At 40.5% G+C, this 52,464-nt stretch overlaps 1 protein-coding gene across 2 annotated transcripts; it reads left to right on the top strand.

The window, feature by feature from the left end:
- The first annotated feature begins 15,135 nt into the window (after positions 1-15,135).
- LOC138851938 (rhodopsin-like) lies at positions 15,136-25,997 on the top strand. 2 transcript variants are annotated; one of them, XM_070081500.1, is made up of 4 exons: positions 15,136-15,386; positions 16,504-16,606; positions 17,257-17,391; positions 25,512-25,997. In XM_070081500.1, the coding sequence occupies exons 1-4, from the start codon at positions 15,196-15,198 to the stop codon at positions 25,890-25,892; spliced, it is 810 nt and encodes a 269-aa protein (XP_069937601.1). In that variant the 5' UTR covers positions 15,136-15,195; the 3' UTR covers positions 25,893-25,997. The 2 variants fall into 2 exon arrangements, with proteins under 2 accessions (XP_069937601.1, XP_069937603.1); XM_070081502.1 differs by having other exon boundaries at positions 16,507-16,606.
- Positions 25,998-52,464: the final 26,467 nt, after the last annotated feature.

Below are 52,464 nucleotides of genomic sequence, written 5' to 3' on the forward strand. Positions count from 1 at the left end.
GTATTATTTGATATCGAGAAAAACTTCATCCAAGGAGATGGAGGAGAAATACTTGGGGTGGAAGTGGATGGTGGGGGAAATCTTTGTATTACTGATATTGAGAAAAACTTGACCCCAGGAATTGGAGCAGGGAATTTGGGATGCAAGTGGGAGTCCATTTTGAATGCTTACCCCACAGAGGGGGAATCCAAGGAGATGGAGTCTTGGCATTATTGATATCGAGAAAAACTTGATCCAAGGAAGTAGAGCAGGAATATTTGGGGTGAAAGTGGAGTCCATTTTCAATGCTTACCCTCCCCCAGAGGGGGAATCCAAAAACTTGATCCGAGGAGATGGAGTCTTTGTATTATTGATATCGAGAAAACTTGATCCGAGGAATTGGAGAGCACAAGAAATTAAAAAAAAAAAAATTAAAAAAATCGGAAAAAATTCGGGGGTGGGGAGATCCAGACGACGCTGCAGAAGGCGCGAGCGGCGTGAGGGTGGGCGCGGGTCAGCGGCGGGCCCCTTGGTCGGGCAGGCGCACGGGGCACGGGTGGGGGCGTGGTAGGGGTCGAGGGCGAGGTGGTCGAGGGTGATGTGGTCGAGGGTGAGGTGGTCGAGGGTGAGGTGGTCGAGGGTGAGGTCAATGTCGCGGGTCGTGGACGGGCGGTGCGAGGCGCAGCGCGGGCCCAGAAGGAAGACCGCTCAGCCGCAGACCTTTCGGGAGGAGGACCGGTCAGGAATACAGCGCTCAGCCGCAGAGACCGCTCAACGCTTTGACACCTACTTATATATATATATCTTTCTTTCTTTCAACACACTGGCAGTATCCCACCGAGGTGGGGTGGCCCAAAAGGAAAAACTAAAGTTTCTCCTTTTACATTTAGTAATATATACAGGAGAAGAGGTTACTAGCCCCTTGCTCCCGGCATTTTAGTCGCCTCTTATAACACGTATGGCTTACGGAGGAAGAATTCTGTTCCACTTCCCCATGGAGATAAGAGGAAATAAACAAGAATAAGAACTAGAAAGAAAATAGAAGTAAACCCAGAGGGGTGTGTATATATATGCTTGTACATGCATGTGTAGTGTGACCTAATGTAAGTAGAAGTAGCAAGACGTACCTGAGATCTTGCATGTTCATGAGACAGAAAAAAGGACACCAGCAATCCTACCATCATGTAAAACAATTACAGGCTTCTTTGTTTTACACTCACTTGGCAGGACGGTAGTACTCCTCCTGGGTGGTTGCTGTCTACCAACCTACTACCTATGATATATATATATAAATATATATATATATATATATATATATATATATATATATATATATATATATATATATATATATATATATGTCGTGCCGAATATGTATAACTGGTCAATTAGCAAAAACTCATTTAAAATTAAGTCCTTTCTAAAATTTTTCTCTTATACGTTTAAAGGTATATTTTTTCATTAATGTTTATGTAAAAATTTTCATTTTGCACCAAAAGAATCTTAGAAAATTTACCTAACCTTATTATAACAAGAACAATTTGTTTTAGCCTAACCTAACTATACATATTTTAGATTTGTTTACAATAATTTAATACTAAACAAACACAGTGAAAAAATATATTTTTCGTTAGGTTCAGAATGATTTTGGTGAAATTATTGCATACACAAATTTTCACTTGTCCTATATGGCAAGATGAACGTTGCTATTTAAGCCAAGATCGAAGTTCTGCCTATTCATGACATATATATATATATATATATATATATATATATATATATATATATATATATATATATATATATATATATATATATATATATATATATATATATATTAATATATACATACACATTACAGTCAGTCACAACATGGCAAATTGACTGAAAACCAAAGTCATTGTCCTTTGTTCCACTTGACTTGTATGAAACATTATAGATTCAGCCATTATAAAACATGATAAATCTTTCATTATACAATAATAGGGATGGTTTATTCAAAATAGATTCGTTCATAGTGGAGGCATAGTCCATATTCTAAAACAGGAATCCTATACAAATCCTATGGATTGGATTAAATATAGCACATAGAGGTGGGAAATAAATGGTATAAAAATACCGACACAATGGTAATATAAACACAAATGCAGTATAATGTGATCCTTTATTGACATACGCTGCCCACACAGTGGGCAGCGTACAAACAGAACTACCTGGGGTGGAAGGAACGCGAGCATTTATAGTCCGGCTGAGGTCAGGTGAAGAATGCTGCATCTGGAATGCTGAAGAATGCAGCATTCTTCACCTGACCTCAGCCGACTATAAATACTCGCGTTCCTTCCACCCCAGGTAGTTCTGTTTGTGACTGAAAAAGCCCACTGTGTGGGCGAAACGTAGTCAATAAAGGATCACATTATACTGCATTTGTGTTTATATTGCCAGCACATAGAGGTATAGAGTCGGTTCTGATTGTTAGACCAGAGTCTCCCTAAGAACCTTGTGGGATAAAAAAAAAATGACCTATGGACAATGTAACTTTGGGTAAACAATATATGTCTACCCTTGAAATGAGTTCGCTTGTATGTGAGTCACTGTGAACCATTTTCTAAGGTATGGAAAAAATACCCAGACAGTTGCCTGATATCAATATTTAGATTGTTAAACCTTTTACTTCATATCGAAGTTGATGGAATTCTAGATGATTGTCACGCCACTAATTGTTATGCTTGTGCTGCCACAATAGTATCAGTGCTTGTGGGATGGCGGTCTTATAATGTCTTGAAAAGCAGTCAACCTTCCAGGCACCTTGGAGTCCAGCTAGCGCTAGACTTTGATCCAAGGCAGCCAGCTTTCAGGGAGAAGGCTTACAGCTTTTCATCTCGTCCCCTGCATGCATCAGCCTTACTAGAGATATTAACTCCAAGGTATTGGTCCAGTGTGGGTAGATTGGTAAAGCACTGCGTACCTTCTTCCAAGGTTCGTAGGTTCGAGTCTCCTTCAGCCAGAGATCAGTGTTTATGTCGTGCCGAATACGTAAAACTGGTCAATTAGCAAGAACTCATTTAAAATTAAGTCCTCTCTGAAATTTTCTCTTATACATTTAAAGATATATTTTTTTCAATAATGTTAATGTAACAATTTTTAATTTTGCACCAAAGGGAACTTAGAAAACTTACCTAACCTTATTATAACAAGAGAAATTTATTTTAGCCTAACCCTTAACTAAATATATTTAAGATTTGTTTACAATAATTTAATATAAACAAACACAGTGAAATATATTTTTTCTGTTAGGTTAAGAATGATTTGGCAAAATTATTGCATACACAAATTTTCGCTTGTCCTATATGGCAAGATGAGCGTTGCTATTTAAGCCAAGATCGCAAATTCTGCCTATTCGGCACGACATATATATATATACGCAACACGCAAGACAAACCACGGAGTATGTAAATCAGTCGTGATTTTTCACACAGGTTTGTGTGCGTCATCAGGGGCTATGTAAATTACAAGAGCAGCAATAGGTAGATTGTATTTATGTGAGTTGTACACAACTAGTTGTATTTCTTTTAGTTGTACACAAGTAGTTGTGCTAAGATATTTGTGCTCAGCTTTTGTTCGAGTAGTTGAACTCAGTCGTAAACGCGATCTCCTAGTGGATACCACTGGGGAATCCTGCTAACAGTGACAACGACTACGTCTGCTGCACGACCCTCATCTGATGTCGTAGTATATAAGCGCCAGTCTTCCCGGCTGTGCTTCAGATTCATCAAGACTACGGAAGCTAATCACCTGCTCCAGGCTAAGGGATTGATTTCCTCGTCCTCACATTATGTCCTTGTATTCATAAAGGCATTGAATGGTGAAAGGTTTACAAACGAAAGATACTCAGATGTTGAACATTTGTCTAATTCATCTTATCGGTACTGTAAAGCATTTAGATACAACTTGTACACAAGCAGCTGTACTTAGTTGTACACTTAGGGCAAGATATATCAGGAAATAGAACAAGGGTTTCCTGATGCGGGTCTTAGACCCTGGCTGCCTTCAAGAGGAGGCTGGACAGATACTTAAAGTCGGTGCCGGATCAGCCGGGCTGTGATTTATATGTTGGGCTATGCGGCCAGCGTAACAGCCTGATTGATCAGACGCTGATCCACCGGGAAGCCTGGTCGTGGACCATGCTGCTGGGGCGCTGACCCCGGAATACCCTCCATTCAGGTAAACTCCCAGTTACATAATGACCCGTAACTGGAGCTGTTGGTCGTCTCACTGAGGTCTTCCTCTGGCATACCAGTCCACCCCTTTAAGAAAAGTATGATTACATTTCCTATTATGAATTATTAGTTGTACTCTGTTCTAAGAAAAATGGGAACTTGTTTATTTTTCAAACTATTCATTATCTGTAAACAGTAACAACGATATACAAAAAGGAAAGTAACAGATTAAATAAGTTTATCCTAAATGACTAAATTACTGCACACGTGGTATTTAAACAGACGTATTATTAACAAATCTCAAAGGTGAAGCAGTTGACCAATGGAAATAAGCCACTTTGTCCGGCTTTTCTAAGTTGTCCTAGGATATTTACACATGTAATACTATGTATGATAATTGCACTTATGTGCCTTAACCATTTCACACAGACTTTTCACCTAATTATATTGAAAACTTGACGACCATAATCACCTGGGAGAACCCTAACGAGGTTTAAATCCTCTCGATAAGTTACAGGATGCGCCTCACCTCCCTTCCTCTGCTCTCACTATAAACAAACCGTGTTATCTCATAATTCTATTCGAATTCCCTCAACATGTACAGCTATTGGAATTGGAAAATAATTTTGGTACAAATTCGCAGTTTGCGTAGTAATAAAATATGCATCGTTTTTCAAGCATCACCAGATCGACAATTATATTCATACCTTCTATATTGTGTGTTACCAGGATATATATTGTTTGGCTACCCTGATGTATATTGTGTGTTTATCATATATACTGTGTGGCTATCCTATAATAATAATAATAATAATAATAATAATAATTATTATTATTATTCATTATTATTATTTCTACAAGTACATGTATAACGTATATAGATCATAGCTGACATCAATGACATACTACTATATAGAAAGCCGCTTGTTATGCAGATCATTTCTGGCAAATTAGGTTATTTTTGTCCCCAGGATGCGACCCACACCAGTTGACTAACACCCAGGTACCTATTTTACGGACAGGTGAACACGGACAGCAGGTGTCTTAAGGAAACACGTCCTAGTGTTGTCGCCCGTACCTGGGATCTTCCCCGGACCTCAGTGTGTGATGGTGTGAGGGTACGTCTCGTATACATACCATGATACAGGAAGGTTGGTCATAAAATAATTCTAACATACTCCCAACTCACTCCAGTGATCTAGAGTGACGGGAGTCACCACAGTGGCTATTACAGTGTGACGGGAGTCCTCAGTAGCTAGTACAGTGTAACGGGAGCCACCACAGTGGCTGGTACAGTATGACGGGAGCCACCACAGTGGCTAGTACAGTGTAACGGGAGCCACCACAGTGGTTAGTACAGTGTAACGGGAGTCACCACAGTGGCTGGTACAGTGTGACGGGAGCCACCACAGTGGCTGATACAGTGTAACGGGAGCCATCACAGTGGCTGGTACAGTGTAACGGGAGTCACCACAGTGGCTGGTACAGTGCAACGGGAGCCACCACAGTGGCTGGTACAGTGTGACGGGAGCCACCACAGTGGCTGATACAGTGTAACGGGAGCCACCACAGTGGCTGATAGTGTAACGGGAGCCACCACAGTGGCTGATACAGTGTAACGGGAGCCACCACAGTGGCTGATACAGTGTAACGGGAGCCACCACAGTGGCTGATACAGTGTAACGGGAGCCACCACAGTGGCTGGTACAGTGTAACGGGAGCCATCACAGTGGCTGATACAGTGTAACGGGAGCCACCACAGTGACTGATACAGTGTAACGGGAGCCACCACAGTGGCTGGTACAGTGTAACGGGAGCCACCACAGTGGCTGGTACAGTGTAACGGGAGCCACCACAGTGGCTGGTACAGTGTAACGGGAGCCACCACAGTGGCTGGTACAGTGTAACGGGAGCCACCACAGTGGCTGATACAGTGTAACGGGAACCACCACAGTGACTGATACAGTGTAATGGGAGCCACCACAGTGGCTGGTACAGTGTAACGGGAGCCACCACAGTGACTGATACAGTGTAACGGGAGCCATCACAGTGGCTGATACAGTGTAACGGGAACCACCACAGTGACTGATACAGTGTAACGGGAGCCACCACAGTGGCTGGTACAGTGTAACGGGAGCCACCACAGTGACTGATACAGTGTAACGGGAGCCACCACAGTGACTGATACAGTGTAACGGGAGCCACCACAGTGGCTGGTACAGTGTAACGGGAGCCATCACAGTGGCTGATACAGTGTAACGGGAGCCACCACAGTGACTGATACAGTGTAACGGGAGCCACCACAGTGGCTGGTACAGTGTAACGGGAGCCATCACAGTGGCTGATACAGTGTAACGGGAGCCACCACAGTGACTGATACAGTGTAACGGGAGCCACCACAGTGACTGATACAGTGTAACGGGAACCACCACAGTGGCTGGTACAGTGTAACGGGAGCCACCACAGTGACTGGTACAGTGTAACGGGAGCCACCACAGTGGCTGGTACAGTGTAACGGGAGCCACCACAGTGACTGGTACAGTGTAACGGGAGCCACCACAGTGGCTGGTACAGTGTTTCTTGTTCTCCTTCTACCACAACATTCTTGACATGTCGCCTTAAAAGTGTTTTTGGCTCTGCAATATTCAGGACTCTGAGGTTTTTATTTATAGTCTAACTTTAAACTACCTGAAATACAGTGAGGAAGACTTTATGTGAGACGAGTGTAGTAATTATTATTGAGTGAGAGACAAGGCGAGTAGGCACGATAACTTGCTCAGGAGTGACTAGCCTGAAAATATCCATCTAATTGGAAAAATATTGATTCTCAGAATTGTATCAACGGATTTTTTTTTTTTATGAATTTTATCTGGGGGAAGTGTATAATGTGTGAGTCATACACAGCCTGGATAATGGAAGGCAATCCGTTTTGAGTTATGGAAAGAGAATTAGCTGTGAGTTCTTGGAACAAGATCACCCCTCTAGTATCAAGGCAGCTACCCCTCGAAGGGTCAGTCAAGGGACTGATGCTAATGTCCCGAAGTACACAGTGAAGATGAACGTGACGGTGATGAATTATACTGAAGAGTACCAGAAGTGTGTTGACACGGGGGATATACCTCGACACTTTCTGATCTCCCGTAACCTCCTCCTGGCCGCTATTGTTCACTGCTATGTCGTCTTTGTTCTCGGATCATTCAGTAAGTTATCCTTAGATAACTAAAGCGGACGGACAATATATAATAATGTATCGATTTGTTAGCTTTGTTATATATTCTGGTATGAATTAATTGTGTTTATCTGACAGTTTTTTCTGTGTAACAATCTCATGCCGGGATTCCCCAGTGACTTAGTTGTTATCGTCACTGTTGCTTATAAATATTCATGTTTAAACAAGCAAGAAATAATTTTGATAACAATTATCATTGTTACACAATACTATGACGTTGACAGGTAAGTCTTGTAGTTCAGGCATTTTGATTCACTGGAGACCGAAGGACTTGTGTCTAGGATACAACTCTTCGAATTAATCTGGTTTTGTCATCCCAGTAGCCTCAATGTAGATACCACTAAAGCGACTTTTATGTATCACCTGATGTGACTGTGTGGGTTGTGTATGAGCATCCAGTCGATGCTTTTAACCTGTCTACCGGCACATTTATTTTTTTTCTATCCTCTTTAGTTCCGTCACAGTGAATCCCGAAGGACCCATTTTATTTAAATTAATTTTCCCACGGGCCCTAGATTTTTGAAAGGTCTGTTTATTCAACAAGCCGACAAACTCATTTTTCCAGTTTAATCTATCAAGTGAAAGACACGTAACTGACTATGTAGTTAAATGAAAGTATTAAACAAACTTTTTTAATGAAATGGTTCATACTGCTTTGTCGACTCTGTTCTGAATTTCAGTGGCATCACAACAGGTTCCACATTCATCCTGTTTCTGTATTTTGATTTTATATAAACAGCTGGGAGAAAGTTAGCTCACATAAATATGTAGAAAGGAATGGTATTAAATATCTCGGTACTTTGGATGTCAGTTCTGGCTCCCCATTTTTCACATGCAACCAAAAGTCTGATCAGCTGTACTGAATGGACCTTGCCCATTGTTCAATGGAGGTTTGATATGTCAGACACTGCAACATCATGGAATCTTGATTCTGAGGACATGTACATAACCTTCACGACTACGACAACTACTACCACAACTAACCCATCTCTTTGGGTAGGACCTACTTCCACTGGGGAATCCCGCCTACCAGTGACTATGCCCTCGTTTGCTACCCGTCCCATTTCCACCTGACGTTACTATATAAGTGTCAGGCGCCTTGCTTCTGCTTCAGTATCTCCACGACTATGGTGCTCTTCGCACCTACTGCTAGGTTGAGGGACTGATTACCTCATCTTCTGTACATAGTTCTCCTGTCTTCAAATTATGTCCTGGAATTTGTATTGATAAAGCCACTGGATGGCGAAACGTCTACAATAAAGATACCCAGATGTTGCACATGTGTCTCAATTTCAACCCAACTAGGTAGACTATCCCACTCATCAACTACCCTATTTCCAAACCAATACTTTCCTATGTCCTTTCTAAATCTAAACTTATCTAATTTAAATCCATTACTGCGGGTTCTCTCTTGGAGAGATATCCTCAAGACCTTATTAATATCCCCTTTATTAATACCTATCTTCCACTTATACACTTCGATCAGGTCTCCCCTCATTCTTCGTCTAACAAGTGAGTGTAACTTAAGAGTCTTCAATCTTTCTTCATAAGGAAGATATCTAATGCTATGTATTAATTTAGTCATCCTACGCTGAATGTTTTCTAACGAATTTATGTCCAGTTTGTAATATGGAGACCAGAACTGAGCTGCATAATCTAGTGTTTGTGTTGTTTTTCTGACTCCACTGGTGCTGTCAAAAAGTTGAGGTTATACGGGTATTTTTTGTTGTGTTGTCAATGTATTTTGTAACAGAATGGAATATTTAAAAGAAAAAAACAGCATGTGTGTGAAACTGTCTCAAGCTCGGTAAAATGGTTAGTGAAACAGAATTACAGTTTTCTCTGAAAACAGGACAAATGTCTCTTGAGGATAATTAAGACTTCGGTCAACTGTCAACATCAAAACAGATATCAACATTGAGTGACTGAGTCTAAAGCTATTCACGCGATCGTCGTCAAAGTATTCAGGACGCTGCATGTGCTGTGGGATTTTCTAATAGGCCGTGTTAAAGTATTTTGACTAAAAATTTGAATGTGATGCAAGTGGTTTCAAAATAAATGCCTCAATTACTGACTCAAGACCAGAAAGAACATGGTTTACTGGCCAAAAACAGCATGGCAGTGGTCCCCCACCCTCTCTACTCTCCAGATCCAGCACCTCCTGGGACTTCTTTTTCTTCCCAAAAATAAAAGTGGTACTCAAGGGGCAGCGTTTGAACGATGTGTAGGAGATTCAAGCAGAATCGTAGACCAAACTAGACATAAGAACATTGTAGATCAATGGTTCAGAGAACCGACATGCTGATAAATTTATCAACATGTCGGTTCTCTGAACCATTGATCTACAATCCTGTCAGACACTGCAACTTCTTGGGATCTTAATACTTGGGAATTCTTCGCTTGCCTAACCCTTGGGCACGACCTACTTCCACATTGAACAAATGTGACACCACCTATGACTGCTGTACCTCTCCTGCCATACGGTTTATAAGCTCCTTCTCCGCACTTATGCCGTATTCTATTCAAGATTGATGGACTGACCACATCGACTCAAGGCTGAGGGACTGATTACCTCATTCTCCTCCTGTTCTTCAAGATTCTCCTTTGTACGGACTGATGAAGCCACTGTGTGGCGAAACGTTTCCTCAATAAAGATATCCAAGAGTTGCACATGTGTCTAATTTATCAACATGTCGGTTCTCTGAACCATTCATCTACAAGTCTCCCCTCATTCTTCGTCTAACAAGTGAATGTAACTTAAGAGTCTTCAATCTTATGAAAGAAGAGTTCCAGAAATGTTTCGAGAAGTGGCAAAGGCGTTGGTATCAATGTCTCGAGGGGGAGAACTTCAACTAGGTGATTAGGTAAGCCTATACACTTTTTTCACGGCAATCCACAAACTTTTTGATAGCACCCCGTATTTCCGAGCATAATACTTCCAGAGCTGTAATAAAGTTGGTCTTCGGCCTCCGTCTGTTGTCTTGTATGACGAGTGAACATTAAAATGGTATAAAATACCAACAGGTTGTTAGGTAAGACACATATGCAACAGATAGGTATCTTTATTTCGATAATAAAGATACCTAACTGTTGCATATGTGTCTTACCTAACAACTTGTATGACAGCTGATACACTAAACCCATTTGGGGTATTAAATGAGTAGCACTGTATCAGAACGTCCATGTTGGTGAATTTTCTGCTTTGAAGGTGAGGTTATCAGTGTTCTAGGATCTACAAAGATGTCCGGGTAAGGGAGCTGTCAGTCTCTTTAGAACTCTGGGGTGTATTTATTGTTGAAATCCAGTATACTGATCTGCTCCAGGAGGCTGTGTATGTTGAAATGCCTTAAACACAGTATAAGAAACACTATTGCTTAAAAAAGAGACATAAGAACAGTGTGTGTGTGAGGTGTGTGAGTGGCATGCAAAGAATAAGTTACAATTTATTCGGCGTATGTACACACTCCCATATAGGCTTCCTTCAAGCCAGCGAACCAGGTGCTAGGGTTTAATAATTTTTAAGAGTACCCGTCATTAAATCAGTACCTTGGTTCATTGTCCAATCACAGGCGAGCCCGCCAAGTGCTGTGGCAATGAGGTTCACTTGCGGTCAGCATTTGCCAGACTTGCCTACCTGCTGGTTGAGTACGGTGCTCTCTCTCTGGCTTCTGTTTTTTGCCATTCTGTCACTGTGTGGTACACTTACTATTCCAATCTTTGTATATAGTTTACTTAAGTGTAAATATTTGTATATATCTGGTGAAGGAAATCCAAGTTAAAGTCTATCAGCTGAGTTTGTTTTGCTCCAAACCCATTACGACTAGGTCACAGGCCATTCTTAACTGTGTTCGTAATTGTGTGTGTACTCATCTGTATGCGGATGCAGGGGTCGAGTCTCAGCTCATGGCCCTGTTTCTTCACTGGTCGCTACTAGGTTCACCCATTCATTCCTGGCTTTTTGAGCCATATCACATACCTCTTCTTAAAGCTATGTATGGATTCTGCCTCTACCACTTCATTCTCCAGGTAATTCCACTTCCTAACTACTTGAAGGCTGAAAAAATACTTCCTAACATCTCTGTGACTCAGATATGTTTTCAATTTCCAGCTGTCCCTTCGGGTTCCTATTTCCTGTCTCTCAATCTGTCTCTATCCACGTCATTAATTCCTCTCAGTATTTTGTACGTACTCATCATCACCCCTGGGCCTCTTTCCTCTAGTCAAGTGTCATCAGGTTGAGTTCCCTTAACCTTTCGGAACAGGACATATCCCTTAGCCCCGGAACTAATCTTGTTGCAAGCCTATGCACTCTCCAATTTCTTCACATGCTCAACCAGGTGTGGGTTCCATACTGGTGCTGCATACTCCAGTATGCTGTCTGATGAGCACAGTATACAATGTCATAAATGAAACATTAATTAGATTTCTAAAAGCTAGTTTTAAATTTGCCAGAAGTTTATTTTCTGTAGTAATTTAGTTGATGTACACCTCAGGTGATATGATCGGCACAATACTCACCCCAAGGTCCTCCTTGAGGGAGATTTGCAACCTTTGCTCCTTGAGCCTATATTCCATGTGCAGTCTTCTTTTCCCAAACTTCATAATTTTGGACTTGCTGGGGTTAAACTCCAGTAGCTACTTGTCAGACCAGACCTGCAGTCTGTCCAGATCCATTGGTAGCTTTTCCTGGTCTTCGCCTGCTTATATTCTCATTAATTTCACATCATTTGCAAACAGGGATACCTCTGACTCGTTTTACCCTTCCCTTGTAGTAATCCTTGTGGAACCCCACTTATCATATTCACCCATTTCAGTGCACGGATAATCGCTCATTGTTTCCTTCCTTCTAATTATGCTTCGATCTATTATAGTCTTTTCCCTGTTATTCTGTCTGTTCCTCTAGTGGTTCTTAGTCAAAAGATTCCCTACAACTTAAGATACTATCTACCCATCCCTTCTCTCCTGCCTTATTTGTTACCTTGTCGTAGAACTCCGGGATGTTTACCAGACAGGATTTACCATCTCTAAAGCAATGCTGGTTGTCATCTGTGAACCAACTCATTTTTACGTGCCCACGACTCTTCTAATAATCTTCTCCATAGCCTTATATATTATGCATGTCAGTGACACTGTAGTTTAGCCTTTTCACTGTCCAGACCCCCAAAATATAACTTGCTCTCAATGTTCAAAAATTGAAAAAAAAAATCTAAGTTAAAAGAGTTAATTTTTGTAGCGGAAATAAAACAAAACAAAAATTCCCATCAGTACTTACGGAGATAAAATAGTCGTGAGGGTGACGGTCGACGACCAACTGACGGCACCATCGGCAGCTGCCTCTCACTCCGCATTATTTTATTTATTTTTATCTTACAATTTTTCTAGGGGGTTTCTAGAATTTTACATTTTCCAGTCTTTTGTGGCTTGTGAAACTCATATAATGTACACTGTACATATATCCACCAGTTGTATACAACACAATACCTGCACTAAGAGTGTCGTCAGTATATTTACACAACTTATTTACACAACACCAAACACAGATAAAAGTGTTTCACATTACTACTGTTCTAATGTTTACATTTATGTATACACGTACTGAACATGTTCCTAGAACTGCTGCAGTCTGTGAAACTCTAAAACACGAGTGTGTCTGCGCTTTTGTGGGCGTATTGTTGTGTGTGCACAGACAAATCTGTTCTGAGCCCATGTCTTATTTGTAGCAGGAAGTGTTAGGAAGTGATGACCATGCCTCAGACGACAGGTAAAATGGTGATCACTTCGGGGGTTTTGCTGTACCTCAAGTGTTGTGACCTGGCATTTCAAAATTATTTGCCTGATGACAGACAAAAATAGGCATACGATGTTCTGTTGCCTGTCCTCATGTGCTACATCATATATGCACTGAGCATTGAAATTTCCACGAGATGGAAGAAGAGATCCGTGTACCACTTATAACTCTTGCGAACACTGCCAACAAATTCAATCTGCATGTCACATTTGTCCGCCAAACGCATATTGACGGTCTAATCAAGGACAACCGCCGGATCCAGAATGGATTCACTCTTCCGGTGTCTTTCATTTCGTTGTGGTGAATCGATGTCAACAATGTCGCATTTCTTTTGTCATATTACCATAATGCCATGATGTCACTGGCATGAAACACCTGCGCATCACTGGTACTAGTGCCTGCGTTGAACTTGGACATATGTTGACGTGTTCCATGCACTGTACCATACACATCTGGCATGTTCACGAGCTGAAGATCACTAAGGGGCTTGTGTACCAGTTATCCGTGTGCAATGTGTGTCCCTTACTATGATTTATGACTGGGTTAGGACTTTATTTTTAGGGTTTGTATTGTTTATTTCTTCTATGGTAATATAAAGGTGATTACATGGATGGGGATAAGAGATATAATCAATTCATGTATTCGGTTTTTGCTTTTGCTTTGTCTATAAGCGCTTTGATTATTAGTTCTAATTTGATTTGGATTCTTTGAGGTTGAGATGCTTTGGGGTTGATTTCCTGTTCTGGCGATTTGCTATCACAATAAGAAGTCTGCTAATGTGGGTATGTTAACTGTTTTATCAAATCGTGTAGGGGATGTAGGTATCGTATTGATTATTCCTTTGCTATTCATGTTGGGTGGGTATTTTTATGGGGAGTATTTGGATGAAGATTTGTGTGTTGCTGCTATGACTAACAGAGCCCAAATTCCGTTTTCAGCTTGATTGACCGCTACAAAAACTTCACCTACTGCAGTTTCAGCATTAGTTCATTCTTCAGTTTTAGTTACTGCTGGTGTTTATATTTTAATTCGGTTTAGAAGGGCTTTAGAGAGTTCTGTTCAGACGTTTTTTTTTTTTTTGTTGTTGTTAATTATTTCTTGTCTGACGATATTTATGGCAGGTTTGGTGGCAAATTTTGAGTTTGATGTAAAAAAAATTAAAGGTACCAATGCCTGCGTAGAACCTGAGCATATGTTGACGTGTTACATGCATTGTACCAGACACATTTGGCACGTTCACGCTCAATCAGCCAGCTATTGTTCCATCATTGCTCTCACGACATTACTCGAAATACTCAATAACTTCCAAGTATCTTTCAGTGTTATGCTTCCTGTGTACACAGTTACATCCGACAGAATGAACATTAAAATGGTATAAAATACCGACAGATTGTTAGGTAAGACACATATGCAACAGTTAGGTATCGAAATAAAGATACCTAACTGTTGCATATGTGTCTTACCTAACAGTTACATCCAAATAAGATCAGTTACACAGTGACACAACACAAACACCTTCATACCAAAGTGTTTCCTCTTGCCTGGTACATACTGTTGGAATAACAGTCAACCTTTGAAAAGTATCAAAGCCTCATCAGTAACAAGATTCTTGAAGGGATAAAAATACACATTGAACTTCTGTGTCAGTTACATAAAACATCCGTCATCTTGTATAACATGCAGTTTCTGTCAGGTCTTGTTTTGTCTGAGAAATATAGTATACATAACAGTAGAATAAATCTGTTGACTAGGATAAGATCACGGAAGGTCGGGGTACAAATTATTACCTAACATTTACCTTAATTGAACTGTAAATTTAGATCAAATAAACTCCATTAAACACAAACCGTAATTTCTGAAAATTTTGCATACTTTGTACGTTTTAGCTTATTACATGAGTTGTTTGTAATGTTGCAGGTAACGGTGTAGCAGTGTGGTGTGTGGTGACGTGCACCAACACTAAGCCAGCAGTGAAGGTGCTGATGTGTAGTATGTTCGTGCCCCTCTTGGTGCTCTGTCTGTTGACCAGACCAGCTGTGGCACACACCTTCAATGCCATCCTCACCTGTGACGATGTCAGCTTCAACAGCTCTATCCGGCCAGTAGTGGGTATCATATATTTAATCCTAGCTCAGATGGAACAGATCTCAATCGCTGCAGTGTCCTTCTTGAGGTAAGACAGTACAAAAAATGGGGAGCAAACTGGAAGAAAACATCATAATATTATGCAAAATAGCCACAGTACAAAACAGTAATATTCCAAATAATTTCGTGATTTTTCACATTATTAAGGAACAATAAAAATAATAGGACAATGGAAGACTTATAAAGCTGAGATATGACCTCGCATGTAATCTCATGCATGACTCTACTTACTGAACATTGGAATGTTGTGAAGTGTAACTCGGGTCACCTGTAAAGTTTAAGAGTTGCATGTTAGGCAAATGACAATTTTGTCAACCTAGTTTATAATTGTTACAGATACTATTCATTATAAATGAATCTATTTTATGCAATCCTGAACTGGCATTTACATTGCAATCAATGTTATTTTTTAATGACGCTTGATTCTATTACATTTCGCTCAGCCATGGAGAGGCTTTGTACAAATTTCTCGGCCTTTTGAAAATTAATTGGGTAGTTAAAATCTCTCACGTGAATAAACAGAGCATTAGACTCTTGCCAGTTATAATGCTAGATTTATGTTTTAATTTTAGTTCAAGACATTTTCCAGTTTTCCCAACGTCAACCTTATTGCAAGTTTTACATGGAATTTTACAGACAGCCATTAGAATTTATGAAGGAATTCTTAATCAAATGGTGATACACTATTTACTAGGGTTATGAATTGATCAAGGGCATTGTCTCTACCCTCCTTGATGAAATTTGTGAAAGTAATAGTTGCTGTAGGCAAGTTAGGATCTATATCCAGACATTCCGGCCACGGGAACTTCGCCATGATGGAGTTACCTTGAGTCAAATGGTAGTACTAGCCTGAAACACTACTGCTACTCTCCAAGCTTTAACTCTTTGCAGAAGCAAACGTAGGGTAAATGGAAAGAAGAAACGTATGATAAAATCTACAGTGCTTTATTGTGACTGACGAAATCCAGAGTTTGCAATGCTCACATACAGCTGTAATCCGTATTGATATATACAAAAGATATTTAGTAATATCTCACTTATCTTCATAATTCATATTTGCTGGGTATATATATATATTTCTCATAACATCCATCATTCTACTTCAACACGACTTCGTTTACTGAATCTACTGATAAACGTATCAGCAGAATGATGGCAACATGGTCGCCGCTGAGACATAGTGTGGGACTGAAGAGAGCCGTGGCTGTTGTTGTGTCAATCACTCTCTACTGCATCGTCACAACACTGGTAAGTTTATCGCACCTTTTCTTTGTGCAAATCCTAAATTTATGTTACGAATTGAACGAATTGGGAAGACAAGTGATATGTTCGATTCCGTGAGTGCTAGGATAGGAAAACTTGTAAATGCCATCATCAACATAAATAAACATTAAAAGAATGCCAAGGCATCAATAATTACTAGCAGTGTGAGTGCCAGGTCACGGCTGAGAAAGCCGGAAGTGAAGGATAAGAGAGTAACCAACTGGGTGCCAAAAATTTATAATTTGATAAGTACGAAATACGTACACGATAACAAAGAATTGATGGCTGGCCATGGTAACACTCTTTACTCAAAACAAATTGTTCAAATTTTTGGTTATGAATTATCATCACATGGCCAGGAACCTTGTCCTGGTACAATAAGACTAGCGTAGTTGCTGCGAAAGCAATAAACATCCGCCTTAATTTGACACAGTACACATGAGGCTAACTCCACAACTCGCCAAATTTTCTCCACAAAATACTCCAGAAATATTGCAACATGTTAGATTCCCTTGACACTGTATAATCACTCGACAAACTGCCCCACTGTCACTAGCCCCAAAATTTAACTTTCTGTACGGTGTACAGTATACGTATTTAATATAAAACACTATAGATATTATGTCTTCATTTAGGGTTTGATTGTGCCTAAGGAGCTCGGGTACCTGAAACCTCGCCATGTGTGGTGGGGCATCCGGACTCTGTTCGTCTTCAATATAATGGTGCCCATCCTGGTCACCATAGCATGCTACGCTCTCATGATTTATACTGTGAGTATACTCTAAACACAATAGTGGTTGTTTTGGTCATTATGGCATGTTACACTCTCATGATCTGCACTCTAAACACAATGGTGCCCATCCTGGTCACCATAGCTTGCTACTCAAGCTAATATTTGTCCTGGTCATAATATTATTATGTTCTCATGTGTTCACTGTAAATACACACACAACACAGCGGTGCTGGTTGGTGAATAGGGTTTAAAACCTATCGACTACGTTAGGATCTTTAAGGCTGCATGTGACCTTTTCACCACCAGACAAATGGGATTAATGTAAACATACGATGAGAGAAATGCACCTTTCGGTGTATAATAATAATAATAATAATAATAATAATAATAATAATAATAATAATAATAATAATAATAATAATATAATAATAATCTTTATTTCTACAAGTACATGTACAAGGTATACTGGCTAAGCTGACTAAGCCCGGTGGCCTGGTGGCTAAAGCTCCCGCTTCACACACGGAGGGCCCGGGTTCGATTCCCGGCGGGTGGAAACATTCGACACGTTTCCTTACACCTGTTGTCCTGTTCACCTAGCAGCAAATAGGTACCTGGGTGTTAGTCGACTGGTGTGGGTGGCATCCTGGGGGACAAGATTAAGGACCCCAATGGAAATAAGTTAGACAGTCCTCGATGACGCACTGACTTTCTTGGGTTATCCTGGGTGGCTAACCCTCCGGGGTTAAAAATCCGAACGAAATCTTATCTTATCTTATAGAAAGCCCCTTGTTTTGCAGAGCATTTCTGGCAGATTAGGTAAATTTTGTCCCAGGATGCGACCCACACCAGTCCACTAGCACCCAGGTACCCATTTTACTTATGGGTTAACATTGAACAACAGGTATCGTAAGGAAACACGACCTAATGTTTCCAGCCGTACCGGGGATCGACCCAGGGACCATAGTGTGAGTGCGCTAGCAATCAAGCTACGCGAGTGGTTAGGTTAGGTAAGATTCATCAAGAAATAGGACAAATGTTTCCTGACGCTGGTCTTAGTCATATGATGACAAACCACTGGAGCTTTTGGTCATCTGACCGAAGCCTTCCACTGGCTTTCCCTCCACCCCTTTAAAAATCAAAATGCTCTGTGTAGGAATATTTTCATACGGGCATAAATATATTTGACTTATTTGCTAGTATTAAATATAGAAGTTAAACGTGTTATATTTATTTCATATTGTAACCGTGTGGAAATTACTATTTATTAAAACATAGTTTAGGTAAATATATGTATTATAAAATTTTATTGAATAATCATCAATTTGTCTATGTTAATATAAGTATATTCAACATTTACAGTGGGGTTGCATAGTATGTTAGTTCTAACAGGACGAGTAATAGCGAAAACAAAATAATGAATGGATTAGTTTGGTGAATTCAGTGATGAATGAGAAGTCTCGCATTTGGGACTCTCTGCCGTTTTATCATGGGCCTATTTAAGTTATCTTTGTTATTGAAATCCCTCCTGAGATATTACTTTTTCCTAAATAGAAAGCCATTTATGTTTTCACAAATATAGCAACATTTTAACGCAGAACGTCTTGTGAACCTCAATTCAGGTCATGAGGCGATCATAAAGTCACTTAAAAATAACTCGGGGAATCTGTCTCACGTCCCACCATTATTGTACAAGCGAGCGGCCCATGTCCTTTCACATGCTATTACATTACTTTTTAACAAGTCAGTAGAAACTAGCACTTTCCCGACACTACTCAAGACAGCAAGGGTTACACTAATACATAAAGGTGGTGACCCTACAGATATAAACAACTATAGGCCAATATCAAACTTACCATTGCTATCCAAAATCTTCGAGAAACTCGTGCAAAGGAGGTTATATTCATTTATAACGGCACAAAACATACTCAACCCCTGCCATTTTGGATTCAGGAAAAATAAAAGCACTAATGATGCAATTATAAAAATGATAGACCTGCTTTACACAGCATTGGAAAATAAGGAATATCCGCTAGGAATTTTTATTGACCTAAGAAAAGCTTTTGACACAGTAGACCACGGCATCCTACTCCACAAACTTGACCACTATGGTATAAGAGGCCATGCGCTTGCATATTTTAAATCCTACCTTTCTAATAGGTATCAGTATGTCACCATTAAAGACACAACCTCATCAATACGGCCACTTGATACTGGAGTTCCGCAGGGAAGTGTCCTTGAACCCCTGCTCTTCCTCATTTACATCAATGATCTTCCAAACATATCCCAACACCTGAAACCCATTCTCTTTGCTGACGACACGACTTATGTCATCTCCCACCCTAATCTTGCCACCCTCAACACCATTGTTAATTAACGAGGAGCTGCTCAAAATATCGACTTGGATGACAGCCAATAAACTTACACTTAACACTGGCAAAACCTACTATATTATGTTTGGTAGCAGAGCAGGTGTTGCGCAACTTAACATTAAAATCGACAACACACTAATTGCCAGACATAATGAGGGCAAATTCCTTGGCCTATACCTCGACAACAACCTAAATTTCAGCACCCATATCCAACACATGTCAAAAAAAAGTATCCAAAACGGTGGGGATCCTCTCCAAGATACGATACTACGTGCCGCAAACTGCCCTTCCCACACTATACCATTCACTTATATATCCATACCTCACCTATGCTATCTGTGCTTGGGTTCAACTGCAGCAACACACCTAAAGCCAATAATAACCCAACAAAAAGCTGCAGTAAGAATAATCACTAAATCCCATCCTTGGCAACACCCCTCCACTCTTCATAGATCTTAACTTACTCCCTGTTCAGAACATCCACACTTACTACTGTGCAATCTATATCTACAGGACCTTAAATTCCAATGTTAACCTTGACCTAAAACGCTTTCTTGATAGTTGTGACAGGACCCACAGGCATAACACCAGACACAAACGTCTCTATGACATTCCCCGTGTTCGACTAAACCTTTACAAAAATTCAATGTATTTCAAAGGACCTAAAATCTGGAACACCCTACCTGAAAACTCTAGAACTGCAGACATATTCATCGCTTTCAAAACTACAGTTAGAAAACATCTTATCTCCCTGATACACCCCGACAACTAACTACTTGATAACCACCTGGTGGTTCACAATTATACTCATTCACCCACTGACTATAAACCCAGAAATACTAATCTTAATCTTAAAATAATAAATCCTAACTAGTCATAAGTTTGCCTATGATACTCCAATATAGACACTTTGTATTGTGCCAAAACAAAAGCATTCACATTGCTAAACTCACAAATTATGATGTAGTCACTTAGCCTTAATACCATAATCTGTAAGGATTTAATGTTAAGAATTAATCTAAGTCTGCTCGAAATGCCTAGCCATGCTAGGTGTCCTAGTGGCCCCCTCTGTAATTAGTATTTTATAACATGTAAACCACACAATACCCAAAACCTGTAAACCCCACATTGTAACCCTTATAGAGAATAAACTTGAACTGAATTGAATTGAAACTAGTTAATGGTCCAAGGCGGTCAGAAACATCATGAAAATCAGTTTCCTAAGTGCGGATTATTTGTGTATTGTTCGAGTCACGGTACTGTGAGTCACGGTACTGTGAGTTTATTATTTGCCTGACTATAAGTAGTTTAGTCAGTTGCACAAGTTAGCCACTAGTAGGTCGCTGTAGATGCCTAAAAACCACACAACGAGCCCTTGACGTCCCACAAACATTAACCAGAGAGGGTCAAAAACATCATGTCATGAAATCTCTAATATTTAAGGTTCTTCAGTGAATTAGAGGAGAGAAACTTTCTGCATATGAAATAGTTTACTTTCATAAAATAAACTTCTATTAAGGCCCAATTGCCTGTATCCGTTCAAATCCATGTCACGTTTTTAGCTGTTAATAGCTTAGGTAAATCAGGAATATATTCATATGTGAGATGCAGAGACATGGAAGATGTCAGATCAAAAGATATTACCCGGGGCTGAGCACTATCCAGATAGGCCAAGATAGCCGGCACAACGGGTTACAAATGGTTGTATTAAATGACTACAAAACATCACTACGTGGTATCGGGTTATCTGAAGTTACGGGATCCAGAGATGTGAGACTGGATTTATTCAGTGTTTAGCGGCATGATATGCTCATTTACGATTTCCATTGAGTCTCTGCATTAATTTCGTCAGACTGGCAAATCTAGAATAAGTGTGAAACAGTCTAGCATAAACGATGTGGTATTATTAAGTATATTTAAATACAACTAAACTGGAGAAATATTCACTGTAGACAGGTTCAGTGTATTCCACGAGACTGTTATGCTGTGTGGTAACAATAATTAACATCAAATCGAACGCTGTGACTGATGGATTGAGACATCAGTCAAACCAGATTCAGTGATATAATACACACAAAGACCTGGAACAAATATATATAACCGTTTAGAACTGAAAGCACCTTATATCTATATAAAATATAATGACCTGGTCTGGTGTTAGGACGCGTATGACTCCGGATAATTCCGTCACCAGGGTATGTTCTAAGGACTTTGTATCTTGTTATTTATCTTGTTATTTATCTTTATTTTATAAATATTTACTGACTCCATTTATCTACTGTAAATTGAACCGCTTAGAGTGCATTACTTTCAGATATAATATTTTATAGTGTGTGTTATTCCTCCCAGTATACCGCTCAAGTAAATTATCTTGTATAAGATATTCATAACACAGTATTTGCTCTGATAAATATACAATGTAAATAATTTAAATCTGACTCGTGATTTATGAGTATGGATCGAAGGAAAGTTTATTGGAAATCCCGTAGATCTTTATACTTTTAAAAAATATAACTAGTGTAACCTGCTATTCATTTCTATTTATTGTTGCCTTCGTTTACAGTAATGTTGATGATGTTACATTCTTAATTTCAGCTTATCGGTATTTTCATTCCAGGTGTTTTAACAAAGGTAAAATCTGAGGAAATAGTAATAAGAGTCTGGGAATCATCATTTATTTTAAATTTTCGATATATACTTCAACCTGTTAATCAAAACTCAAAATTGACATAGAATGAAAAGTACTGCACTGCATATTACAAATTAGATATCGAAATTATTACCATATAGAGGAGGCATAATAAAGTGCACAGAAAGCAAAAACACTTGATTGGATTATTATGAGCCTCGAATAATATAACTCTCATTGGAGACAAGCAATTTTTGCTTGGTATGAGGAGACTCGTGTAAACATTATCGTCTGCAAAGTTTTCTGATTGATCAAGATTATAGAAAAATCCAAGTTAATGCAAATAACAGTAATATATTTCTTTAGTTGTACTATGTGTTGGTAGAAGAGGCAAAATTTTGATATCTATGTCCAAATGACAATGTATGATAAGTCAGTGATTGATATAAGTGCATCGGTTAGAAAACTAGGCACTGTGTGACGGCCTCATTGTTGCAAATGTTAATTTTGTTGTGATAAAAGAAAGACAAAGTTTCTGTAATAATTATTATAAGAAAGCACTAAAATCTACACCCTAATTTGTTTGAGGACCTTCTGCTGCCCTCACAGACGTCCCGTGTCAAGTACAGTCATGTCTCCTCTGTAGTATCAACGAGATTATTCCCATAAAAGGTTTTCGTAACAGAATACTCAGCGGAAAACTATATATAACTTCACTCAATAAACTCCTCCAAATAAGGCAGCATTAGAGTGCCTTATTTACAAGGCACATCATTGCATCTTATGGGAAACAACAACCCAAAACGATCCTTCATCTGTTAATGCTATAAACTTGGTGTAGGACTTCAAAATACCACACAACTAGGAACAGGAGCTACAGTCACTTTTGCACTGGAACTAATACAATATAATTCTTGTGAATGTACTTCAGGGAAGTCATCCTCAAGGTCTGCCGCTGGACTATTTTGTACAGGTTTTTCCAAATATTCTGAAGATACATTTGTATGCATGGATGAACATACGAAAGCTGACGCTAATGAAAACCCATCTAACAAGACGGGAAATATACATTAGAAGTAAAGTCACTAGTTACGCAGATATTAAATTTGATAGAGATAATTGCTAATGGTAAATTACTTTTTTTTTCAACTTGCATATCACTGAAAAACAATCTAAAGTTCAAGTTTGCGTTAAATATATTTTCAATGATAATTTGACAGCTGTCATGTGATCTGTCTTGATTATGTTAAGTACTCAAACATAAAATGTACACTTGTTCTTTCATAAAATGAGTCAATATGTCTCAGTATGTCTTATTTATGGTTAGTGCATTTTAAGCGACAACTCACAGGACCAATATTTATGTCTAGTGTATGTGATAACTCACGTCACCAATGTTTGTCACGTCACCAGTGTTTGTCTAGTGTATGTGATAACTCACGTCACCAATGTTTGTCACGTCACCAGTGTTTGTCTAGTGTATGTGATAACTCACGTCACCAATGTTTGTCACGTCACCAGTGTTTGTCTAGTGTATGTGATAACTCACGTCACCAATGTTTGTCACGTCACCAGTGTTTGTCTAGTGTATGTGATAACTCACGTCACCAATGTTTGTCACGTCGCCAGTGTTTGTCTAGTGTATGTGATAACTCACGTCACCAATGTTTGTCACGTCGCCAATGTTTGTCTAGTGTATGTGATAACTCACGTCACCAATGTTTGTCACGTCGCCAATGTTTGTCTAGTGTATGTGATAACTCACGTCACCAATGTTTGTCACGTCGCCAGTGTTTGTCTAGTTTATGTGATAACTCACATCATCAATGTTTGTCACGTCACCAGTGTTTGTCTAGTGTATGTGATAACTCACGTCACCAATGTTTGTCACGTCGCCAGTGTTTGCCTAGTGTATGTGATAACTCACGTCACCAATGTTTGTCGCGTCGCCAGTGTTTGTCTAGTGTATGTGATAACTCACGTCACCAATGTTTGTCACGTCGCCAGTGTTTGTCTAGTGTATGTGATAACTCACGTCACCAATGTTTGTCACGTCGCCAGTGTTTGTCTAGTTTATGTGATAACTCACATCATCAATGTTTGTCACGTCACCAGTGTTTGTCTAGTGTATGTGATAACTCACGTCACCAATGTTTGTCACGTCGCCAGTGTTTGCCTAGTGTATGTGATAACTCACGTCACCAATGTTTGTCACGTCGCCAATGTTTGTCTAGTGTATGTGATAACTCACGTCACCAATGTTTGTCACGTCGCCAGTGTTTGTCTAGTTTATGTGATAACTCACGTCACCAATGTTTGTCACGTCGCCAATGTTTGTCTAGTGTATGTGATAACTCACGTCACCAATGTTTGTCACGTCGCCAGTGTTTGTCTAGTGTATGTGATAACTCAAGTCACCAATGTTTGTCACGTCGCCAGTGTTTGTCTAGTGTATGTGATAACTCACGTCACCAATGTTTGTCACGTCGCCAGTGTTTGTCTAGTGTATGTGATAACTCACGTCACCAATGTTTGTCACATCGCAAGTGTTTGTCTAGTGTATGTGATAACTCACGTCACCAATGTTTGTCTAGTGCATGTTACATCGCAAATCACCGATGAATCATGCAGCTACGTGCATCATTCTATGATATACATGTAAGATATACACATAAATATGTTACTTTAAATAAATGTGTAGTTTGCGCTACATTTTTAAATGTGACCATTAATATGGTCGGGAATCTATTATGAATAATCAATATAAGACGAGATATAGTAAGTTTTCATAATTATAATGTATATTTGGATCTCCCGCTCTCTTCCTCCCTAAAATATAATTCCTGGACATTAACTATATGCATTTTCCTAGTTTAAACACTCTATAACGTGAGGGGAAAAAGAGCAGTAAAACGTAAGCATCTGAGAAATTCAAGATTCAAGTCAGCTGCGAGCGTTGTATAGCCCTTGTGGTTTAGCGCGTCTTTTTTATTATAACAGTCAAGTCAGCTGCCTCTCGGGTATTATAGAAAAACAGGAAACAAGATTTTATCTCTATATCCTTACATACTTATCTCTCTCTCTTTTTTTAAGATCTTGAACAACTAACATTTGCCTCATGTGGTGGCACAGTTACTAATGACTTTTATTTGGTTGCAGATGTATCGTAATTATCGTCGACTCTCCGTATTCCAGCACACCAACAGCCGCAATGTTGAGGCCACACGCTCCATGTTAGCTGTTTTCATCAGTAATCTCCTCCTTGGCTTCCCATATCCAGTCTTTTACCTCCAGGGGAAAAAATCGTTTACCATGAATGTTATTTTCCGGATACTGTTCTCCTCTCACTTTATAGTGGATCCTGTAGTGTTCGTGTGGTTTAACCGGAGCTTCCGGCATCGTGTGGGTGAGAAGGTGGGTGCTGGTGTGGCCTGGATGTCACAGCGTATTTCCCGGACGTCACCCACCGCCACAGTTACAACCATCAGTTCTATTAGCTTGTCACCACTTACAGTGTCCATCAACCGAAGTCAGTTGTGAGGAACCTACTGTCTCAGAGATGTTTTAAAAAAAATTAATTAAATTTCAAAGGTCTTGCTTCAGCTCAGGATAAATTATCGTATGAATACATTATTATAGATTAAATTCACTTTCGTTTTAATATATTGTCTGATTTGTATGTAAATTATTGTTATATTTATGGAGAAGCACTAAACCCATTGGGGTTAAATAGTGCCTGGGAGGGGATTTGTATATAAAAATAATTATGGTATGTTTATTAATTAGACGAAATGGGGAATATTGCCTGCTTCTGCAGGTCTTCGTTAATCAAGGCGTGAAGGTATGTGCCATGAGAAGTTAATGAGATTTTTTACTTGTTTTTAAGCAAGCCTTATTAACCAGTCGACATGCACAGCTCTCCTGGAAGATGTACCCGAAGCTTGGACTCGATGTTTTCTGTGGTCTGGATGAATTTGAGACAGAGTTGGCTGTTTTATTAAGACCTAAGCCAGTCACTTGGCTGGAGCTGGAGGGGACCGTCAGTATGTAGGTAGTCAGTCACTTGATGGCTAGACCAGGACCAGTTAGCACTCAGCAGCAGCCAGACACGTTAACAAGATGAGACTGGACGTCGACTGCTAGGCTACAATAATAATTTACAAAGTCGTGTGACAGAAGGTGTATAAGACTAAGACTACGATTTCAATGACTAGTGTTGTATATGCATATGGCCCTCTGGTTCCAGCGACATGTGCGCTGAGGACGGATAAAGCAATGAATCTTACTATTCACTAATTGTGGTATATGCTAGCTATTTTATGATGTAGAAAACAATGTTATCACAGTGACAGTGTCTTTCACTTGTATATTGGCTTTAGCATGGTATCTGACACACATGCATCAATCCCAGCATGGCAAACCCGTAAAGAGTGCGCACTAGGAACTAATCTCTGTCAGAAAAGAGGAAATTTGCAAAGATGTGCTTGCTCTAATAAACTGTTGCAATAATGAGAAATTTCAAAGCATTTTATCCAGTGGTATATCATCAACCACTCTGAAAAAATACCCTGACTTTGCGCACCGCAAATAACTCATAACTACTCAAACTTTTTTTTTTTTTAACAAGCCGACCGTTTCCCATCAAGGGACGGTGGCTCAAAAAGAAGAAACACTTTCACTATCACTCACTCCATCACTGTCTTGCCAAAGGGGCGCCGATACTACAGTCCAAAACTGCAAATATTCCATCCCGTACTTTGGAGTGTAGACACTGTACAACCCACCTCCAGGACTCAGGTCCGGCTAACTGGTTTTTCTGAATTCTTTCATACACATTACGTTGCTGAAACTCCAACAGCACGTCATAAAAACCACTTGCCTCCATTCCTAAGATGCCCTGAATGTCTTGGCTCCTCGCACACAAAACCACCTTTACCCCCTCCCTCCAACCTTTGCGAGGACGACCCCCTAACCCACCTTCCCTCCACTATAGATTTGTACACCCTCAAAGTCATCTTGCTCTCTTCTCTCTAAATGTTCGAACCATCTCAACAATCCCTCTTAGCCGTCTCGATAATATTTTTAGTAACCCTGCACCTCCTTTGAATCTCCAAGCTTCTAATTCTCTGCATAATATTCACACCACACATTGTCCTCAAACATGACATCTCCACTGCCTCCAGCCCTCTCCTTGTTGCAACATTCACCACCCATGCTTTACACCCATACAAGAGCGTTGGTACAACTATACTCTCATATATCCCCTTCTTTGTTTCCATGGACAAAGTTCTTTGTCTCCTCAGACTCCTAAGTGCACCACTCACCTTTTTCCCCTCATCAATTCCATGATTCATCTCATCTTTCATAGCCAATGATCCTTTTTAAATCACTTACTCTAGGCTGGAATACTGCTGTACATTAACATCCCCATTCAAGGCAGGTGAAATTGCAGAACGAGAGAATGTACAGAGAACCTTTACTGCATGTATAAGTTACATCAAACACCTTAACTACTGGGAGCGCCTGGAAGCACTTGACTTGTACTCACTAGAGCGCAGGCGAGAGAGATATATCATAATCTACACCTGGAAGATTCTGGAGGGATTGGTCCCTAATATGCACACAGCAATCACTCCATACGAAAGCAAAAGACTTGGCAGGCAATGCAACATACCCCCAGTAAAAAGTAGGGGCGTCACTGGTACACTAAGAGAAAACGTAATAAGTGTCCAGGGCCCAAAACTGTTCAACAGCCTCCCACCAGCACTAAGGGGCATTATGAGAAGACCCCTGGCTGTCTTCAAGAGGGAGATGGACAGTTACCTCCTCTTCAAGGGGGGCTCCTTGGAGTGGTGAAGAGGCTCTTGGCCTGAGGAATTAGACCTGCCGGTCTCCTTCCTCAGACCGAACCTAATTACCCCCAATCCCCCCTTCCCTATCCCATCCTCCCTATCCTCCCCTTTTTCCTTTCCTCCTCCTCCCCACCCCTCCCTTTTGCTGTTCCTTTTTTGGCCTTTGGGATTTTTCCCACAGGCATGCTAGTTCCTGGGTAGGGAAAAGGGTACCAGGGTCCATCCCATTCCGTTGAGGTTCTTGGCGGTGGCGTAGTTTGCCGTGGAATCTGGATTGCCTGGAGATGTCCCGATCCCTCTCTGGTATCCCGGAGGGTGGCTTTGGGTGTCTTTCGGGCGATGGGTGTATCTCTGGAAGCCACCTTTCGGATTCCGGGGGTGGTGGCTGAATGAGGTATGCTTTGTGGCAGATATCCGGCCGCGCTCTCTTTTGTCCACAGAGGTAGCTCGGCAGATGTGAGGTTGCTATCTCGGATTGCTGGTTTACTGGCATGATGGGTAGGGTATGGCACGGGTTCCATGCTGCATCTGTGCTACTTGCGGTGCTGAGGTCCTCTTGGGTGACGAGGGAGATTTCTGGCCCTTTCATTCCTCCTAGGAGCTATCCCTCCCCGGTCCCCCCTTTTCTTATTCTTTTTTTTATTTTTATTTTCTTCTATTTTTTCTTAAAAACGAAAAGAAAGAAGTAACCTTACCATGGAGTACCCGATCCATGACCCCGCTACCCCTGGGCCCATTATTGTTACCACACCCCGTTCTGACCTCGCCTCGTCTTTTGGCCACTCTTCGGACATTTCTAAGTCCCCTGTACCTCTTGCTGGTGCTGTTTCCTCACCCGCTTCAGGTACCGGGGCTTCCACTGACTTCAATCTATTAAACCGGGTATAGGTTACTGGCCGTCTTCTTGTCACCAGTGTCGAGGTTGGCAGACTACTCTCTCCCGTCTTCGCATTGGCCATACTCGTCTTACTCATGGTTATCTCATGGAGAGGTGCCCTGCTCCTCTGTGAGAATTGTCAGGTTCCATTATCGGTTAGCCACATTCTATTAGACTGCCCACTTTATCAACGAGCACGCAGAATATACCTCCAACGTCGTCTTCGCTCCGCTGCTCACTCTTTACCTTCCCTTCTCGCTAATGGACCCACCTTTCATCCGGACACTCTCATTGACTTTTTGACAACAACTGACTTACTTCACAAACTCTGATGATACCTTCAGCCCTTTCTATCTCAATCTCTTGCTGCCCTCTACCCCCACACTATCCCCTGCCCCATTGTTTTCTGTAACTTACTGATCATCCCTCCCCCCTTCTACTGCCCAATACTCTCGTTTCCTTCCCTACCCTGCAGCGCTGCATAGTCCTTGTGGCTTAGCACTTCTTTTTTATTATAATAATAATGGACAGATATCTAAAGACGGTGCCGGATCAACCGGGCTGTGGTTCGTACGTTGGATTGCGTGCAGCCAGCAGTAACAGCCTCATTGATCAGGCCCTGATCCACCGGGAGGCCTGGTCGTGGACCGGGCCGCAGGAGCATTGATCCCCGGAATGCCCTCCAGGTAGACTCCTGCTGACACATCCACTCCTAAATATCTGAATAAATTCACCTCCTCTTTACTCTCTCCCTCTGATCTGATACCCAATCTTTCGTTAGCTAATTTTTTTGCTATCCTCATCACCTTACTTTTTCCTGTATTCACTTCTAATTTTCTTCTTTTACATACCCTACCAAACTAATCCACCAACCTCTGCAACTTCTCGTCAGAATCTCCCAAAAGCACAGTGTCATCAGCAAAGAGCAACTGTGGCAACTTCCACTCTGTATTAGATTCTTTATCTTTTAACCCTACACCCTTTCCAACTCCCGAGCATTCACTTCTCTTACAACCCCATCGATAAATATGTTGAACAACCACGGTGACATCACACATCCTTGTCTAAGGCCTACTTTTACTGGGAAATAATCTCCCCCTCTGCTACGTACTCTAACCTGAGCCTCACTATCCTCATAAAAACTCTTCACTGTTTTCAATAACCTACCTCCTACTCCATACATTTTGCAACATCTGCCCCATTGCCCCCCTATCCACCCTGTCATACGCCTTTTCCAAATCCATTAATGCTATAAAAACCTCTTTACCCTTATCTATATACTGTTCAACTATATGTTTCACTATAAACGCTTGGTCTACACAAAACCTACCTTTCCTAAAGCCTCCTTCATCTGCTATCCTACTTTCCAAATTACTCTTAATTCTTTCAATAATAACTCTACAATACACTTTACCAGGTATACTCATCAGTGGAAATATAAACACACATGTAGTATAATGTGATCCTTTACTGACAACGTTTCGCCCACACAGTGGGCCTTATCAAGTCATGTAGATGAATGGTTCAGAAAACCGACAAGTTGATAAATTACACACATATGCAATACTTGGGAATCTTTATTGAGGAAACGTTTCGCCACACAGTGGTTTCATCAGTCCATACAAAGAAGAATGGTGAAGAACAGGAGGAGTTTGAGGTAATCAGTCCCTCAGCATTGAGTCGATGTGGTCAGTCCATCAATCTTGAAAAGAATACAGCATAGGTGACCACATCGACTCAAGGCTGAGGGACTGGGTAGCATTGAAAATTTGGTTGGGCAAATATTTTGTTAGTGGGATGGATTGTAAAGGACCTGCCTAGTATGGGCCAATAGGCCTGCTGTAATGTTCCTCCTTTCTTATGTTCTTATGATTACCTCATACTCCTGTTCTTCACCATTCTTCTTTGTATGGACTGATGAAGCCACTGTGTGGCGAAACGTTTCCTCAATAAAGATCTACCTGGATGTACCTTTCACCCACTTAGATCTGTTTGTGACTTGGTAAAGCCCACTGTGTGGGCGAAACGTTGTCAATAAAGGATCACATTATACTGCATGTGTGTTTATATTTCCATTGTGTCGGTATTTTATACCATTTATTTTCATCTGTACTCAACAGACTTATTCCCCTATAATTTTTGCACTCTCTTTTGTCCCCATTGCCTTTATAAAAAGGAACTATGCATGCTCTCTGCCAATCCCTAGGTACGTACCTTATCTTCTTCCATACATTCATTAAATAAAAGCACCAATCATTCCAATATATATATATATATATATATATATATATATATATATATATATATATATATATATATATATATATATATATATATATATATATATATATATACAGTGTTGTAGTAGGTTGGTAGACAGCAACCACCCAGGGAGGTACTACCGTCCTGCCAAGTAAGTGTAAAACGAAAGCCTGTAATTGTTTTACATGATGGTAGGATTGCTGGTCTCTTTTGTCTGTCTCATAAATACGCAAGATTACAGGTACGTCTTGCTACTTCTACTTACACTTAGGTCACACTACACATACATGTACACGTTTATTTATACACACTCATCTGAGTTTTCTTTGATTTTATCTTAGTTCTTGTTCTTATTACTTTTCCTTTTATATCCATGGGGAAGTGGAATAAAAATCTTTCCTCCGTAAGCCATGCGTGTTGTAAAAGTCAACTAAAATGCCGGGAACAATGGGCTTGTAACCCCTTTTATTGTAATAATCACTAAAAAGAATTAGAAGAAAATTGTCAAATTGGAAAGTCTGAATGTGCGTGGATGTTGTGCGAATGATAAGAAAGAGATGATTGTGGATGTTATGAATGAGAAGAAGCTGGATGTCCTGGCTTTAAGTGAAACAAAGCTGAAGGGGGTGGGAGAGTTTCAATGGAGAGGAATAAATGGAATTAGATCAGGGGTTTCAAATAGAGTTAGAGCTAAAACGGAGTATCAATAATGTTGAAGGATAAGACTCGAGAAATCGTGGATAGCTGGTCTAGTGGCTAACGCGACGGGCTGGAGTTTTGAGACTCTATGACCGCGGGTTCAATCCCGGCCGGGGGTATGGTTTGGTTGAAGGATAAGCTATGGCAGGAAAAGAGGGACTATAAATGTATTAATTCAAGGATTGTGTGGAGTAAAATAAAGGTTGGAGGTGAGAAGTGGGTTATAGTAAGCATATATGCACCTGGGGAAAAGAGAAATATAGAGGAGAGAGAGAGATTTTGGGAAATGTTGAGTGAATGCATGGGGAATTTTGAACGAAGTGTAAAAGTACTCGTGGTTGGGGATTTTAATGCTAAAGTGGGTAAAAATGTTGTGGAGGGAGTAGTAGGTAAATTTGGGGTGCCAGGGGTAAAGGAAAATGGGGAGCCTTTAATTGAGCTATGTGTAGAAAGAAGTTTGGTAATAAGTAATACATATTTAATGAAAAAAAGGATAAATGAATATACAAGGTATGATATAGCACATAATGAAAGTAGTTTGTTAGATTATGTATTGGTGGATAAAAGGTTGATGGGTAGGCTCCAGGATGTACACGTTTATAGGGGGGCAACTGATATATCGGATCATTATTTAGTTGTAGCTACAGTTAGAGTAAGAGGTATGTTGGATAAGAGGAAAATGGCAACAACAAGCAAGGGGAGGAGAAAGTGTATAAACTAATGGAGGAGGAAGTTCGGGTGAAACATAAGCAACTATTGGCAGAAAGGTGGGCTGGTACAAGTAGTAGTGGGGGGGGGGATGAAGAGGGTTGGAATAGTTTTAAAAATGCAGTATGAGAAGGTGGGGCAGAAGTTTGGGGTTATAGGAGGGTGGGGGCAGGTGGAAAGAGGAGTGATTGGTGGAATGATGAAGTAAAGGGTGTGATAAAATAGAAAAAGATAGCTTATGAGAGGTTTTTACTAAGCAAAAGTGTTATATGGAGAGTAAAAGAAAGGTGAAGAGAGTGGTGAGAGAGTGCAAAAGGAGAGCAGATGATAGAGTGGAAGAGGCATTGTCAAGAAATTTTAATGAAAAATGAGAAAAAAAAATTGGAGTTAAACAAGTTAACAAAGCCTAGGGAACAAATGGATTTGTCATTAAAAACAGAGTAGGGGAGTTAGTAGACGGGGAGATGGAGGTATTGGGAAGATGGCGAGAATATTTTGAGGAACTTTTAAATGTCGACGAAGAAAGGGAGGCGGTAATTTCATACACTGGCCAGGGAGGTATACCATATTTTAGGAGTGAAGAAGAGCAGGATGTGAGTGTGGGGGAGGTACGAGAGGCATTACGTAGAATGAAAGAGGGTAAAGCAGCTTCAGGAAGAAAACCAAATATTCTTCCTTGAAGCCTTTTTATCCACTTCTCCGAGGCTATGGGTCCCACAATTTACACCAGAGGTGGACCCCATTATATACAAAAAATAATATATATATATATATATATATATATATATATATATATATATATATATATATATATATATATATATATGTCGTGCCGAATAGGCAGAACTTGCGATCTTGGCTTAAATAGCAACGCTCATCTTGCCATATAGGACAAGTGAAAATTTGTGTATGCAATAATTTCGCCAAAATCATTCTGAACCTAACGAAAAAAATATATTTCACTGTGTTTGTTTAGTATTAAATTATTGTAAACAAATCTAAAATATATTTAGCTGGGTTAGGCTAAAATAAATTGCTCTTGTTATAATAAGGTTAGGTAAGTTTTCTAAGATTCTTTTGGTGCAAAATTTAAAATTTTTACATTAACATTAATGAAAAAAATATACCTTTAAATGTATAAGAGAAAATTTTAGAAAGGACTTAATTTTAAATGAGTTCTTGCTAATTGACCAGTTTTACATATTCGGCACGACATATATATATATATATATATATATATATATATATATATATATATATATATATATATTATATATATATATATATATATATATATATATATATATATATATATATATATATATATATATATTAGCAAGAACTCATTTAAAATTAAGTCCTTTCAAAAATTTTCTCTTATATATTTAAAGATATATTTTTTTCATTAATGTTAATGTAAAAATTTTAAATTTTGCACCAAAAGAAACTTAGTAAACTTACCTAACCTTATTATAACAAGCGCAATTTATTTTAGCCTAACACAACTAAATATATTTTAGATTTGTTTACAATAATTTAATACTAAACAAACACAGTGAAATATATTTTTTTCGTTTGGTTCAGAATGATTTTGGCGTAATTATTGCATACACAAATTTTCACTTGTCCTATATGGCAAGATGAGCGTTGCTATTTAAGCCAAGATCGCAAGTTCTGTCTATTCGGCACGGCATATAAATATATATGTACATATATATATATATATATATATATATATATATATATATATATATATATATATATATATATATTATTATTATTATTATTATTATTATTATTATCACACTGGCCGATTCCCACCAAGGCAGGGTGGCCCGAAAAAGAAAAACTTTCACCATCATTCACTCCATCACTGTCTTGCCAGAAGGGTGCTTTACACTACAGTTTTTAAACTGCAACATTAACACCCCTCCTTCAGAGTGCAGGCACTGTACTTCCCATCTCCAGGACTCAAGTCCGGCCTGCCGGTTTCCCTGAACCCCTTCATAAATGTTACTTTGCTCACACTCCAACAGCACGTCAAGTATTAAAAACCATTTGTCTCCATCCACTCCTATCAAACACGCTCATGCATACCTGCTGGAAGTCCAAGCCCCTCGCACACAAAACCTCCTTTACCCCCTCTCTCCAACCTTTCCTAGGCCGACCCCTACCCCGCCTTCCTTCCACTACAGACTGATACACTCTTGAAGTCATTCTGTTTCGCTCCATTCTCTCTACATGTCCGAACCACCTCAACAACCCTTCCTCAGCCCTCTGGACAACAGTTTTGGTAATCCCGCACCTCCTCCTAACTTCCAAACTACGAATTCTCTGCATTATATTCACACCACACATAGCCCTCAGACATGACATCTCCACTGCCTCCAGCCTTCTCCTCACTGCAACATTCATCACCCATGCTTCACACCCATATAAGAGCGTTGGTAAAACTATACTCTCATACATTCCCCTCTTTGTCTCCAAGGACAAAGTTCTTTGTCTCCACAGACTCCTAAGTGCACCACTCACTCTTTTTCCCTCATCAATTCTATGATTCACCTCATCTTTCATAGACCCATCCGCTGACACGTCCACTCCCAAATATCTGAATACATTCACCTCCTCCATACTCTCTCCCTCCAATCTGATATTCAATCTTTCATCACCTAATCTTTTTGTTATCCTCATAACCTTACTCTTTCCTGTATTCACCTTTAATTTTCTTCTTTTGCACACCCTACCAAATTCATCCACCAATCTCTGCAACTTCTCTTCAGAATCTCCCAAGAGCACAGTGTCATCAGCAAAGAGCAGCTGTGACAACTCCCACTTTGTGTGTGATTCTTTATCTTTTAACTCCACGCCTCTTGCCAAGACCCTCGCATTTACTTCTCTTACAACCCCATCTATAAATATATTAAACAACCACGGTGACATCACACATCCTTGTCTAAGGCCTACTTTTACTGGGAAATAATTTCCCTCTTTCCTACATACTCTAACTTGAGCCTCACTATCCTCGTAAAAACTCTTCACTGCTTTCAGTAACCTACCTCCTACACCATACACTTGCAACATCTGCCACATTGCCCCCCTATCCACCCTGTCATACGCCTTTTCCAAATCCATAAATGCCACAAAGACCTCTTTAGCCTTATCTAAATACTGTTCACTTATATGTTTCACTGTAAACACCTGGTCCACACACCCCCTACCTTTCCTAAAGCCTCCTTGTTCATCTGCTATCCTATTCTCCGTCTTACTCTTAATTCTTTCAATAATAACTCTACCATACACTTTACCAGGTATACTCAGCAGACTTATCCCCCTATAATTTTTGCACTCTCTTTTAACCCCTTTGCCTTTATACAAAGGAACTATGCATGCTCTCTGCCAATCCCTAGGTACCTTACCCTCTTCCATACATTTATTAAATAATTGCACCAACCACTCCAAAACTATATCCCCACCTGCTTTTAACATTTCTATCTTTATCCCATCAATCCCGGCTGCCTTACCCCCTTTCATTTTACCTACTGCCTCACGAACTTCCCCCACACTCATATATATATATATATACATATATATATATATATATATATAAAAATAAAAATATATATATATATTTTAAGAAGTCGGCCTTCTCCCACCGAGGCAGGGTGACCCAAAAAAGAAAGAAAATCCCCAAAAAGAAAATACTTTCATCATTCAACACTTTCACCTCACTCACACATAATCACTGTTTTTGCAGAGGTGCTCAGAATACAACAGTTTAGAAGCATGTACGTATAAAGATACACAACATATCCCTCCAAACTGCCAATATCCCAAACCCCTCCTTTAAAGTGCAGGCATTGTACTTCCCATTTCCAGGACTCAAGTCCGACTATATGAAAATAACCGGTTTCCCTGAATCCCCGCACTAAATATTGCCCTGCTCACACTCCAACAGATCGTCAGGTCCCAAGTACCATTCGTCTCCATTCACTCCTATCTAACACGCTCACGCACGCTTGCTGGAAGTCCAAGCCCCTTGCCCACAAAACCTCCTTTACCCCCTCTCTCCAACCCTTTCGAGGACGACCCCTACCCCGCCTTCCTTCCCTGATAGATTTATATGCTTTCCATGTCATTCTACTTTGATCCATTCTCTCTAAATGACCAAACCACCTCAACAACCCCTCTTCTGCCCTCTGACTAATACTTTTATTAACTCCACACCTTTTCCTAATTTCCACACTCCGAATTTTCTGCATAATATTTACACCACACATTGCCCTTAAACAGGACATCTCCACTGCCTCCAATCATCTCGTCGCTGCTGCATTTACCACCCAAGCTTCACACCCATATAAGAGTGTTGGTACTACTATACTTTCATACATTCCCTTCTTTGCCTCCATAGATAACGTTTTTTGACTCCACATATACCTCAACGCACCACTCACCTTTTTTCCCTCATCAATTATATGATTAACCTCATCCTTCATAAATCCATCCGCCGACACGTCAACTCCCAAGTATCTGAAAACATTCACTTCTTCCATACTCCTCCTCCCCAATTTGATATCCAATTTTTCTTTATCTAAATCATTTGATACCCTCATTACCTTACTCTTTTCTATGTTCACTTTCAACTTTATACCTTTACACACATTCCCAAACTCATCCACTAACCTTTGCAATTTTTCTTTAAAATCTCCCATAAGCACAGTATCATCAGCAAAAAGTAACTGTGTCAATTCCCATTTTGAATTTGATTCCCCAAAATTTAATCCCACCCCTCTCCCGAACACCCTAGCATTTACTTCCTTTACAACCCCATCTATAAATATATTAAACAACCATGGTGACATTACACATCCCTGTGTAAGACCTACTTTTACCGGGAAGTAGTCTCCCTCTCTTCTACACACCCTAACCTGAGCCTCACTATCCTCATAAAAACTCTTTACAGCATTTAATAACTTACCACCTATTCCATATACTTGCAACATCTGCCACATTGCTCCTCGATCCACTCTATCATATGCCTTTTCTAAATCCATAAATGCAATAAAAACTTCCCTACCTTTATCTAAATACTGTTCACATATATGCTTCAATGTAAACACTTGATCTACACATCCCCTACCCACTCTGGAACCTCCTTGCTCATCCGCAATCCTACATTCTGTCTTACCTCTAATTCTTTCATTTATAACCCTACCGTACACTTTTCCTGGTATACTCAGTAAACTTATTCCTCTATAATTTTTACAGTCTCTTTTGTCCCCTTTCCCTTTATATAAAGGGACTATACATGCTCTCCGCCAATCCCTAGGTACCTTCCCCTCTTTCATACATTTATTAAACAAAAGTACCAACCACTCCAACACTATATCCCCCCTGCTTTTAACATTTCTGTCATGATCCCATCAGTTCCAGCTGCTTTACCCCCTTTCATTCTACGTAATGCCTCACGTACCTCCCCCACACTTACATTATGCTCTTCACTCCTAAAAGATGGTATACCTCCCTGACCAGTGCATGAAATTACTGCCTCTCTTTCTTCCTTAACATTTAAAAATTCCTCTAAATATTCTCGCCATCTACCCAATACCTCCCTCTCCCCATCTACTAACTCCCCTACTCTGTTTTTAACTGACAAATCCATACTTTCCCTAGGCTTTCTTAACTTGTTTAACTCCAAATTTTTTTCTTATTTTCATTAAAATTTCTTGACAGTGCCTCTCCCACTCTGTCATCTGCTGTCCTTTTGCACTCTCTCACCACTCTCTTTACCTTTCTTTTACTCTCCATATACTCTGCTCTTCTTATAACACTTCTGCTTTGTAAAAACCTCTCATAAGCTACCTTTTTCTCTTTTATCACACCCTTTACTTCATCATTCCACCAATCACTCCTCTTTTCTCCTGCCCCCACCCTCCTATAACCACAAACTTCTGCCTCACATTCTAATACTGCATTTTTAAAACTATTCCATATATATATATATAAAATATAAGGAGGTACCACCTCTAGAACTGTAATAGGGACCCTCATCCTCAGAGAAAATAATAAACTTGCTTCAGGGAAAACTCAAGGTTCTTCCTGAAGCTGTTTGAGAATTTTCTCCTACCACCCCCTATATTTTATGTATATTTTATTTAAAGACAAAATACGTTGAGAAAACATTCACAAAAAATACGATAGAAAGTAAAACAACATAGGTGACTCAGCGCTACATCTCGAATACTTCATCCAGCTCCCCGGCGGTGGGCCGCGTGCCCAGAATGCTGCAGGCATTTCCTCTCTGGATTGCAACACTGAGTCTCTGAAAGAGGAAGCTGGTCGCCCTGTGGTCCTTGGTTTCTATGATGAGCTTTTCACCCAGCTCTATTAGGAACTTTAGAGCACACTTGCCCCATGCTCCAAGGGTCTCCGACCCTATTGGGATGAAGTTATAGCAAGGGGGAAGGTCTTCATATTTGCGGATCTTCTGGGTCTCCCTGTGGCTGGCAGCTCCACCCCATTCCACTACGGAGTATGGTAAGTAGGTGTCTGCCAATGTGGCGGCACATGTGTAGTCCCAGGCAATCTGCTTTCCATCCTTCCAAGGTAGCATAGTGGCTCCATCAGGACGCTTTTGACTTCCGTCAGACCTCTGCACTTGGGGTTCCCGTTGAGCAGGGCAACGGGCTGTGGCAAGGCTTCTCTTTATGATGTCATTGACCTCCTCATGCCTGGCATACTTCCCTTCTGCTGTGTGACACACGAGACCATGAAGTCTGAATTGATCAGCTGTCGCCCTGCCACAAATACACCTATGTTCGGTGAGGATGGGGGCAGCTAAGCGAAGAGCAACACCAATCCGAATGGCCTGTGGGTCTAGTCGAGTGCCCAAGGAGGAATTGGGAACAGCTAACAGGAAATCTCCTGAGTGTGGTGCCTTCACTGCCAGGAGACTAGCTTTGTCCTTTCCTGAGGCATTGGAGAGCATTGTGTTGGCGATTTTTTCCATGATCGGTTTGTCCCAGTGGGACTGTTTGTGTTCTTTGGGAGGAGCTGCTCTACTGGAGGAATCTGTAAGGGTGTCCCACCGAATCGCTGCTTCGGTAAACCTGGGGTCTTGAGCTCCTACCACGTCTCTCAAGCGTTCGGGAACAATCTTCTTGACTAATGCACTGGAAGCCAAACACGAAGACAGAAAAGCAGGTAAAGCAATATGCGTTGCTTTGCGCACCCCTATACCTCCCAGTCGCACTGGGAGGGTTGCCTGATCCCATTGCTGATCCTCTAGTAACAGGTTAAGTGCCTTCTTAAGGGTTGACCTCAGGTGTGCGCCATATTCATCGAGTGTTGGGTTGTCAAAAGAGGGTGCACACCTCAGGAAGTAAGTGAGTCTTGGAATAGTAAGGCACCTTGTGAGGAGATACAGAGCATCATGGGCATCAAGATTGCTTATTCTCTCCTCCATTCTCATCAGGTCATTCAATTTGTCCTTGAGGACTGTGTCGATGGCCTGGTGACCCAGCGGTGCTCCCAGGAGGGTACTGTTGGACGGAGTGGTAGTAGAGACTTCTGGGAGGATTCTTCGCACAGCATTGATTATTTCCTGGTTTGCTGTGATGATTTTACACTTGGAGGGATTGAGGATGAGTCCCAAGTCTTCTCCCTGTGTTTTCACCAGTTGTAGGTCCCCTACCAGGGACTCTTCAGTACCTGCCAGAGTGCCATCATCCAGGTACCAGATGTTGAGCTCGCTGCATAGGCTGGAAGTTAGTTCTCTTACTGCCAAGCAGAAGAGAAGCAGAGCTAATGGGTCACCCTGCTGAACACCTTCTGATGATTGAATTTCATGTTCTCCAGACAAAAGAATTGAGGGTTTGCTGTAACCAGCTGAGATGAAGGGAAAAAGACTGGGGAAGCGATCCCGAACAGCTGGCAAGACAGCATCTCTCTTTACCATATTAAAGGCATTTCTAAAATCAAGTTTGACTACAGCCTTGTCTTCTGGTAGGTCCCTGATGTAGGCCCTTGCCGCATGAGCTGCAGCTTCACTGCCTTGAGGGACCCCAAAGCCCAGTTGGTGTGGCTGGAGTAAACTGGCAGCTTCTAGGCGAATGTTTCTTACTGCAGCTTTGGCCACGAGACGGCGAAGAGTGTTTCCAACCGCAATGGGTCTGATTCCCCCACTGATTCTCCCACTAAGGGAGGAGGAAGTTCGGGTGAGATATAAGCGACTATTGGCAGAAAGGTGGGCTAGTGCAAAGATGAGTAGTGGGGAAGGGGGGGGGGTGAAGAGGGTTGGATGAGTTTTAAAAATGCAGTATTAGAAAGTGGGGCAGAAGTTTGTGGTTATGGGAGGGTGGGTGCAAGAGGAAAGAGGAGTGATTGGTGGAATGATGAAGTAAAGGGTGTGATAAAAGAGAAAAGGTTAGCTTATGAGAGGTTTTTACAAAGCAGAAGTGTTATAAGAAGAGCATAGTATATGGAGAGTTAAAGAAAGGTGAAGAGAGTGGTTAGAGAGTACAAAAGGACAGCAGATGATAGAGTGGGAGAGGCACTGTCAAGAAATTTTAATGAAAATATGAAAAAATTTTGGAGTGAGTTAAACAAGTTAAGAAAGCCTAGGGAACGTATGGATTTGTCAGTTAAAAACAGAGTAGGGGAGTTAGTAGATGGGGAGATGGAGGTATTAGGTAGACGGCAAGAATATTTTGAGGAACTTTTAAATGTTGAGGAAGAAAGGGAGGCGGTAATTTCATGCACTGGCCAGGGAGGTATACCATCTTTTAGGAGTGAAGAAGAGCAGAATGTAAGTGTGGGGGAGGTACGTGAGGCATTACGTAGAATGAAAGGGGGTAAAGCAGCTGGAACTGATGGGATCATGACAGAAATGTTAAAAGCAGGGGGGGATATAGTGTTGGAGTGGTTGGTACTTTTGTTTAATAAATGTATGAAAGAGGGAAAGGTACCTAGGAATTGGCAGAGAGCATGTATAGTCCCTTTATGTAAAGGGAAGGGGGACAAAAGAGATTGTAAAAATTATAGAGGAATAAGTTTACTGAGTATACCAGGAAAAGTGCACGGTAGGGTTTTAATTGAAAGAATTAGAGGTAAGACAGAATGCAGGATTGCGGATGAACAAGGAGGTTTCGGAGTGGGTAGGGGATGTATAGATCAAGTGTTTACATTGAAACATATATGTGAATAGTATTTAGATAAAGGTAGGGAAGTTTTTATTGCATTTATGGATTTAGAAAAGGCATATGATAGAGTGGATAGGGGAGCAATGTGGCAGATGTTGCAAGTAGTATATGGAATAGGTGGTAAGTTACTAAATGCTGTAAAGAGTTTTTATGAGGATAGTGAGGCTCAGGTTAGGGTGTGTAGAAGAGAGGGAGACAACTTCCCGGTAAAAGTAGGTCTTACACAGGGATGTGTAATGTCACCATGGTTGTTTAATATATTTATAGATGGGGTTGTAAAAGAAGTAAATGCTAGGGTGCTCAGGAGAGGGGTGGGATTAAATTATGGGGAATCAAATACAAAATGGGAAATGACACAGTTACTTTTTGCTGATGATACTTTGCTTATGGGAGATTCTAAAGAAAAATTGCAAAAGTTAGTGGATGAGTTTGGGAGTGTGTGTAAAGGTAGAAAGTTGAAAGTGAGCATAGAAAAGAGTAAGGTGATGAGGGTATCAAATGATTTAGATAAAGAAAAATTGGATATCAAATTGGGGAGGAGGAGTATGGAAGAAGTGAATGTTTTCAGATACTTGGGATGGATTTATGAAGGATGAGGTTAATCATAGAATTGATGAGGGAAAAAAGGCGAGTGGTGCGTTGAGGTATATGTGGAGTCAAAAAACGTTATCTATGGAGGCAAAGAAGGGAATGTATGAGAGTATAGTAGTACCAACACTCTTATATGGGTGTGAAGCTTGGGTTGTGAATGCAAAAGCAAGGAGGCGGTTGGAGGCAGTAGAGATGTCCTGTCTAAGGGCAATGTGTGGTGTAAATATTATGCAGAAAATTTGGAGTGTGGAAATTAGGAGAAGGTGGAGTTAATAAAAGTATTAGTCAGAGGGCTGAAGAGGGGTTGTTGAAGTGGTTTGGTCATTTAGAGAAAATGGATCAAAGTAGAATGACACGGAGAGCATTTAAATCTGTAGGAGAAGGAAGGCGGGGTAGGGGTCATCCTCGAAAAGGTTGGAAGGGGTAAGGGAGGTTTTGTGGGCGAGGGGCTTGGACTTCCAGCAGGCGTGCATGAGCGTGTTCGATAGGAGTGAATGGAGACGAATGCTATTTGGGACCTGACGATCTGTTGGAGTGTGAGCAGGGTAATATTTAGTGAAGGGATTCAGGGAAACCGGTTATTTTTATATAGCCGGACTTGAGTCCTGGAAATTGGGAAGTACAATGCCTGCACTCTATAGGAGGGGTTTGGGATATTAGCAGTTTGGAGGGATATGTTGTGTATCTTTATGCACATATGCTTCTAAACTGTTGTGTTTCTGAGCACCTCTGCAAAAACAGTGATTATGTGTGAGTGTGGTGAAAGTGTTGAATGATGAAAGTATTTTCTTTTTGGAGATTTTCTTTCTTTTTTGGGTCACCCTGCCTCGGTGGGAGATGGCCGACTTGTTGAAAAAAAAATATATTTATATATATATATATATATATATATATATATATATATATATATATATATATATATATAGGGTGGTAAACAAGAACCACCCAGGGAGGTACTACATTCCTGCCAAGTGAGTGCACAACGAAAACCTGTAATTGTTTTACATGATGATAGGATTGCTGATGTCTTTTGTCTGTCTCATAAACATGCAAGATTTCAGGTATGTCTTGCTACTTCTACTTGCACTTAGGTCACACTACACATACATGTACAAGCATATATATACACACCCCTCTGGGTTTTCTTCTATTTTCTTTCTAGTTCTTGTTCTTGTTTATTTCCTCTTATCTCCATGGGGAAGCGGAACAGAATTCTTCCTCCATAAGCCATGCGTGTTGTAAGAGGCGACTAAAATGCCGGGAGCAAGGGGCTAGTAACCCCTTCTCCCGTATAAATTACTGAATTTAAAAGAGAAACTTTAGTTTTTCTTTTTGGGCCACCCTGCCTTGGTGGGATACGGCCGGTGTGTTTAAAGAAATACAGTGGACCCCCGCTTAATGATCACCTCCCAATGCGACCAGTTATGTAAGTGTATTTATGTAAGTTCATTTGTACGTGTATGTTTGGGGGTCTGAAATGGACTAATCTACTTCACAATATTCCTTATGGGAACAAATTCGGTCAGTACTGTCACCTGAACATGCTTCTGGAATGAAAAAATATCGTTATCCGGGGGTCCACTGTATATATACAGTGGTCCCTCGCTTTTCGTAGTTCTCGGCAATCGTAAATTTCGCCAATCATAGGGGTATTTTTGTATAAACATGGACTCGCTTTTCATAGGTTGACTCGTGAGTCGTAGTTCATCTGGGACACGTACCCACGGCGTGAGCCGTGGCAGCAGCCTGTCTGGCATTGTTTACCAGTAAGCGAAGGTCCCCTCACATGCTCCAGGAAATTATTTCATAATATTCCATTTATTTTAGTGCTTGCAAGTACTAAATAAGCCACCATGGCTCCAAAGAAAGCTCCTAGTGCCAAGCCTGTGGTAAAGAAGGTGAGAAATATGATTGAATTTAAGAAAACCATCATTGAACAATATGAAAGTTGTACAAGTGTGGCCGAACTGGCCAGGATGTATAAGAAACCCTACACAACCTTATGTTCCATAGTGGCTAAGAAAAAGGAAATCAAGGTCGCTGTTATTGCAAAGGGGGTAACTATGCTGAAAAAAAGAAAACAGTACTCGAAGAGGTTGAGAAGTTATTATTGGTGTGGATAAGTGAAAAAGCTAGGCAGTTGCATGAAGATTTGGTAAAGAAATTGCCTGCAACTAGTGGTGATGTGAGTGAATTTAAGGCCAGCAAAGGCTGGTTTGAGAGATTTAAGAACCGTACTGGCATACACAGTGTGGTAAGGCATGGTGAGGCTGCCAGTTCGGACCACAAGGCGGCTGAAAAATATGTGCATGAATTCCAGGAGTACATAGAGGCTGAAGGACTGAAACCTGAACAAGTGTTCAGTTGTGACGAAACAGGCCTCTTTTGGAAGAAAATGCCAAAGAGGACCTTCATTACACAAGAGGAAAAGGCAATGCCAGGACACAAGCCTATGAAAGACAGGCTGACGCTAATGTTCTGTGCTAATGCTAGTGGGGATTTCAAAGTGAAGCCATTACTAGTGTACCATTCTGAAAATCCCAGTGTTCAGGAAAAACAATGTTATGAAGAGTAAATTATGTGTGTTTTGGAAATCTAATAGTAAGGCATGGGTCACGAGGGAAATTTTCGTCGAGTGGTTCAATGAAGTGTTCGGCCCTAGTGTGAAGAATTACCTCCTGTTAAAGAAATTGGATCTCAAGTGCCTGCTAGTAATGGACAATGCACCTGCTCATCCTCCAAACTTGGATGACCTAATTTTCGAAGAGTTTGGGTTCATCACAGTAAAGTTCTTGCCCCCGAATACCACTCCTCTCCTCCAGCCCATGGACCAGCAGGTCATTGCAAACTTTAAAAAAACTACACAAAAGCAATGTTTCACAGGTGCTTGACTGTGACCACAGACACTCACTTGACCCTAAGGGAATTTTGGAGAGAACACTTCAGCATCCTCCATTGCATAACCCTTATAGGTATGGCTTGGGAGGGAGTGACTACCAGGACTTTGAACTCTGCCTGGAGAAAATTGTGGCCAGATTGTGTCGACAAGAGGGAGTATGAAGGGTTTGGGGCTGACCCTGATGAGCCTATGTCTGTTGTAAAATCAATTGTGGCACTGGGTAGTTCCATGGGGTTGGATGTGAGTTTGGAGGATGTGGAAGAATTGGTGGAAGACCACAATGAAGAGCTCACCACTGAGGAGCTGCAAGAGCTTCAGCAGGAAGAGCAACACATCGCAGCTCAGAATCTTGCTGCAGAGGAGGTGGAAGAGAGATGGAAGAAGGTGCCTTCAGAAATTAAAGAGATTTTTACTATGTGGGGTAAGATGGAAAGCTTTATGGAGAAACATCACCCTAACAAGGTTGTTGTAAGCCATGTTGGCAACATGTACAGTGACAAAGTCTTGGGCCATTTTAGGGAAGTGTTAAAGAGACGCCAGAAACAGAGCTCTCTCCACAGTTATTTTGCGAGACAGGACTCCAGTGACTCTCAAGGTGGTCCTAGTGGCATTAAGAAATAAGAGAAGAGAAGCAACCCCAGAAAAGCAATTGACACCTGAGGTGTTGCTGGAAGGGGATTTCCCTTCCAAACTATAAACAACCCACTCTCTCTCCTTCTCCAGTCTCCCATACACTAAGAAGAATCTCCAATAAAGGTAAGTGTTATGCTGTTAATGTTTTATTCATCATTTCTCATTGTATTGTTTATGTACTACATGTATACAGTGGACCCCTGGTTAACGATATTTTTTCAATCCAGAAGTATGATCAGGTGCCAGTACTGACCGAATTTGTTCCCATAAGGAATATTGTGAAGTAGATTAGTCCATTTCAGACCCCCAAACATACGCGTACAAACGCACTTACATAAATACACTTACATAATTGGTCGCATTCGGAGGTGATCGTTATGCGGGGGTCCACTGTATTTCATGTAAAATTTTTTTTTGTTTTAATACTTCTGGGTGTCAGGAATGGATTAATTGTATTTACATTATTTCTTATGGGGAAAATTGATTCGCAAATCGTAAATTTCGTTTGTAGTAGCTCCTCCAGGAATGGATTAATTACGAAAAATGAGGGACCACTGTATATATATATATATATATATATATATATATATATATATATATATATATATATATATATATATATACAGTGGACCCCCGGTTAACGATATTTTTTTCACTCCAGAAGTATGTTCAGGTGCCAGTACTGACCGAATTTGTTCCCATAAGAAATATTGTGAAGTAGATTAGTCCATTTCAGACCCCCAAACATACACGTACAAACTCACTTACATAAATACACTTACATAATTGGTCGCATTCGGAGGTAATCGTTATGCGGGGGTCCACTGTATATACATTATTTTTTTTTATTATCACACTGGCCGATTCCCACCAAGGCAGGGTGGCCCGAAAAAGAAAAACTTTCACCATCATTCACTCCATCACTGTCTTGCCAGAAGGGTGCTTTACACTACAGTTTTTAAACTGCAACATTAACACCCCTCCTTCAGAGTGCAGGCACTGTACTTCCCATCTCCAGGACTCAAGTCCGGCCTGCCGGTTTCCCTGAACCCCTTCATAAATGTTACTTTGCTCACACTCCAACAGCACGTCAAGTATTAAAAACCATTTGTCTCCATTCACTCCTATCAAACACGCTCACGCATGCCTGCTGGAAGTCCAAGCCCCTCGCACACAAAACCTCCTTTACCCCCTCTCTCCAACCTTTCCTAGGCCGACCCCTACCCCGCCTTCCTTCCACTACAGACTGATACACTCTTGAAGTCATTCTGTTTCGCTCCATTCTCTCTACATGTCCGAACCACCTCAACAACCCAATATATATATATATATATATATATATATATATATATATATATATATATATATATATATATATATATATATATATATATATATATATGCAATAAGTGAGTAGTATTTATTGTAAGAAGTCAGGTATTGTAGGTATGGTAGCCAGCCAAGCCACCCCACCCCACCCACACGTAATATACTTCAACATTTAAAGATCCCTAGAATGGTAAAATGCATATAGTGCACACTCATTACTAACCTTAAAATATTTGTAGTCTTAATGGTCTTAATATAAGGTGCAAGGTGAATATTATTTATAGAAAATCAGGTGTGGTAGGTATCATAGCCCATCTGGCCACCCCTCCAGCACGCATTATATACTAGGCATCTAAAGCGCCCTAGAGCGATAAAATGCATATACGGTACACTCATTACTTACTTTCAAATATTTGTAATTTTAATGTAGGGTGAGAGGTGAGTATATGAGATAAAACGAATTGAGAGAGAGAGAGAGATAGAGAATGAGTATACAAGAGAGGACAGACGCGGAGTTATGTAACCAAACCAGCCGAATGCCTATGGTTTTAGTTCACTCCGGCAAGTCGACTAAAAAAATCTCATATTTACATTAATTTATTCTAGTGTGGGTGTATTTTTCATGTTTATATATTATGTAGCATGTTTGTTACATAATTTATATAATTATATAATTTTGTGTTCAGATATTTGGGAGTAGACTTGTTGGCAGATGTGTTTATGAAGGATGAGGTTAACCATAGAAGTGAAGAAAAAACGGAGAGTGGTGCTTTGAGTTATCTATGGAGACAAAAAACATTAATTACGGAGACAAAGAAGGGAATGTACAAGAGTATAGTGGTACCAACACTCTTATATGAGTGTGAAGCATGGGTTGTAAATGCTGCAGCAAGGAGGCTGGAGGCCATGGAGATGTCGTGTTTAAGGGCAATGTGTGGTGTAAATATTATGCAGAGAATTCGTAGTGTGGAAATTAGGAGGAGGTGTGGAGTTACGAAAAGTATTAGAGGACTAAAGAGGGGTTGTTGATGTAATTTAGAGAGAATGGAACAAATTATAATGGCTTGGAGAGCATATAAATCTGTAGGGGAAGGGAGGGTAGGGGTAGTCCTAGGAAAGTTTGGAGGGAGGAGGTAAGGAATGTTTTTTGGGCGAGGGGTTTGGACTTCCAACAAGCGTGCGTGAGTGTGTTAGATAGGAGTGGAGACGAATGGCTTTTGGGACCTGATGAGCTGTTGGAGTGTGCGCAGGATAATGTTTTGTGAAGATCTTCAGGGAAACCAGTTAGCTGGACTTGAGTCCTAGAAGTGGGAAGTACAATGCCTGCACTTTAAAGGAAGGGTTTGAGATATTGACTGTTTGGAGTGACATCTAATACTGTCGTATGTGAGCGCCTCTGCAAAGACAGTGATTATGTATGAATGATGGTGAAAGTGTTGAATGATGAAAGAAAGTTTTTTCTTTCATTTTGGGTTTTTCTTTCTTTTTGGGGTCACCCCGCCTCGGTGGGAAATAGCCAACGTGTTAAACAAATAAATAGATATATACATATACACCTACCATCCGACTTACGACCACTCGACTTATGACCGTGTTTTTTATGCCAAATTTCTGGGATATAAACAACTATTTGTGTTGTACACAGTGTTTATCCTAAACCTTACAGTATAAAATACAGTACTAACAACATTAGAAGTAAAGTAAAACATGAAATACCAAAATAAAACAATAAAATAAAGTCATTACAAAAATGTTTTGTTGATATTCAGTAGTAAAGTTCGACTTACGACCGGTTTCTCGGAACCGAACTCGGTCGTAAGTCGGATGGTAGGTGTATATATCAATGAAATCACGAAACAAGTGATTTTAAATCATTTACCAAACTGCAGCAGGCCAGGACTGAACCCTACGAACCTCGTGCTGCCTCCAGAGACAGCACAATGAACGCATCACCTTACCACTATGCCATTGATCCTACAAGAACCAAGCACACAGCACGTAGCTATGTGTTTGCCTTGGTTCGAGGACACTCGTGGCAGTGGTATCTCAAGGATTAATTTCAGCCTCATCCCGTTTGAATATCCACCTCAACAAGCAGTCTATAGGCTGATGAGGCCGAAATTAATCCTTGAGATACCACTGCCACGAGTGTCCTCGGACCAAGGCAAACACATAGCTACGTGCTGTGTTCTTGGTTCTTGTAGGATCAGTGGCATAGTGGTAAGGTGATGCGTACATTGTGCTGTCTCTGGAGGCGGTACAAGGTTTGTAGGGTCAAATCCTGGCCTGCCGCAGTTTGGTAAATGATATACATGTACATATATATATATACAGTGGAACCTCAAAAATCGAACTTTCTTCGGTCCAGAAGTCTGTTCGAGTGCCTTTACCGAATGAATTTATTCCCATCAGGAATAATGTAAATTAGATTAGTCCATTTCAGACCCTTAAAAATACACTTATAAAAGTACTTACAAAAATACACTTACATAATTGGTTGTGTTGGGAGCAGTTCGATTTTTGAGGTTCCACTGTATATATATATAAATATATATATATATATAATATATATATATCTATATATATATATATATATATATATATATATATATATATATATATATATATACATACACAGTGGACCCCCGCATAGCGACCTTAATCCGTGCAAGAGGGCTGGCTGTTATGCGAAATGTTCGCTATGTGAATGAATTTTCCCCATAAGAAATAATGGAAATAAAATTAATCCGTGCAAGACACCCAAAAGTATGAAAAAAAAATTTTTTTACCACAAAAAAATGTTAATTTTAGTACACACAAACTGAAAAAGGCATGCACAATTACATGACACTTACTTTTATTGAAGATCTGATGATGATTGATGGGATGGGAGGAGGGGAGAGAGAGTGTTAGTGTTTAGAAGGGGAATCCCCTTCCATTAAGACTTGAGGAGGCAAGTCCTTTTCTGGGGTTACTTCCCTTCTTCTTTTAATGCCACTAGGACCAGCTTCAGAGTCACTGGACTTCTTTCGCACAACATATCTGTCCATAGTGGCCTGTACCTCTCGTTCCTTTATGATTTGTCTAAAGTGGTTCACAACACTGTCATTGTAACAGTCACCAGCACGGCTTGCAATAGCTGTGTGAGGGTGATTTTCATCAAAAAAGGTTTGCACTTCAAGCCATTTTGCACACATTTCCTTAATCTTTGAAGTAGGCAATTCCTTCAATTTCTCTCTCCCCTCCTTTGAACCAGTTTCCCCAGGTCTGGCCTCTTGCTCTTGAAGTTGATCTATCAGCTCATCAGTGGTTAGTTCTTCATTGTCCTCCTCCACCAACTCTTCCACATCCTCCCCACTAACCTCCAACCCCAAGGACTTCCCCAATGCCACAATTGATTCCTCAACTGGTATACTCCTCTCAGGGTTAGCCTCAAACCCTTCAAAATCCCTTTTGTCTACACATTCTGGCCACAGTTTCTTCCAAGCAGAGTTCAAGGTTCTCTTAGTCACTCCCTCCCAAGCCTTACCTATAAGGTTTACACAATTGAGGATATTAAAGTGATCCTTCCAAAACTCTTTTAGAGTCAATCGAGTGTCTGTGGTCACTTCAAAGCACTTTTGAAACAGAGCTTTTGTGTACAGTTTCTTGAAGTTGGAAATGACCTGCTGGTCCATGGGCTGCAGGAGAGGAGTGGTATTAGGAGGCAAAAACTTCACCTTAATGAAGCTCATGTCCCCATAAAGTCGCTCTGCCACGTCTGTAGGATGACCAGGGGCATTGTCTAACACCAGGAGGCACTTAAGGTCTAATTTCTTTTCAGTTAGGTAATCTTTCACATTGGGGGCAAATGCATGGTGTAACCAGTTATAGAAAAATTCCCTAGTGACCCATGCCTTACTGTTTGCCCTCCACAGCACACACAAATTATCCTTGAGGACATTCTTTTGCCTGAACGCTCTGGGAGTTTCAGAGTGATACACTAATAAAGGCTTAACTTTGCAATCACCACTAGCATTGGCACACATCAACAAAGTAAGCCTGTCTTTCATAGGCTTATGTCCTGGGAGTGCCTTTTCCTCCTGAGTAATGTAGGTCCTGCTTGGCATTTTCTTCCAGAACAGGCCTGTTTCATCACAATTAAACACTTGTTCAGGTTTCAGTCCTTCAGTTTCTATGTACTCCTTGAATTCATGCACATATTTTTCAGCCGCTTTGTGGTCCGAACTGGCAGCCTCACCATGCCGTATCACACTATGTATGCCACTACGCTTCTTAAATCTCTCAAACCAACCTTTGCTGGCCTTAAATTCACTCACATCATCACTAGTTGCAGGCATTTTTTTAATTAAATCCTCATGCAACTTCCTAGCCTTTTCACATATGATCGCTTGAGAGACGCTATCTCCTGCTAGCTGTTTTTCATTTATCCACACCAATAAGAGTCTCTCAACATCTTCCATCACTTGCGATCTTTGTTTCGAAAACACAGTTAAACCTTTGGCAAGAACAGCTTCCTTGATTGCCGTTTTCTTGCCCACAATAGAAGAGATGGTTGATTTGGGTTTCTTGTACAACCTGACCAGGTCGGTGATACGCACTCCACTTTCATACTTATCAATGATCTCTTTCTTCATTTCAATAGGAATCCTAACCCTTATTGCTGTAGGGTTGGAACTAGAAGCTTTCTTGGGGCCCATGGTCACTTATTTTCCAGAAACAGCACTGAAAACACTGTAATAATACGAAATATTCCGAGTGTATGCTTGGATGTTACCGCGGAGGCTGGCTGGTAAACAATGGCACAGGCTGCACATGTGAGGCTGGCTGAGGGCGCACATTGGACGCGTCTCGGACGAAGGCCGCTGAGCGGGTTTTTGTCCACTATGCGGGGCAAAATTTTAGCGATCAAAGCGTCCGCTATGCGGATTGTCCGTTATGCAAGGCGTCCGTTATGCGGGGGTCCACTGTATATATATATATATATATATATATATATATATATATATATATATATGTATTGGCAGTTTGATATTGATATTGGCAGTTTGGAGAGATACATTGT

Source organism: Cherax quadricarinatus, unplaced genomic scaffold (genome assembly GCF_038502225.1).
Source record: "Cherax quadricarinatus isolate ZL_2023a unplaced genomic scaffold, ASM3850222v1 Contig2893, whole genome shotgun sequence".
Taxonomy (NCBI): Eukaryota; Metazoa; Arthropoda; class Malacostraca; order Decapoda; family Parastacidae; genus Cherax; species Cherax quadricarinatus.

Coding starts and splice junctions, on each gene's coding strand:
- LOC138851938 (XM_070081500.1), top strand. CDS start 15,196: ATGTGTAGTATGTTCGTGCCCCTCTTGGTGCTCTGTCTGTTGACCAGA. Junction 15,387..16,503: donor GCTGCAGTGTCCTTCTTGAG/GTAAGACAGTAC, acceptor TAAACGTATCAG/CAGAATGATGGCAACATGGT. Junction 17,392..25,511: donor ACGCTCTCATGATTTATACT/GTGAGTATACTC, acceptor ATTTGGTTGCAG/ATGTATCGTAATTATCGTCG.